General features: G+C 33.3%; 2 protein-coding genes across 6 annotated transcripts in view; both read left to right on the top strand.

The window, feature by feature from the left end:
• Positions 1-2,148: 2,148 nt before the first annotated feature.
• LOC111501830 (Dorsal switch protein 1) lies at positions 2,149-35,655 on the top strand. Its single transcript, XM_023155749.2, has 6 exons — positions 2,149-2,690; positions 15,850-16,191; positions 17,683-17,892; positions 32,327-32,487; positions 33,456-33,630; positions 34,399-35,655. Exons 1-6 carry the CDS (start codon positions 2,265-2,267, stop codon positions 34,513-34,515), a joined length of 1,431 nt encoding a protein of 476 aa, XP_023011517.1. The 5' UTR covers positions 2,149-2,264; the 3' UTR covers positions 34,516-35,655.
• Positions 35,656-47,211: 11,556 nt separating this feature from the next.
• mei-P26 (E3 ubiquitin-protein ligase meiotic P26) overlaps positions 47,212-52,223 on the top strand; it is a 27,055-nt gene continuing 22,043 nt past the window's right edge. For 2 of the 5 annotated variants that reach the window (XM_074169745.1, XM_023155718.2), the window contains exons 1-4: positions 47,212-47,343; positions 47,892-48,141; positions 48,201-48,345; positions 51,766-52,223. The exon at positions 51,766-52,223 is cut by the window's right edge and continues 839 nt beyond it. In XM_074169745.1, coding sequence (XP_074025846.1) covers positions 47,984-48,141; positions 48,201-48,345; positions 51,766-52,223 — 761 coding nt within the window. In that variant the 5' untranslated portion in view covers positions 47,212-47,343; positions 47,892-47,983. Of the gene's footprint in view, positions 47,344-47,373; positions 47,673-47,705; positions 47,837-47,891; positions 48,142-48,200; positions 48,346-51,765 lie in introns of those variants that run through there. The other 3 variants (XM_074169744.1, XM_023155739.2, XM_023155725.2) reach the window with 3 other exon arrangements.

Here is a 52,223-nt window from a genome sequence, read left to right as displayed (position 1 = left end):
TTTTGTTCTGATTCTGAAAAGTTATGTAGACCGGTAGAACTGACATTTTTCACCAAACCATGAGGCTCGTGGTTACTCGTTTAGATTTAATTTTTGAAGTTGACGCTATTCTCTAACAGTTCATAATAATAATTTTCCTACAAGGATGTGGGGATTAGGCAATATTTAGTTAATGTTAATTTTTTCATTTTTCGTAAGAAATGGTCAATTTTTGAATGGTTGTATTTCAGAATGGGATGGTCATAAAAATCCTGTTCTAGGACCAAATTGTAGCAAATTTTATCTAAAAGTGCATATTAAGTTCGTTCACGTAAAATCCAAACTCGTGTGTCATAAAGAGAAAAACTGATTTCACGTCAAAAGGCAACAAGAAACTTTCCTGGGAAACGTGAGGTTCGGACATAAACCTGAGTTTTCAAATATGTTCCACCTCAGGCCAGTTGCCGATAGCAACTGATTGGATTACACACTTCTTTCGAGAAAGAGAATGATGAAAGTAAAGAGGTTGAATCATTTCATGTGAGAGGTGAGCGTTATATAACCGGACATATTTTTTGTCTGATACCTAGTAAAATATAAGAGATGCAAGATTTTACTTTCTTTCTCAGTACTGTAATATTGGTCATCTCTAAGAACAGGCATCTGTCTAACATGACAATGGTCAAGTATCTTTTCATACATTTTAGATTTCATGAATATTTTTCTTTGCCAACTAATAGGAATGCGGAATGCTTACATTATGAAATCATCCCAGAATTATTAATGAAGCAACTTTAATTAGAGAGAGGAGAGAGGCAGGGTAGAGACCGAACTTGTGTGTAAGCCAGTGTTGTCAGAAGTAGAACAGAAAATCACACTGTCGCAAAATCCGTATAGAAACATAAGTGTTTTTATTCATTATGAATAAAAAACTAGTCCTTAGTTTTAATCTTCCTCTTTGAAGATGATCACTTGGTGATCGAAACACGTGTCGAGGTGTTAAAAATAACGGTTTGTAGTAATATTCATTACTACACCAAAGGTTCCAAACATACAGAATAATTTCCAGAACACACAGAACGATGTTTGTTAGAATGTACTCGAAAATATTTTTGTAATGCTACAGGTTGGGCCTATGATTTTCTAAAAAAGTGTTGAAGGAAATATAAATCAAGGAAATGATAAAAATACTAGAACTGAAATCTTGAAATGAATTTGTTTAAAAAATATGAAAACAATACAAAGAAATGTGAAAAAAAGTTAGTAGTTTATATGGAATCTAAAAGTGCTAGAATGTTAATTTGACAAAAAAGAAACAATTTTGGCGACGTGAAATGAATTTTTATTATTAATAAAGGAGAAAAACTTTAGTAGCAATGAGTAAACTATACAGTAAAATGAAATTCAACTGAAAAATTAGTAAAAAAAAAAGATAATATAAACCAAGCTAGTTCACAACGTTTCAGTGGTTAAAACTCACGAAGTTGTAATAAGTTCATGAAATTACTTGGTTTGATAGCTTTTATATTCTACTTTTTTCGCCATTTTTTCATTTTTATTTTACTATGAATATTATTGACATTCAACTTATATAGTGGCATTTTTCTCATATTTCAAATCTATCAACACTTTTTTAGAAAATGGAAGTCAGAACTTATTATATTCACCAAACAATATTCCTGAAAAATGAGGATTTGTCAACTTTGGAGAAACTTATTTTTTAGACTCGTGTCGTGTCTTATTAAATTGCAAGAAAAAACCGTTCATTATGAGAAAAATATATTGAATGTAATTCATGTACACGATAAATAAAATATATGTTGGATAAAGGAAATTTGCCCAGCCGTTACCTCGTGAAATTATGAACTATTTGGCAACGTCGGCGCGAGCCCTACTCCGCTGGCTGGGGCCCGGGAGGTTTTTCGGTTCATCTTCTTATTGACCGCCCTTGCTTCGCGTTTAGGAGGGGTGAGAGGTAATATTCAATTCGAACCGGCTCCGCTGCGTGTGAGGGCGCTACCAGCGCGTATATGTATTGGCGTCCCCTCGTTCAGCCTCACCGGCCTTTCGCTTGGGCCGCGTTGCCAGATTTATTTGAGCGGTTGCCGCGTCAACAGTGGAATTTTTTGAACGGTAGCGGTCGTTATTTCAGTTGTTTTCTTCGTCTTTCGGGGTGATCTCTCGCAGTGAAAGTTGGTGAAATGTTTTTTATTCTCTCGGGTTTTCTAATTGTTTGTGAGGGGTAGTGCGCGGGCAACTCAGGAATCGCCCCTCCTAGTTCCATCATGTCCGAGAATCGAGCTTGGGGTGGACGAGACGATGCTGCTTTATGGTGGCCGGGAACGGTCGCGACGGATCAGCAGAGTTTGCAACATCATCAGCATCTCATCCAACAACAGATTCAGCAACAGCAGCAGCAAATAGAGGCTGCCAACAGTTCGGCTTCGAACACCCAGCAGCTGTTCAGCTATAAGATGGCAAGTAGTTTTCAAAATCCGGCGACGACGACGTCTTCTTCTCAGGCGGGTGTTCGCGGGTACGATTATAGTTTGGCAGGTGGGAATCCGCCCTCTGCACCCGCCGCTCAGTGGTGGTACCCTCCTTCCACCATGGACAATATGCAGAGCACGCTCCAGAATTTGCAGAACAACATGCACAGCTTGCAGTCCCAACAGCAACAAATGCCACCTGTGCAAGCTTCCCCTCCCCCGGTAAGCTGGACCAACGTATATCTCTTAATCCTCCTACCTGATTTCGACCCTAGCCTCAGGCTCACGGCGACCGGTATTTGAGTTTCAAATTACAGAATGCCGTCTCCACAATTTCAGATCTTCAATGTGAATACACGTATAAAATTCACTATAATTGACGGATGTATCATCTCTAGTTTTGTTAAGAACATCTTCTGCTCAAAAAAGCAAGTGCTCTTTCTTCTAATATTACGTTATATATGCAGATGACAAGGATGAAGTTGCACTTTTGCATTGACTTGATACTATTAACCATGTTATGCTATGTACAAAACTGTTACAACGAATTGTTACCAAATCTTTCTCGGTAATCGAAAACGACGTGTCATTGAAAATAATGACATCATTTGAGCTGAATCTGCTACCTAGTACATAATTTAAGAATATCTCAATATTTCTGAATAATGGGTTGACAATAGATTCATTAGTAATGTTATTACTCTTATTCTCAGAATATATGACATTTGAAGATCAACTATGCGAAACACTTATATTATCAATTTTCAACTACTCTTATTTGAATGTGTCCTGTGCCTCGAGATCTAGTAACTTCTAGGATCAACAAAGTTCAGAATGCCCTGTGTCCGATTAATCTTCTGGCTTATCAAATATATAATAGTAACATTTATTAACAACCTCGGGCAGCTGGAATATTTTTGAATGTTATTAAAAATGTTCAGGTTAAACCGGTTGAATTGCCAAATCAAGTCTCAATTTCAAAAGGATAAAAGGAATCATAAGACCCAAAAATGATTATGAAGTACTTGCTGTGATAAATGAACCGAAGAGTCATTAACGCCTAGGAAATGATATTGGCGTTATCTCAAGAAACCTCACACTGAGGTTGTTGAAAGACCTTGTGAATTTATTGATCTTCGTATATGAGAAGTACTGATGATTTCTTTAAAGCTGTAGAAGCGAACCTTCAAAGACCGTCATATATCAAGAAACTGTTTTAGATTTAGTCCTGTTTTTGACATATAAACTTCCTCTCGATATCTAATATAACACCAACATTAAATCACAATATTATATAATCAATTTTCCTAGTTTTTTTTGTCTGTAAGTCTGGCAGGTTATGCCTGACGTTTCGTCCACAACTGCGTAAATATTATTAAAGGTGATGAAAAAATGGACACAGTGCTTTAATTTAATTGATATAATATAATAGCCAATAGAGTAGCCGCCCGTACATGAAATGCATACTCTTTTATAAGGTGAAATAATGCTAACTAATAAAGCAGGCTGGTAATGAGCCTTTTTCCTGAGAATAGTACAGCGAACGTGTCACGAGAGGCAGCACTAGTAGTAGGGACAAACATAAACTATTCACATGTAAAACAGTGTTATTTACGTAATATTAATTTATTATTTAAAAATATAAATCTGATATAACAAAATATTTTGAGCTAGTATAATTCCAACAAAGCGTTGCTATTTTGCGAATTGTACGTCGGATAATCGATATCCGGAAGAAAACGTGTTTTTTATACCATTTATAAAACCTCATGTCAATGAGGTTAGATGTAAGAAATGGATACATGCTTCGAGGAGAGTGGATTTAACAGTACAAAAAATAAATAAATATTCATATGTATGCTCTAAACATGAAAGGAATAGTAAATTTTTCGTAGTGATTACCATTGATTAGAATGAGATATAACCTCAATCGTGTATTAAATTATATTCATTTATTATATTTAATTAAATTTATTTCATTACCATCATATTTGATTCATATTTTATTTTAAATTTGTTTTATTACAGTTTGAATCTACAGCTACTCTTTTACTAAAGTATGTACACTTACCTGTCTATTAATTCACTTTTTTTCCAGTTACTTTTAAATTACGGCATGCAAGCCGACGTTTTAATGTTACAACATTGTTATCCTTTACAGTTGCAAATTTTAGTTTTGCTCCAGGAATATCTTCTGTTAAAAACATTCTTTTTCAATTGTACTTTCCCATATGTTTATATAAGGATTAGGCAGTGTTTGTCCCTACCGAACTACTAGCGTTGCTAGTGAGTGATTTTTCGTACTTCAGGAAATAGACTTATTATTGGATACTACTATATAAAAATTCCGATCAATAGAGAAGAGGTTTCACTTTTAAAGTTGTCTGTAAACTGTCTTTTGTTCTTGCACGGTCCACGAGAGGGGCATCTTTGTTTTTTGTGAAAATATACTTATTTTATGGTTTTTAAATCTCATTTTCATCTAGAAAATAGAGGGAAAGACCAAACGGGCTTTTTGGAAAATATAAACAGCACAATCCGCCTTCACAGTGGTTATTGAACTCAAGGGGTTCATGTTCAATGGGAATTCCGATATAGCGAGGATTCAACATTAATTTTCTCTCCCCCTTGTAAACTCTCTTGGGACCATGGTGTTATCGATTTTATCTTGAAATAAATTCATTATGCTGTTTAGCCTCTCCAGTCTGTAGATTGATTTTTATTTAATTTTGGTGCTATGACTTATTAACCAAACAAATACCTATGTATCTCTAACCATTCAGTTTTCGAATTAACTTGTGAATAATATAAACTAATTTAAATATATAGAGAGAAAACTACTCAACCGATTTATTAAATTCTTCAACATATGAAAGCTGCAGTTTCAGCTAGTAACATTAGCTATATTTTATTAAAAAGTCATCCAAAATATCAAAAAATTTGTCAATAATAGTCATCGGCATCGGAACCGGATATAATAATGCCTGGATAGACAATTCCGTATTCTGCTTCGATAAGTTTGTTGAGGGTTAAAAATGGACACCAATATGTCTTGGCGAAATTATGTCGCTGGAATTACAAAGACTGCTTCTCAAAAACTTGTCAATATGAAATAACGTAATTTCCACAACCAAATACCGGCAAATTGTGAAATCATTGCTTTTGTACTTTTCAAAAAGTGTCTCGCTAATTTGGCCTATCTTGCCTAAAAATGTTAACATCAGTTCGCTTAATTATGAAATATTTGCTTTTCTGTCTTAGTTGTTACTTGTATTCACGACAGAAATATTTCTAATGAAAGTACCTACTTGATTTTTTCTGATTATAAATATTTAGATAATAAAAGTGTGACTGATCGCAATCTGTACATGGAAGATATTTTAGAAAAACGTCTCAACCGATTTGTGGTAATTTTCACTAATGTATTGTGGTAATTTTCACATAACATTTGATAACTGATTTATTTCAATCTGTTCGTGAATAAAAAACTGTCATTTCAAACAATTACGTCAAACAAATTTCCCTTTTTCCCAAGTCGAAAAAGCAGGGGGGGAGGCTCCTCCCATCCCCCCATTGCGACGGCCTTGACCCCAGTCACTGTCTAAAGCTCGGGTTAACACCGCAAAATGGTGAAAAACATTGATATATTATCAATACATGCCAATTTTGATTTATGATAATGGAATTTGCACCGATATTTTTGAATCCAAATGAAACAAGATTGCATTTTCTCAAGATAATTCTTCTGTGGATGTGATTTTATACGATGTCAACACAAATGATAGCACTCCTAGACAACCTTCACGATAATGAGAAATATTTTTTTTAACAATTACGAATTTTTGTATGGCATTCAACCTTGATAATTTCATTGATTTTTGGTTAAGGTTGATCAGTGATAGTTGATTTGAGTTGTTTTTCAAACGGAAGTATTTTTTTCTTTTCTTTGACAATAATAATTTTCCAATAAATTACACGATTCAGTTTCAAACTTTTGTGATTACATTTAATTAAGTTCAATTAGAGAGCTTTAAAAAATTGTATTAACAAACTACCTTCAACATTTCGGAAAATAATATTTACATAAATATTAATATACATTACTTATTTAACTAACAATAGAAATTTACCGCTTTTCACAGCAGCACCCATTTATTTTTCAAATAAAACAACAGGTAGTGGAGAGTATCAAGCGTAAATAGACAGTATATTTTCTTCTTTCCCACATTCTAAGAATGTTTCTAACAAAATAATTCTGCTTCTGCCATGTTTACTTCCAAGTGGTTACCCAAATACTGTTCTGTCAGCTTTATGTTTAAAGCTAGAAGACCCCATGGATTTGAAAATAAACAAGTAGTTAATTGGAGAGAGGTGGGAAATGGAGTCTAAAATTCTTAGGATATGGATTTGGTTCCGTCATCCAATGAATTTAAAAAAAGTGGCACATGGGAAATCGCGAATAGAGTGAACTAGGAGCCTAAAACTATGGCGTTGTTTGATTCAAAAAACTTTTTTATGTGATTTTCCTAGCTCAACTTTTTGCTAGCAGAACCCACGATATCTTCGATAAATTAAAACCGAAAAACGACTCTGGAATAGAGCACAAATGGGCCTAAAATTATGTTTTCACAATAAATATAAAAAACCAGTTGTTCTGCTACTTTGACAGAGGTGGTTATCAGTGAAAAACACTATAGTCTATTTCAAAAGAGTGTAGAGTAATAAATCATGAAGTGTCATAAAATTTGCCTGAATTTCGTTGTCGTCCATGGGCGTAGGCAAATCTTAGGATTATTAAACTTAATAATTAAAGTAAATTAAAAATTACAGACATAGATAATAATAAAAGGCCATTTTTGGGAAGTAATTTGGTCTAAAACTAAGTACCTACATGTATTTAGGTAAGTAAAATTTCTTAAAAAAAGATTAAGATTAATTTTAGTGGTTCTTGTAAACTTATTTAATATGCAATTTGGGTTCATATACTTGAGCATGATTTCTCAAAAAAGGGTTAACACTTAGTTCCGAGGTGCCATGTCATTATAATAATCCCTTTTTGACCCTGCCCACCAATCATGCAATACCTATTAAACCCAGGTAATTAAGAAAAAGGGTTTAAATATATTGTAATGGTGTCTTAAACATTCGAGTTATAATAGTAATTGTTACTACACCAATTAAACGTACAGTGATATTGTGATATAGAAATAGTGAAAAAGTTATAAAATGGGGACATTTACTCCAAAGAAAAGAAGTGTAAAAAATTCTCCGCTATCTGTTTGCGAAAAAGTTATAATTTTAAATGTATATGATTGCATAAAACACGATCACCCTAGTTTGTCTGTGCAAGAAAGTGTTGAGCGATGTGCCCGAATGACTGGAATTGGACAGTCCACGATTTTTAAATTATTGCGAGAAAGAAAGATATCAGGCCAGGTAAGTCCATGCAAGAGAAAATCAGGAAGACCAATAAAAATCTTAGATGAAGACACCAAATGTGACATTCGAAGAAAAGTTCATTCGTTTTATTTTAAAAAGGAAATACCCACTCTTGAAAAAATATTTATCGAGATAAGCCAAGATAACGATATTCCTTTGATATCCAGAAAACTTTTATGGAAAACTTTAAAAAGTATGAATTTTGCCTGGGAAAAGCACAATCGAAAGGCACTATTACTGGAAAGTGATGAAATTGTTTGCTAGATTAATAATATTGATATTTTGCCTATGTTATCAGGAGTATGTGAAATTGCTTGGATATCTACTACATTTTCATCTTAAAAAATACCAAAACATACTAAATCAAAGAGACTCGCCTTCTTTTATATCTAATGTTTACTCGGTAAGTTTCCAGAAAATACGTGAGGTGATCCATTTGAAAGGAAAAAGTTGATAATATTAACAAAGAAACTGAAGGTCCGGAATCATTTCTAAGGTTGAATTTTAATCCGCCTCGATCAGTGACAGCTGCATCCAAAATTTGGTAGGTACTGATATTACCAGTTTCTAAGATATCGAAATCATTCCGTTCAAATGTCTGGCAATGACATTATCGATAATGATCAAAGTTCATAATGAACATTTCAACTTTTAGGATATTTTGTAATAGGAATAAACTCTTAGGTATTAACTTTACTACTTCATCATAGAATTCTCAAGATTTTAGTTGGTTGATAGGTAATTCAAAAGTTTCTGAAGCTAAAATTCCTTTGTTACCATAACAATAATGGCATATGGCCATGGTTGGGAAATGTTTGTTCTTCTGTTGTAAATCGTCTCTTTGAAATTTTGGGACACAAACTTGTACTGATGATTTGGTACCTGCGTATTGTATTCAGTTGCCTGCAAAAGGTTCAGCTGACCTTTTCATGTTTAGTAAAACCCTCTATGAAATATTATTCTGGGTAGTTTTTAACAACTCTTAGAATAAACAATGAAAAGATATTTATGATCTTTAATCACAGAATTTAGGAAATTAGAAAATTGTTTTAAGGAGAATTAGGCAAGAAGGTGAATCGGATGAAAAATATAGAAAGTATCGCTGTTTTCAGAAATGCCAGATTTTCCTTGCTTGAAGAATGTTGTTATTTGTCATACTTATAATCTATGAGCCAATACTATTTTGAAACTCTTTCTCTAATTGACTTATTTTTTGAGATAATTAATAATTAAAAAGTTTATAAATGGTGTGCAGTTCCTTAGTGAGATAACATTTCTAACACAACTCCAAAAACTATTTGTTTACGTTTCGCACAAGATAACAATACGAACAAAGTACTTAGTTGGTTAAATCTTGGGCGGCGAGATCTAATATCTGTGTTTTGATTTCAATTCATAAATGATCAAAAATAGTGTGATGTGCATAATCATTTTATTTTTATGTAAAACATAAACATACAACATAATAGGTATCTTGAGATATACGATGGAATTGGCCGATACTTGAGGTAAATCTATAAAGTATTCAAGAAACACTTTATTGTGAGATTTTCACTGAACAGTTATACAAATACGCAACACGTGTTTCGCTCTACAATAGCCTCTTCAGGCGTGTCTTTACAGGGCAGAAGAAGCTATTTTATAGCAAAACACGTGTTACGTTTTTGTAAAACTGTTTAGTGAAAATCTTACAAAGTGTTTTTGGAAATACATAGCTATAACTTACGCCGATTTTAAGAAATTCTGTGTTAATATAATTTTTTAACAATTTTTTTTCAATTATAAACAACTTGCATTCTGCTGAACAGAAGAGTTTGTTGAATCGTTATTCGAATACAAAAAACACCCTAAAGTTGCTGGATTCCATCCAGAAAAGAGCCATCCGCCTGATTGGATAAGCGAATATTACGTAAAACTTTGATAGCCTGGAATATCGAGGAAAGGTTGGAGATTTGTCTCTCTATAGATACTTTCACGAAAAGTGTTCAAGTGACTTGGCACATTTTATTCCACAAAGAGCGGTACATATCAGAAATACGCGATGGACTGTTGTGGCTGCTCATCGTTTTGAAGTTCAACTCAGTACACCATGAACTTTACTGTTTAGGAACTCCTTCATTTGGAGAAAACGTGGAAAAAACTTCCTGAGAACGTTTTTCCAAATGGCTTAATCTCCAGCGATTCAAATTCAATGTGAACCGCTACTTTCGCACAGGCACCGCTCTAAGAGCGTCTTAAGGATTTTCCTGTAGTGCTTGTATTTTGTTCTTTAAAAAAATGACATTTACATAGACGTCATGTCATTTGCTCTTATTGGTGCCCAACTTATTATGGGGGTTATTTTTGTAGTTGAATTTTTTGAAAAATAAATATTCAACTCTAATAAGAAAACGTTTTTTGTCAGTTATAAATCCTATTTCATGTGATAAATACAAAATATTAATGCATTGGCAAAATTAGCGAGCTCACTTCATTTTTATGCAGAAAATCACTCTTGCAAATGAACTAGTTTATGTCTTGCGATTTGAAAAATTTCCGAATTTTTAGGTTTCCTTCTGCAACATTTTATTCATAATGTATTCATCAAAATAAAGTAGCTTTTCTACATTTCATAAACCGTCCAAGAAACGTTGATAGTATAATGGATAAAATTGGTTATATATAATTTTTTTTTTATTTTCATTTGTTTTGTGGATAATTTGGCATTTCCGTGTTTTCTCAATAGTTTTTGAACTATCATATAGTGACAAAACTTATTGAACGGTGTCACTATATTGTTTGGTTACATAATTTCATTTTGAAAGGAAATTTTCGAGAACCGGGAAAACTATTTTTCGATTTTCAAATTTAATCGATAAACCATGTTTACATATATACACCAAACTCAAACGCCTGTTAATGCAGCTGCAGTTTCGTAAGAATGTATCGTCTTTTCCTCCAACCGATTTCCTAGAGTCTTTGAAGTCCACTAGATACTCATTAGGACAAGAAGAGGATTGTTCCGAATTCTTGGGGTTCTAGTTGAATACTCTTTGTGAGCAAACAAATAGCAGAATCAATACTTCTGACCGCTCTGGATTGAATGATTCCGTACAGTCTATCTCGTCTTTGTGTTTGAAGATCTTCAGCTGGAAAAATCCTCAACGTATGTGAATTTCTGGGACTTCAACTAGCGTTTCCTAATAAGACTATAATAACCAGTCCGTGCAAAGCTTACTGTTAAATCATCTGAAAATGGAACTTTTAACAGGTGATGATCGACTGTATTGCCAAACATGCGCCAAACTAAGTGACTGTTATAAGAAAACAAGTATAGCTGAGGCACCAGTCAATCTAATAATAACACTGATGATCTTCAAACATGACTCAACCCCCGACGGAAGTACCAAACTCTTACGAAGATTCGAAATTGATGAACACTTCAATATAGCAGAACACTATTATAATCTTCATGCAGTCATTGTTCACTGTGGTTCTGGCGTTGAATCTGGTCTTTATTACGCCTTGGCCAAAGACGAAACGGACTTGTTTGAGTTTGACGATAGTCCTGTCACTAAATGTTCTGGAGATGTATTGAATTTATTGGAGACACCCTACATTTTGTTTTATGAGAGAGAGAGGACATTGGCAGATCAAGATCTTCGGATGATGTGGTGCTGCAGGTTTTTCCGGGTTTTCCTGCAGCTGAAAAAGCAAATGCGCCACTGGAATCAATGAAGTCGCCCCGGAGCGCCAATTAATTTTTGTTGTTGTTTTATAATTTCATGATATGTATTTTGGAAGTGTTATCATTATTATTGAGAAAGTATCATATATACAGGCAGACAGTCGATATAATTTTCTAAAACCATTTGCATGGTCAATTCGATATTCAATTTTTTGAAAAGTGAAAGCATTCAAATTTTTCAATTTAATAAATATTTTTTAAATCTCTTAAGAACTTTTACTCATTTCTTGTAACAAGTTATCTTTGATACAAAATTATTATTCGGTCTGATGTATCTTTGTGCCTCTACAATATTAAGATTCTCAATGTCCGCCTATGTTACCTCAGACCATTTCTCATTACAAGCTTGAGTGGAAATTGTCCGGAGGTCAAGTTATCGAGACAGGTGGTCTTTAGTTGGGTGTGCCGGAGTTCGAGAATTTTTCAGGTACTGTAAGATAAAGTGTTTCCTAAGATGTACCGAATTGATAATTAAACATGCATGATAAGCGGGAAGAAAAGAATACGTTATAAAAATATTTGCAGCAGTTGAAGACAACTATGATATTACGAACGAACAAAGGAAACAGTGAATTTATTGATACTATATTAGTTTTCTGTCATGTCACATCAGTTTATCCATGAAGAAGGTTTTTGTTCCTGGAAAGTCGTACTTTTGAAGATATGAGGAATGGAAGTTCCGCCCTATAGAAAGTTTTAGAACAGTTTAGAACATGCGAGAGTGTTCGAGAGCATTACACCACATTCCAGAACTTACCGGAGCATTCTAGAAAATATGGATTGATAGGTAATAAGAGTAATCTGGAACTTTCGTGAATATCTCACATCATTGTCTATGAAAAAAGTTATTATTTTTACCTTAAAGGTGTGCTCTTGAAGATGAGCACTAGAATTTTCGCCATCCGCCATCTAGGAAATTTAGAACAGTCCTAAACAATGGAAAGTATTCAAGAGCATTCCACAACCGGGACATTCTGAATTGTTCGGAAATAGCGTGGAACATTTGGGAACACTCCAAATCATTGTAGAACCACTATCCTCTATCCAAGAAGAAGAAGAAGACGGTTTTCGTTGAAGGGCGAATGTTCGAGAACGTTCGAAAACATCTCGGACCATTCCATATCATTGTGAAACATTCCAGAACTGTCTCGAATGCCATGGAATGTTTTGGACTATTGTAGCCTATTCGAAGCTTTGTTTGTATGAGTGGGGCAAGATCCTTTCACCTCTTATAATTTTAGTTAGGGAAGCTATAGATTACGCTGTAGACGACCCCTCCCGATATAGAAGGCCCAGACACTCTGTCCAGTGAGGCCCTCATGTCCTCCGTTGAAAGATGAACAATATCTTCATCCAAACACCCCAGCTAGGTAGGGGTCCACGTGAAGGGCGGTACTGATGTCTGAGGACATTCATGCCACCGTCCCATGACCAGTCTTGACCTGTTTGTCCTCCTGACGAACACCAGTCGAAAGGGGTGGGAGCCAGGCTCCAACCTGTCCGAATTCAAGATGACTGTCGGTCTTATTTGAAGTTTATAATTTTGTTCCAACTACCACACAATCTAATATCAACTACCTGTGCGAAGCTAGTAACTAATAATAATTACCTTTGATAAAATTCACTCTATGTTCACAGTCATCAATTTAGACTTTGAATAGGTTGGTACCAATCTACCTAAAAACAACAGATAACAAAAAAGGACCTTGTCGCATCGGTTTGTCAGAATAATTTTAATTATTATTCCAGATGAATCCACCACCATATCCAGCTTGTGCAAGCTCTCGTACCACAAGACACAAAGTGATGTTTTGTATTTTATTATAATTCCAGATGAATCCACCACCATATCCAGCTTGTGCAAGCTCTCGTACCACAAGACACAAAGTGATGTTTTGTAAAGGAATTATTGGAGGACCGGAAAGCTGATTCAATTTTTTAAATAGATTTCAAGGACGGTTGAGAATTCACAATTTACAAAATTGGGCATTGGTAAACCCACGAATAGAAAGGGACGATCGCTTTCAGCACCAGTATGGTATTAATTCATTAACTGTTATGAAAAAATTAAAAATTAATTGGCTTCTTTGAGCTAGCAGTTTTCACGAGTTTTGCCAAATGATCTGCCAGCCTTGGTAAAAGAACTGCTATATGTGGTTCTAATTAGATAGCGCTCCCCCATAATTTATCCGCCAAGTACTACAAATTTTAGGTGGATAGGAAGGGGGGATGAATCTCTTAACCAGTGCGGCCCACCGATCTAAATTCTCTTGATTATTTTCTTTAGGGCTTCGTGAATGAATGCGGATTTATAACAGATCTACCAAAAGGCGTAAATTTCCTGACTGTTGTCTTAATATACGATATTCTCACCAGTAATTCATATAAACATACTGAGAATGAAGGTTTTATCATTTAGGATTAACCGATATATCTTTGAAAATACCTCACCGATTAGAAAATTCCAGATACCAGATAACGAATAATACACACCATGTTACATAGAAAAAAGTAAAACTACACAGCAAATACATGCGCACATGATTGAGAAAAAAAGTTGAATCTGGTCTTAGAGGTAGATAGGTTGTGTTTTCTAAAACGAATTCGGAGGCCCAGATGGAAGTCAATGGAAGTAGACGACGAAATCACTTATCGACACATTCCAAAGACATAGTGAAAAATGTATCTGCATGTTTGTGGAATCGTGGTTTTCGTATGACAGATACTGCAGTGAAAACGTCGTTTTTAACGGAGGTGCCGAAATCAACCGTATGGGAAGTAGTGAACAATCCCATTCGATGTAGGAAAAAAAGAAGAGACGCTGGAATTAGTAAAGTTACCAGTAAAATTAGTCCAGATATAATACAAAGGGAGATAAATAGAATGTTCGAAGAAAATTGTGTTCCAACCTTGAACTCTTCAGTGCGGAAAGAATCCAATATTAAATGCAGCCGAACATCTCTCTACATCTGCTTACAACGTTTTGGCATCAATTGTTTCAAATATAAAAACGATTGACAAACGCAGTGTTACCAATGAGGTAGAGTAAAATAATGTTCGTGTTCTGTACATCTGTCAGGTTACCCAAACAACTTTGAAACAAATAATTGACTACGTTATATACTACTCATAATTATGAATATTTACCGTTACCCCTCTCGTTTCGAACCAAAACCTTAAGTGGTTCATATTGATTTTTTTGACAAAAGCACCCCAAAAATATTTTTGCTGAGAAGAATACATGTGTCATCATATTTTAATGTGACATCCTTTTCACCTTCAAGTGGAAAAAAAATAGTTAATGTTCATTCATTAAGAGAGAACCTTATGTTTGGATGATAGCTTGCGCTCAATATATCGGAAAGAGACAGCTATGCAATCGTGATTCGTCAGCAGTTTATTAGATTTTAAGCCCAATTGATGAAGTATGACTCTAGTTTGACAGTTTACACGATGTTTATTAAAACGCTTTTACGGTTTCAATTCTTTTATACCACAAAAATAGTTGTTTCCACAACTATTCGATGAAGCTGTCTCTCTGAATTCATGTGCAAATAATATTTCTATATTTTCACACTGTCTTCATCGATTTATTAATAATTCCATTATATTGCGTTTTTCTTCACTGGTGAACAGTAATTTGTTCACATAAATGTGCAACAGGGATCCCAATGGTGATTTGAAATTTCCGCTATATATCTTTTGGCAACACTCATTTCTATCCTCCACGTCTCTCCATTCGAATTAGATCTCTACCTCCATTATCTAGCGATCTAGCAAGATAGGTTGCTAAAACAAAGTGTATTATTTACATATTTTTGCCACTAGCTCTGCTATTTGCTTCTTGCAAACGAGTAAACTGTAAAAATTGTTTAACTATACAATAGGTGTATCATTATATTTTGGTGGCTGAGTGAAATGTATCTAAATGAGACATCCTTCATCTCTCGATTTTTCTAGAACAGCGTCGCAATCAATCTTCAGTACGACTATTTTCACTCATGTTTCTTTAAATTCTAAAAATAACGTTTATGGGTTACAATGCTGTAAGAAAGTAGATCCAGTGCATAAAAGTGCTAATTGAATTCAATGCTCATCTTCGTTAATAATTTGTGACACTAAGGAGTGATTTCTTACATATTCAGAGCGATGACATCTCCCTTTCCGGCGACGCCATATGTGGGATATTATTATAATTGTACGAATTAATTTCAGCAAAGCGATACTCAGAGCCATCAGGAGGAGGCCCAGAGGCAACAAGAGGTTGCCAATAGACAGCATCAAGAAGCTGTACAGCGGCACCAAGAAGTGCAGCGACAGCATCAAGAGGCTCAGAGGCACCAGGAAGTTCAGAGGCAACAGCAGGAGGCCCAAAGACAACACCAGGAGGCCCAGAGGCATCATCAGGAGGCCATCCAGCAACACCATCAGGCTATAGCTGAAGCCCAGGCGAGACAGCAACAGCTGCAGCAACAAACACACCAACTCCAGCAGCAGTTACAGCACAACCAACTTCATAATAATCAGTTGCACAATAATCATCAGCAGCATCAACAGGTTTGACTTGATTTTTGTAATGAATTTGGTATCAATTTTTTTTCTGCTTGCTAATATGACAGGGTGGTAACTTTTCTAGCAAAATGAATTATTTCAAAAATACTTCCTCGTCAGGACTTTTTTTCGTATTATAGCATAATAATATTGACAACTAATATTGGCTTCATGAAAGCCATTTTTGGAAAATTTAGTTCTCAAAATCTTTTTCATGTATGTACTGCAAAGTCAGGTGGATCTTGAATATTTTTAAATGAGGTAGTGGTCTGATGATTCTGGCCGCTGACGCCAAAAAGTTAGTGTTGCCAATTGCAGAGTTATAGCATTTCTGTCACAGTACACCATAATTCTATAAAAATACACTGTTCGATCCACATGGAAATCTTTCTTTACAAAAACGCCATCTCTGAGATCGATAGAAAACGATTCAGAATTTCCTTGAAAAATGAGTAATTGCCAATTTATTGAATATGTAATAGTTTATATCAGTATTTGAAAAAAAAAAATAGAACCTAGCTGTCTGAAACTACTTTTCTCACAAAAATGTGGGAAACTTCGAAAGAATGATTTTTTTCAGGTTGTGTATGAAAGTTGAAAGTATAGAGTTTTTATTTTAGTTTTTTCATCTTCTTTTTTTTGGTAAATTTCCCATATTTTTTGTTCAATGATGGAGAAGTAGTTTTTTTCTCAATCTCTCCTGAAAGTATTATTTTTTCAGTTTGTTGAAAACATCATTATGTATTAGGTTGCTTCAAAAGTGCACTGATTCAAATGTGGCTTATTTCGAGTAAACTGAACAAGTATTCACTGAGATATTACAGTTTAAAGTAGACTCATGAAAATAGACAAATGTTTTTAACTTAACCTATAATATAAACTGACTTGCAATATATACAGATGAAAGTCTGATAGAAAGACATCAAATAGACTGAAGAAAATAGACATATGACATAATAAAATGATTCCCTAATAAACTGTTTTCCATTTGAATTTTTTTTAAATATCTTCATACTATCTACGGCTCTGCAAGGCTGCTGTTATTAAAGGATATCATTCAAATTACCAGTAGGCAAAATTAGTTCCAAAACTCCTAATTTTAACATCACGCTGTTCTGAAATAGCATCATAATTTTGCATTGAACATGTACAAAATCCAAAATTTAGGATCCATTTGAAATAGCTCAGCTTTTTTTATTGATTTTTGCACATTGAAGAAAATAATATAAATAAATATTTCCGGTAACCCTTAGTTTGGCAGCGTCACCTTGCGACAATAGTTTGAATCGTATCATGCTTGTGGCAAGCGGCAACGTCGCACTTTTGTTTGAACTCAAGGTGAAGCTGATATTTTCCCTCCAATTCTTATTCAATATCTGTGGGGAAGTTGTGAATTATTGTTTGTTAATCTGTTTTTTGGCCCATTTTGTGAGTGACTTCATTTAATATTAAAGGCGCACTGTTCTTAAATGTAGAAGTGTCCTAATTTGCTTGCAGGTTTTGCAACAGCACCAACAAATAAGTTCTCCCGCTCCACTACCTCATAAAGGAAGAATGCCGCGTGCAAAAGCTGACGCCAGGCCCAGAGGCCGTATGACTGCTTATGCATTCTTTGTTCAGACATGCAGAGAAGAGCATAAGAAAAAACATCCTGAAGAAAATGTCGTCTTTGCCGAGTTTTCGAAGAAATGTGCTGAAAGGTGGAAGGTAAGTGTTTTCTTTTTTACCATAAATCCTGGCCTCCCACAGTGATATTTTAGTCATTGCCTCTAATGCAGGAGTACCACTAGGGAAGGGGCACATAAATAAAAAAATATCTCAATACAAATGGAGAGTTGACCCACTTTCAACTTTCTTACTTGAATTGTTCCAAATCTTTTACTAATAGACAATTTAGCGCGCTAATGATCGCTAATTAGCCCAGTTTAGAACACAGACAGTAGAAATGAGGGATAACCTAACCTAATAATTTTCAAATTTCAGAACTTTATATGCGGTGTTCCGTTTAGTTTCTAAATCATTTGTTTTTATAGTAGCCGAAGAAGGGAAATTCATAAAGCTGTGCTGAAAAATACAGTAAAGGATATACAATAGTTGATATTACAGAATTCTTTTTTTCCAGTATAATTTTGAGTTCTTGGCTACTATCTTATTGTGACCGAGTGCATAACTGACATCGTTTTTGTTACTTGCTCCTTGCTAATTGATAGTTGAAACTTGTTACTTGCTAATCAAGTGTGCATAAATTGTAGTTTACTAAGTAGCTTCCACAGGCAAAAGTGCAAAGCACAAATATCTACATTGAATTTGTTCCTATACAAGGGGTTTGAATCTAGGTTATAACTTCAATAACAACTGCAAACCAGTGTTTTTTAAGCATCTGTTTTGAAATAGTTCAACTATTTTGTTGGTATTTCAGGATATTACAGAAATGGTTTGTATTTTGTGGAAATGCTTCTTCTATATGTTTACCAACATATCAATCCAGTTGAGTGAATATTTTCTTCGAATTATTAGTGGGTTTATGCAACAATACCTAAGAAATAAAATCAATAACTAGCAACTAAGACTACACTACAAGTCTCATTTATGCACATGTTGACATAACCACAATTAATCTTCATTTGATATTGATATAAACTAAAAACTTTCTTATTACAATAGATTCAAATTTAAAATAATTGTTTTGAAATTTCTTGGGTCAATGAAAGCTGTAAATATTTCAATTTCACACATGTTTTCGTTTTGGCCTAAGCTTCTTCTTATTAGTTGAATATTGGTCAAATTTCTAGGCATAGTTCTTAGTCTTGGTCAAGTTTCCATGAACGCTCTCATTGATTTGTTATGGTCGAACTCTTATCGATTTTTTGAAAGCATTTTGAATATCTGAAACTTGGTTGTTGGTGTTCTATTATTTTTTGTTGTTGTTCTATTAATTTGTATTAATACTTTTGTACTTGCTTATGATTTCTGCCTCTTCCCGAGTTTAGTCTTATTATACCAAAATTACTATTTTTGTTTTCAATTAATGGAGTTTCAGGTGAGTAAGTTGAGTGATACAGATTTGTCTGAAGTCAAACCTATTTGTTGAAGGTGTTTCAACCATATAATATGGCTGAAATAGTGGAGACAATTTTCCTAATTTTCAACGTATTCATTTAGGATTCTGGTGTTCATCTGCATACTTTTTTAATCCTGAAATAGTTTCCATCACAACTTCAACCTGAGTTTTTCGTGGAAAATAATGAAAATCGTCACTGCATCAAGATTTTTTTGCTTACATTGAGGGAAACTGATGGTCTGAATCGCTAATATTTGAATGCAGAGAAAGCTATATCCGAAAAACCTTCACCAATTCAGTTGAATTAATATTATAACAGCTACAAAAATACATACTCATTGATGACTATCAAGGCAATGTACTTGCCTCTAGTTCACAACATTGACACCAGAGAAAGTATCCCTTATTTTGAATTTCCTTTTAACAGTTTTAATGATTTCATTTAATGCATCATAAGCCACATTCCTATATTACTAAGATAAGTTTGTTAACATTAGCTTAAATAAATAATTTGATAGGTGGATTTGCAACGTCTGGCATAAAATGAATTTTGAAAACACTTCATCCACATTAGAACTATATCACTGCTTTTTGCTAACCAAGTTATTATCATCAAGAGATGATTTTAGTCATTTAAGAGAGTAAGATAAATGTTGATTGAAGTGATTGGAAGATAGTTTGCCAGATACCCCAACTTCACAGTTGTCTCTTGAAGTCCATTACCATGTTGGTAATATTCAACAAGCCATAAAAAATACGAAAACTTCAAAAATTTATTTTTCATAAACAAGTTGCTATAACAGCTAATCAACAATAGCTACAAACTTGGTCTTTAACTTATTTTCAAGATGAATTATCCTGAAGATCCATCAATGTATCTCTAAAAGTTAAATCAGTTTGTTTTTTGATAAATTAAGCTATCCAAATAATTTTTTGTTACACATTGCTGTTTATGAATTTTTAATTAATTTCAGAAAAACTGAATCAAGAGTTTTTTCAAATTTTCAACTCGATAAACAGTTGTATTAATTATCAAAATTCACTTTGTTGTCCTGCAGTAATATAATAATAATAATAATAATAATAATGATTTTAAATTCTATAACTAGCTAAACAGTGGAAGAATCAATTATAAATAATTATTTTTTTCAATAGGATTTTTTTAATCATCATTTCTTGAGGATGACAAAATTGTTAAAATGTCATATACTAGACTTGTCTGTTTGTTCAATAAATGACTCGTTAACAGGTCGTAAAAATAGTACATAGTGTCATTTGTTTGACATTATAGTTGCGAAAATGGTAAAAACATGAACATTAGTAAAAATATTACTTTTGGCACCATTTTTAGAATTTTAGATTTAAATAATTTTTCAACTGCAAAAAATCATCTTTATACGAAAAGGAATCTTCGAAAGAAAGAAAGCAATTATTTTGAAAATAAACTCTTGACATAGATTAGTTCATGCAAAGAAGTAACTCCAAAAATTTTTCAAACCTATTTTGAACTTGTATGCCTGCCATCTTTTGTAATAAAGGAGGTCGGAAAAAAAATTATTTTATCCCTTGTATATTCCTCAGTGTATAATACCATAATTTTGTTTAAATTTTGAATTGATATTTAATACCTACTGTTAAAAATATTTCATGTGGATTCAGCGGCGATGCCTTTATGCTGTAAAGGAATCTTTTATTGTGAAAAACTTTTTTGATTGTTTTATTTTCAATACAGTTGCAATTTTTTGTGTACTGTAAAATCATTAAAATACGTTTTCCTATACTTCATTTTGTATTCAGTAAGCCATCTCATATGTTTTTAGGAGCTCTGTATCTTTTTCTGATTGATTCGGACTTTACTTGATGAAGATCCATAGTAATTGCAAAAACTACACCCTACGATTTGATCTTCACAAACTTAATTTTCGTCTATTTATTGAACACGAATTTCAATTTGTGAACTAGACTATTAATCTAATTATTGTCGATGTAGTGATTGAAAGTCAACTGAAAAAACAAAATTATTCTTAATATTTTTTGTTTTTTCATAACAAGACACGAATTCCGAACGACGTAACTTCATGTCCAATCTCTGACTTTTAATTTCACGTTGGGTCAATAGCACCATCAATATATTCCTCTTGAGCATTATATCCATTAAAACATACCCTAAGGCATCACATTTCTTAAGAGTAAGGTGTGCCCAGAGCTGATTCAAGACCAAGAGCATCGCTATTTATAGTTGAATTTGATGTGTTGAAATTTTCGGAACCGCTCTTAGAGAGAATTATTAATAATGACCTGTATAAGATAATTAACATCATTATATAATTATGCGCGTAATCTTCTGACGATATTACATTTAGTAAGGTATTTTCTTTAAAGAAAATTATGGGGGAATAAATATCAAATTAAGTAGGTGGAATAGGTATATCCATTGGTCAAATGTCTCCCCGCAGTTTTTAATCAACTTTTCACTAAATCGTAACGTGTTTATAATAGAGTTCCATTTCATATAGAACTTTCCTCTTTTTTTCTGGCAGTTTTAGAATGGCTGGACATTTATGAAGTTCTAAAAAAACTTCCAGTTATCTTGTAATTCATGTTACACTCGAACTTGTATTTTGAAAGTATATTCTCATTATTGTAAATATATCTATGGTTTATCAACAATTTCATTTTGAAAAGTGAAAACTATCGAGGAGATACACATACATATAAGGAAATGAATATTTCGAAATATTAATATCTCCCATCTACTTACACAGTTGGTTCTGGTAAACGTCTGTCGGAAAACAACTACTTCCCCGGCTAATACCACGCTGGATATTGAATTATATCCGACAGACAGTGCTGGTTGAATTTAATTCTTTTTATGTGTACCAGCTCTAGGTTTTTACCTCATAGGTGTCCCAAGGCAGGTGTACTATGTATATAGTGGAACTATATAAAATAGAAGAACTGGCGAATTTTCACGAAAATAATGTTTTACCTAGAAAATTGGTCCTAATAGTTGCAAAGTCCCTATATTATAGTTTCACATATTAACTGAATTGATAGTTCCAACCTGCATGAAAATTGGTCCTAATAGTTGCAAAGTCCCTATATTATAGTTTCACATATTAACCGAATTGATAGTTCCAACCTGCATGATAAAACCAGCAGGCAGATACTGGACAGGGGTTGAGGTAAATTATATTGTTAGACCACTTGCAAACAATATGTACTGAACGTATTGTAATGATTTTTACATATGTTGGTTTGTGCATGATCACAAATTATTACAAACTGAAAATTTCAATTTTCAGACAAGTGACAACTAGTTCAAATTATGCAGGATTGTCAGTTGGGTTTATCGGAAGTAATATTATAAAATTTGATTCATTAATTTTAATTTTTTGACAAAAAAAAAATATTTAGCAATACCATGAGAACAATTAGCATGATGAATCAATGAGTCAGTGAGACGAGTGGTTGTTTCTATTTCTGATTGCTCGATTGGTGTTTGAATTTTAAAAATAATAATAGTATAAAAAAACAAAAAAAACAAGCTCTAATAGTAACGCAAACTAAAAAATAAAAAATAATTCGATACTAAATCAAGATTGTGTTCAACATCTATAATAAGTCCTAATGGCTTGATATAATTAATGACTTTCAATATTACAGGAGTTTTTCCCATATTCAATAGGAAGATCAAACAGTTTGATCTACTCATGAAGATGATCACTTGGTGATCAAAAACACGTGTCGAGGTGTTAAAATAAAGGTTTGGTGTTGGAAAAAACTCCAGTAATATTCATTACTATACTAAAGATTCCAAACAATGCATCACAAGTAATAACTTTCAATTTATAAGTCTAAAATCAGAATAAATCTATTTATAAAACTTTTGTTGTAAAAAAGCGAGTGGTGCTAAATATCTGTTGTTATAATTACTTGGTTAGGAGCTGTTTGCCAGATTGGCACCCCACGCTTTTTTACACCAATTTTTTTTTATTCATTCTGATTTCAGACTTGAAAGGCATTAATTACATCAAGCCATAGGAGTTATTATCGATGTTGAACACAATCTTGATTGAATTAACTTCGAATTATTTTTTATATTTTATTTTGTGTTGCTAATAAAGCCTGTTTTTTTTTAGTTTTTTAATATAAAATATATACGCATGCACAGACAGTGTGGTTGTCTTACTTGCTCTCACACAGAGACTGTGTGAGGAATCTGGCGATCCTGATCGGGATAATGAGATAAACTCATCAAATTATTGTATTGTCACCGATTCTTTATAAGTATACAAAGTTCAAAATAAATATGTTCGTTTAAAGTTAGTCAAAATCGAGTCCATAGGAGTCGACTACAAATAAACGCACAAACATACAAGTGAAGCCAATATAACCGTGTTAAAAAAGGCATTCATCTCTTGAAATATTCTTATCCGAATGCATCGCAAATTAAATAAGTTTTATTGCCGTAAAACTCACTTTTAGCGACCTAGACATCAATTATTTCATTATTTTATCGCTTTAAAGGAAATAAATTTCAAAGTTATCCACCCAAATAAACAGAAAAAAATGTATTTCGAATGTTCGAGAAATGGTGACTTTCGTAAAACTGATGCTGCAATTGAAACGTTATTTTGGTAGAGGTGCCAAAGTCAACTGTGTGGGGAGCAGTGAATAATCCCATTCAATATAGGAAAAAGCGAACAGTGAGTGAGATTAGTGCAAATTATTACGAAATGAATGAAGAGAATAATTGTGTTCCAACCTCAGAATCTTTATAGGAACGTTTTTTGCAGGATGCACGAATTATTAAATGTAGCTAAACATCTTTCTACATGTACTTACATTTTAAATGAGGTACTTTCAGAGATTCACAGGCTAGAGCTGGAAGTTGTGAACATGGCAGGTTGTAAAACCTCTTCAGTATCAATGGCAAGTACATACACATTATTCAATGTATATTGTATAGGTTGTTGGTTGATTCATAGCAACAAAAAAAAGAAAATATAAGAAAGAAATAAAAAAATGAAAACATATTCATAGATAAGACCTTGTTAATCTTGAGCTTGCACAAGTTTCAACTTCTGAGGGTTGTAGTTTGGAAATGGACGATACCTGAACAGAAAAAACTACATTCATTTCGTATTTGAACGTTCATGTAAATATTTCGAAGTTTATTTCATATGAATATATTAGGGTTTCATTATTTTTTTACCTTATCAAATTTTGTGACGAGCAATTTTCTCTACTTTTTATTATTTTCACGCGTAAATGTTATCCAAAATTATATGTACAAATTGCAATAATCGTACCAAATAATGCATGCGCTTTTGTTTTTAATTGGTCTAATAATAATTCAATTCAGTTTTATCATTCGGGTTTAAAACGTCAATTCAAACACTTAATCTTCTGACTGTTTACATCCATATATCCAAAGATATAGGATGCGGCATCAAAAACGAAAGAGATCAAATATTTTCAAGGTACATTTGTTGTGGAAAAAATGCTGAAGCCAAAAACATCGATTTTTAATTGTTTCGAGAATAACATATTCATGTATGGTGGTTAATTGAAAAACGCTTCGAGCATCTACTATGAATTAATCAATAATTAATGCAGTTTTGAATGCCGTTGAAGTTATACAAGGTTTTCTAATTTGGAAAACGCGATTAATATTACTGGAGTTTAGCCCCAAAACCAAACCGTTATTTTTAACACCTCGACACGTGTTTCAATCACCAAGTGGTCATCTTCAAGAGGAAGATTAAACTTAAAATTGTGTTTCAATCACTTGGTGATTGAAACACGTATCAAGGTGCTGAAAAAAATTATTAAAAAAATCAACGGTTTGGTGTTGGGATAACACCAAAAGTTCCAAACAGTGCATCACAAGTATAGAAAACGCAAGTTTTTTTTCCGCAAGATAACAAGTTATCCGGCAGAATTTTCTGTAAAATCACTTTTTTAATGTGTTACACTCGGTACCTTTCCCTATTTAAATTATATAGATGATGACCAAGGAGCGGGGAGGGAAGTATGACAGTTGAGGCTATCATAGAAAGATGTCTCCCTCTAGATTAAAAATCGACTGTTTTTTTACAAAAAATTTTTCATGGCAAATATGTCTTGAGAATATTTGATCTCTTGTTCGGTACCCGGAGCCCGGTACTGTATTATCATAGAAATGAAACATTTCTATTCTTATTCCTTGACTTAATATTATATAAAAGACGTGCATTCCTTATACTTAGATATACATTTGTATGATCCTTTTGCATTAAATTATTAGTACCTAGTAATAACTAACTGAAGCAATTCTCTCTTCCTAAAGTTCCTAACTTATACCGCTATGAATATAGAGAAGTGGCAACACTGTCTGGAGTTTGTGGTCTTTTCTGCCTTTTTTTTTTGAGAAAGCGAAGGTAAACTGGTTTCTCCGAACCAAATCGTGCGTCTTTAGTCAGGGGCTCTCATGGAAATTTTTGGCAGGTACTTGTTATGTTATCTATACTTCACAAAGAATTTTGGTCTTTTTGGGGTCCGTTATTTTTTAAAGAACCCTTTTGTTTTTTATCTTCGACTTAAGACATGGAACCTATCATTCACCTAAATAGTGGGAAGATTTACTACCGACTTTTTTAAAATCTCGGGTCAAAAGTTGTTCACAGGAGACGTGTATCCTTCTAATTCAATAACAATTTCCTATAAAAATTATATATATATATATATGTGTATATATATATATATATATATATATATATATATATATATATATATATATATATATATATATATATATATATAAATAAATAAATATATATAAATATAATTAACTAACATATTCATAAATTGGTAAATAACAATTATGGGATAATGCCGAAGAGCAGGTGATGATTTACATTAGCTTCTGTCATTGTTCTAATAGGAAATCAAAAATTGAATTACTCAACTAATTGAAAAAAAAAATCTGTATATCCTCTCCAAACTTGGACATTCTTCAAATTGTATTCCCTCGAGTCAAAACATTGTTAGATTCGTTCCTGGAACCCTTAATTTTTTCATCAATTTATAATCGTTTTTTGCAGAATGCGTATTCAGCATTGATTTTTTTCAAAATATATATTTCAGCATAACATTGACGAGTCATGAGAAATATTATTTAGGTTACATTTTAAATAATCTGATGGTGAAGGAAAATTTGAAAAGTAGATTTCTCAATTGTAATAAAAAATTCCAATTTCTTCTACAATTTCTGGAAATTTTTTCGAAAAAAAGACTCCTTGTAATTAGAAGTTAATAAGAGAGGATTAATATGTTTCATGTTGATAATTTTGTATATTTTGCTTAAATATTAAAAAAAGAGCACTTCCTTATAAAAAATGTTGAAGTAATTAGTAAATGATGACGTGAATGTATCGTCATGTTTTCTTCATTGAAACGGATATGCATGAATAAGTATTTGAAATATATAATAATTTTATTACCACGGTTTCGTTCCGCCTATGAGTGTCCGACATCTGTCGAATCTTTCAAGGTTCTCTAGGCCAGGGTTCAGGCTCCTTAACTTTGTTGATGTGCTCGACGGTTTCAGATTATTTTTAAATTGCTGAATGATGAAGTTTCTGGTGCAGTTTTTACATACTCGCTCGATCATTTCCTGTTAATACTTTTTATTGAATTTCCATTGTATTTTATCATCTGCTTGTTACATTCGTTAGAAGTCAAAGGAACTTCTTTATGAACGCGTGTTGATTAAATACTGTCCGGTCGTCATTTTCTAATCATAATGGCTTCACTTTCCTAACGGAATAACTACCGGGAGTTGGTGATAAATATCTTTTTTTTTTTCGGATTATTTTCCAAATTTTGATGTTGAAACGTTTTTCAATAAAAAAAATTGTTAAGAGTTGGAAAGTCTACGAGCTCTACCATTATCAAATGAAAATTTGTGACCAATTTATCAACAGTATTATTTGTGTAGGTTAGGCCGCAACCCGCAAGGGTTTATTGTGGCTCACACCTATTCGTACTCGACCAAATAAACCCAGCTTCTTACATTCATCAACAAGTGATTAAATCAATCGAGGAAAAATACAAACATACTTAGAAAATAAATATTTCAAATTTACACATTTTTCTGGGTAGGGATCTGGGAGAGGTAATTTAATTCGAAATATTTATTATCATACTACATTTGTATCTCTCCGACATGAACTTATAAACTTCTTTTCTGCTTGAAGTTTTGTTCACGAGATGGAGCTATTACTAGCTAACAGAGTTGGTTCAGATGAAAGTTTCGTATGTGCTGTCTTGTTGGATCTCTCCTGCACTGACGAGTGTAATACCCTGAAACCTTATGAAAACGTTTCATGCTATTGTATACTAAACACGTGTTGCTATTTTGTAAACTGTCTAGTAGAAATCGCTCAATAAAGTGTTACTTGAATAATCCCTAAACTGGTCTTTAAGAAATCACTTGATTGATTTCAGCGAAGTCCTACTGCTGGAAGAACGAAAAACTCTTGCAAAAAGTTTTCCTTTGTGGGAACTGGCAATGTCTGTAGGATGTAGGTAATTCAATGACGATCGTGGTATTAGCCGGAGAAGTAGTTGTTTTCCGGCAGGCATTTGCCACACCCTACATAATCTCTCAACGTTGCTGTTAGAAGAGGCGAAGACTAAGAATTTCATTTGACATACTCATTTCCTTTGGTTTTCAAGTGTTTCAAACCAAAAACTGTAATGACTTCATAGCATTAACGGGGAAACTACTATATAGGTTGATGTTAAAAAGGCAATATGAAGGGATTTTCGAAAAACATTCACCCTTTCAAATGTTGCTTTCTTAAAAATTCACTCATGAAATTTGAATCTTGCGATTGTTGCATTGGTTAAAAGTTTTGTAGACTTTGTAACCCTGTATGGGAGCGGGCCCGACTCGCTTCTAGAACCGTTCAATATTCTGAAAGTGCGTATCTTGCAAATTTTGTCTGGTCCCTATTAAGCTCATTGTATTAGGATACCATTGATTTTCATCCTCTTGCAATAAGCTGGCGCTTGCGCACCGTGTTTACTTACAATCTACTGGGATGTAGGAATGAGAATTCATAGCCCAAGTACGAGGATTTTTTTTTCAGAAAGATCAATATTCAAGTGTTCCATTTCATTTTAATTTTCGAACTATTTTTTTTTTGTATATTTCTAATAACACTAGGAAATTCAAGATAAAATTGAATGATTGTAAATTAAGATCGAAATGTTTGAATCGTGCTGTTTGTTGTTTTGTTTATTGTTTATAGGATTATTAGGATTATTATTGCAGAAAAAATCAATTATTCCGGATGACAACTAAATAATTGTACATGGCTCCATTAAGTGTCTTGTGGATAAAAAAATGTTGATATTTGGAACCCGATATTTCCACTGATAATAAATACAATTGAATATCTGTGAATGTTCAACCAGGCAAACTTTTATTGCAAAAGGTCGGTAACATAGAATGAAGTGGCAACAAAAAATATTTTTTTTGTTATAATTATTTTTAAATTGATGTTCCAGTGAGATAAGCGTTCAAATCATATGGCTCTAAGTCTATGGGAAGTTTTTTAAGTTCTCTTTTGAAATCTCTCAATTTTCTTAATCCGTTTTATTCTGTTAGGAAGATGGTTGAAAAGCTTGATCGACATATAGTGGTCGCTTTTTTTCAGTTGCTGTTAGTCTATGAAGGGGATACATATATTCATTTATTTTAGTGGTATACTTATGACCAGGTATATTTATTATATTCTTAGTGAAGAGGTGTGAATTTTTATAAATGAACATTAGGCATTCATAGATAGATATAAATCGCGTAGATTGTCATTATATTGGTAGATTTGAATACTGTTCTGCAAGTTTGGTTATATTCTTATTATTCTTTTTTGAACTATGAAGATTTTTTGATATTTCGATTGCTACCCAAAAAAAAATAATTCAGTATCGAGCAACCGATTCGAAGTTAGCCGTGTATATTGTTTTTGTAGCCTCGTTGTGCAGATATTTTGATGTAAGTCTAATTCCATACGATATTCCATCCGATGTTTGCGAGGTTATCAATATGACAAAAACAATTCATGTTCTCGTCAATGTGAATTTCTAAAAATTTGGTGTTGTGGGACAGTTGAAAAGAAGAGTTTTGAAGGTCCACCCTTACTGGATAATCAATGTTGTCTTGGTTTGTTCTGAACAAAATAATATGTATATTCGATTCATTTAGTATGAATTTATTTTTATTGAACCTGTCCTTAGTTTTGTTGAATAGATCTGTAGTATTTACCATCATCTATGGGAAGGTTTCACCACCTGATAACAGACTTGTGTCATCTGCGAAGATAGTTTTGAACTGACCGTGTATTTTTTTTTAAACTATTTGACAGGACATAAAATACTTTTTTCAAAAGACGATCCCAAGTGACCATTTATTTTCATAATGGCGGTGTAAAAGCACTTTTTTTCAAATTCAATGTGGCGACACTATGATGTCATCTATGGAAATGTTGTCAAACAACTTGATTGTCACGTGTATTATATCGTTGAAAAGAGAATTTTATGTCCTGAAAAATGCTAAAAAATATACAGGGCGGAATCTGTAATTTTTGACTGGGTTCATTTCCGTTTAAACCGGTTAGATTGCCAGTTGTTTATTCCGATTTTTTTTTACCTACCAACTGAAGGCGGCTTGTAAAATAATGTCACCCGATATACAGTATCATTATTTTTTAGTTATGATGTAATATAAAAATTTCAAATCCACTTATCCCACTTTCTCAAAACAATTCATAATTTTTTTGTTTTGTTATCTCAGTTTTGTTAAGATTTCATTATAAATAGGCACTCATTGGGTGGGCATATTTTCAAACGTCTCACTTATATTTCCAAAAAGTCCAGTCTCATAACATAACTTTACATTTCTATGCAAAAATTATTCCAGTGATGATAAATATGGCGATTGTGAAAAATAGAACGAATGTCATCTGTCTTGGCAATGGACCTCTTTGGGGAGCCTCCTATTTTTTATATTCTTGAAATGGGGCTTCTGTCGAACTCATAAATGGATTCTTCATGAAGGGATATATCACCGCCTTACATTAATGACTGCCAATTTTCATCTAAAACAAAAAGACCCCACACTATGCATTTACTTTTGAAAAATTCTAAGTTTAATTATCATCCCAGATGTTATATTTAATTATTCTTGTGTGGCAAAAAAGCAACTAAAAAAATAAATATTAAATAGAAATTTTTACAATTAGTTATCAACTCACTAGTTCTTTAGCAAAATTCTAAAAGACAGAAATCTTCATTCTGCTTTTGCCGCGAGTGAACTAAAATTCGCTGAAGGTCTGCAAGTTAGGACCAACAGGATCAATACCAACATAATAATAATAATATTTATTCGTTCATAACGATCATAACATGATGACATAGAACAAGTCAATAATAAAAATAAAAAATAAATATGATAGATAAAATAAAATAAAATCTAAATATATAGATAGAAAACCCCGTTGATTGACACAGTCGATTATATGATTAAAATCGTAGGTACATCAAAATTAAATATAATTATGAACTGAGCCACATTTGGTAATTGTGTTGGCATTCTAGTCAACCCATGAAGGCATTAACCGATTATACATTGCATAGGATCTTTCAAATACTCATCAACAGAGTAATAGGCTTTGTCAATTAAAAGTTGTTTCACATACTGTTTGAATTCTCTCAGCGACATTTCTCTAACATGAGTTGACAATTTATTAAATAATTTGATACCCATATAAAAAGGACTTGATTCGGACCTGGCCAGTCTGTGAATTGGTATTTCCAATAAAGTTGAATTTCTTGTACTGTATTTGTTTCTATTCAATGGAGCAAACAATTGTCTGTCTGATTTTACAAACATCAGTATCTGGTAAATATAAATGCAAGGTAAGGTTAAAATTTTTAGGATTTTGAATAGTTCTTTACAGCTCGTGCGTCTACTTACTCTTTGAATATTTCTGACAGCTCTCTTTTGTAAAATAAACACCCTTTGCGCTTCACTAGATAAACCCCAAGCTGATATGCTATATGAGATTAAAGAGTGAACATGTGCATGATAAAACGTAAGTAATACAGATTTGTCCACAATTTTATTAAGTTGATACAGGCAATAGCACATTGGTGATATTTTTTTGCCCATTTCATGAATGTGATGATTCCACTTACAATCTTCTGAGAGGTTAAGTCCCAAAAATTTAACTGATGTTACTTGTTTTAACGAACCATTTGATGCTTTTAAAAGTAAGCTGTGATCATACCCTTTTGGTGCATAACTAAATCTTACAAAAGAGGATTTTTTATCATTGCAAACTAATTTATTTTTGGAGAACCAATCCTGTGCTTTCAATATTTCTATATGAGCAGAGTCAACTGTAGCAGAGATGTTTGGTCCATTTACCAGTAAGGTTGTATCATCTGCATACATTACAACATCACCTGCAAAATCATTGACATATATTATATAAAACAATGGTCCCAGAATAGAACCTTGTGGCACTCCCATGGTATAATTACGGTGAATAGACTTAAACTTGTCTATCTCAACATATTGTGTTCTATTGCCCAGGTAACTTTCAAACCATTTATATGGAATGCCCCTAAATCCATACTTTTCTTATTTATCTAGCAGGATTTTATGATTAACCAAATCAAATGCCTTACTAAGATCCAAGAAAACACCCAGGATTCTCTTTCCTTCATCTAGCCAATACCACTAGTTCTTACCTTGATTGTCACCAGTGTTACAGACATATTGGCTACAGATCCTCTTTTGGGGGGGAGGGTTGAAAGTAGGCATATTGAATCTTCCCTTTTGAACTGTTCAATGACATTTCCAATAAGTTATTTCAAAAATTTCCGTCTTAAGTTGTCACAGTTAGTCTAAAGTTTCCATTTCAGACTATTCAAGGAGCCTAACAGTCTTTGAAAATATGCTACGAAAGTTGTTTGACAGTGATCTAGTTACAATCAGTAAATTCAATGAATGCTTATTTTCAGACCATGTTGGACAAGGAGAAGAAACGTTTCCACGAGATGGCTGAGAACGACAAGAAACGTTACGACACAGAAATGTCGACATACACTCCACCAAAAGGGGAGAAGCAGAGAGGAAAGAAGAGGAAACAAGTAAAGGATCCCAATGCACCCAAACGTTCATTGTAAGTAAGCAAATATCGAAAAGAGAGTCATTATTTTTGCCTGCTATACACTAGTGATTTGAAAAATGTTACGAATGAAGTATTGTTTTCAATTGTTGCACATGATCATATCTTTCAGTATCATATATGACATAGAACAAATCAATATGAAGTAAAATATGTTCCATATTAGACAACGAAGCATAGAGCCAATTTCAATGAAAAGTTCTCGATATCAATAGTCCGAGACGAATTTTCAACTTTGTCTGATATTCAGTTCCGTTTTTATGGGGCACCTCTCCATCTACCCAAAAATCTATGATCCAAAAAAATTGAATTATCAATACAAAATGAATCGAGAACCGACCAACTGAGCCTGTCTTTAAAATGTCCAAGAGGCCGCCTGTTAAATCTAAAATAACATATATAAGTTAGCCTCACACTCTGACGTCCATTCATATTCTACTAGAAATAGAAACCTAATATTTCCACTTAATATAACCTAACCTACAGTTCACTAAATATGGGTGAAGTTGGCAGAAAGCATCACCGATTATGCCACACTTTTTGAATTCAGAATCAACCTCAAGTCATTTCTGATAATTTATTTCATTTTCTGTAGTAATTTTATTAAATATAGTAAGCCCTACTAGAATTATAGCTAGAAATTTATGAATTTATTTATCACGGTATTCCATTATGTCATAATAATTGTGAAAAATATAATTATTATTATTCAATAAAAATTTTTTTCTGCATAGTTTGATCAATCAGCAGCTACTCACTATGGTTGTTTGGTTATATACCTGTGCTAAATTAAATAAGGGAAAATGTAGAAGCTTTGAAAATTTTCAACCACTTCAAATGTCGATAAGTTTTCCAACACTCTTTTAAAACAAACATGCATCTGTAAATTGATTTGTTTCTTAATCTCCCGTAATCCTTGAATGGCTTAGAATTTATTATCAACGTGGTATAATCTTTTTCAGGTCAGCATTCTTCTGGTTTAGTAATGATGAACGTGGTAAGGTTAAGGCCCAGAATCCTGAATATGGAGTAGGTGATATCGCCAAAGAGTTAGGTCGAAGGTGGGCTGATGCCGACCCAGCTGAAAAAGGAAGATACGAAGCTCTCGCCGACAAAGACAAGGCCAGATACGAGAAAGTAAGTTGTAACTGCTGGAAAACAAATCTTTGACATATTGGCTGACTTTTTGTAAAATATGCTTTATGAAAATGATTGTTTGTATACCCCCATTCGCTCTGTAGTAGTATGATTCTTAGTTTTCATTTATTCAATTTTCAAGATTGGGTATTCTTCATGTGGATTACAACCCGTCTTTTGTGCTCTTGAGGTTCACCCCTCTCGCTAGAAACCTTTTGCTTGGTCCACATAATTACTTATCTCTTGAAGTAGACCAAAACTCGCAAGTGCCATGTTCATTATCTGACAAAAATACACTAACCTTATTAAAAACTTTCAGAGATCTAGCACAAAGATCAAGGATCTACTTTTTTTTTCATATATATTAATTCAATAATAATACTACTGATTTACGGCGTTTTAAGTCCCTATGAGGCTAATAGAGATATTATATGCTACAGCAATACTATGGTTAAACTATCTGGATATTATTTTTGTTGTGTACATACTCCTGTCGAAAACATTATAAAAAATCTGACCATGCCTTCTCCAAATATTCATTGGTTTGGAGTTTTTTCTTTCAAGTTTCAAGGGCGTGTTTACACAACGTGATAGAAAGAAGCATATGTATGAGTGCACTATAGAAATTTTCAACCTACATGTGAGAATGATATTGCATTGGAGTTTGTAATTTTTGTACAGCTTGTTATATGTAGAAAGAGCTTTCTAAATTACGATATGTTCATGTCTTAGAAAGTATTCAATGTGACGGTTTTTATCCTCTTTCAGGAAATGACTGCTTACAAAAAGAAGAACAATCCTGCCATGCAGCAAGCTCAACCCGTACCTGAGGTAGAGGAACCTGAAGAGGACGAGGAAGAAATAGAAGAAGATGATGATGAGTAGATTGTAAGATAAACTCGGTAAATCGCCTTCTCATTCCTCTATTGTAAATATACATATAGAAGTGTATTATCTCTCGTTCTCTTTTTTTTTACCCAATCGTGTGTACTTACAAACTGGACAGTGTGAGTGAGCTCTTCGTTCCTCCTACTTCATGACGATCAGTTTCAGTTTTTAAGTGTGTCGTGTTTTTTATATTTTTATTCTGCCTCGTGCTTTCGTCAACCTGAATCGAGCAGAGGGTTCAAATTATGCAACCTACAGATTTTATCCAGTAACGTCATTTCATAGAAGTTTATTAATATTAAGTGGTGTGTATAATCTTTCCAAGTTTTACATGACTGAAAATTAGTCTGTCGAATTGGTTGTCGTTCACTTCAGCTACTGATTCAGCAGGCACTGGACGTGGAATAAAATTTCACGCGTAAATGTCTTCATTTTATGTACAAATGATTTAAATCTGTAGGTGCAAGTTTTATTTATTTCAGAAACAAATATTAAGTTGTAAGTAACACTTCTAGTATAATTGTACCCTGTTTGCCCCTACAGTATAAGCAGAGCAGTATATTTTATTATATAATTTCCGTTGTTGATAGTTAATGGTTCAAACCAAAGCGCGGAGAAGATGACGTTGAAAAATAATTTTTTGACATTTTCTCCAGATGTACATTCAAAGCGGGACAATACATTAAGAGAGTAATGCTAACAAAGCATGTTCTTAAAGATGTTATATAAGAGGTTCCGAAATGGGCTGAGAGTATGCTAGGAGACTCAAAATTTTGAGTTTTCATAAGTTTGTTTCCGTTTGATTTCCTTTTTTTATGATTTGAATGTTTTGTGATTTTTTGATACTTTCAGTTTTTCCGAACTTTTTATAATCCAAAATATCCACTGTACAACACAAAAGAATTTGAAATTCATCCAATGCGAAGTGAAATGTCGATTTCTGTAGTTTCAAGTGGTTATTTTGAAAAATTTACTTTTGAAATTGTTAACAGTTTAAATATTTCCATTGAATGGACAAACATTTCACCTCTCATAACAAATTGCTCTGTGTTATTTTAGGGAGAAAAAATAGAAAGCAATGTTTGTTTTTTATATCTGATAGGGATAACTAAAAAAATAATAAAAATTTCATTAATGTTTGTTGTTTTTTTTTTATTTTTTTTTTATCGGTCAAGTACACTACAGAATTATTATAAAATCCCAAATGGTACATCAAGAGTTCAGTTATGAACCCAACAAGTAAAATCCTTAATATAAACTATTGTAATTGCTTAAAAATAAGTAAACCTATTTATTTTTCATCAGTCCTATACACCACAAACTTTTTATAAAATACCAAATGGAACATAAAAAAAGAGAAAATATTGAAAAGACAAAAATAAGCGAAGTTATTACTTCATATTAAATGAAGGTATGCATTTTCATTTGTCAAGTTGTACGTTATGTTCAAATAAAAAAAAATATGATTGAAAGAAATAATAAACGACTATTCAGAAGTTTAATGAACAATCTCTTGATGAAGTCGTCTAATTGCCATTTTTTTTATTTTGAATGTGACAAATGAAAAAATGCGATTGCTAATTAAGAATCTTGAGTTAACAGAAAGGCAAAGGTTATCTAAAATAGCTGAACAATTGTAGTGGAAGTTTATTATTTTATGAAGGAATAGAACCATTGCAAGTTTACGTCTGTCCTCAAGTGATAATAAACCTAATACAGACAGCCTCATTTGCGAGGTAAATCCAAAGTAGGGTAGGCCAAGTTTCCAAATTATATATTTAGAGGCGCGATTTTGCACTTTTTCAAGCCTCTCTTTATGGCAAGCATAAAGAGGACACCAAATAACACTATTATTTTCCAAAATACTCCCAACCAGTGAAAAGTATAATGTCTTTATAGCAATCATATTCTGTAATATGCCGGGTATTTCTTTTGATGAATCGGAGCATTCTGAATGCTTTACAACAGATATTATTGACATGATCAATAAAGCTTAGTTCTTCATCGAAAGTAATTCCCAAATCGCATAAGCTTTTGACAGTTTGAAGAGTTGCATCATTAATGGAGTAGTTCCCAATGACAGGCTGTGTTATTCTATAAAATCTCAACACATTACATTTCTTAATGTTAACTTCAAGACAATTAGTATCACAGTAGGAACAAAAGCTATCTAGGTCATTCTGAATACATTCAATATCATTGGTAGATTGCACTGTTTTGAAAAACTTGAGGTCGTCCGCATACAGAGCGATATTACAGTGTTCAAACACTGATTTAACATCATTAATGAAGAGTAGAAATAATATAGGACCAATGTGCGAACCTTGCGGAACCCCTGAAGTCACATGAATTGTTACTGACACACTCAGCTATCTTCACATTCTGCGATCTACCGGAAAGGTAGGATTCAATAAATTCTGCACGTTATTCCAAGATTATTAAGTTTTAAAATTAATAGTTCATGACAAACTGAATCGAAGGCTTTAGCAAGGTCCGTGTAGATAACATCAACTTGAAACTCTTGCTCAAGTTTATTTGTGATGAAGTTTTGGTAGACAGCCAAATTGGTGGCAGTAGACTTTCCCTTGTAGAATCCATGTTGTTCATCTATTATGACGTGTTTGAAATTATTGAATATTTCATCCGTAATCAAAGATTCAAATACTTTGGGAATACAAGAAATTTTCGAGATACCCCTGTAATTCTGAATATCATTTCTGTTTCCACTTTTGAATACTGTAGAAAGGAAAGATTTTTTCCGAACACCTGGAAAAATCCCTGTATCAAATGATCTTTCAAAAAGTATTTTAAGAGGATGTGATAAACTGTGACAGCAAATCCTTAACAATACTGGCGGAATTCCGACAGGACCCGCGTCCTGTCGGAATTCCGCCAGTATTGTTTTTCAATTTATTTTCAATATTTATAATTTTTTCAAAGGTTGTGCTGGCCTATAACACGTACATTTTTTAAAAATGTTCTTCACCTTCGAATCCATTATTTCATCAGTTTCATTGTTATGTCAAAACAACTTTTGAAATACAGATTCATGAAATGTGGAAACATATAGATCAGAGTTCGAAAGTGTACTGAATCGTTTTGAAAAATATTTTCTGAAATGTTGAGCTAGTATTTATACACTTTTTAGGTTTCTTGAAAGACTGCACTAATCTTCATGTAAATATTGCAAATACTGAAGCTGAAAAAAACTAATAAGTAGTATGATCCAGCATACTTGACACATAAGTTACGTTCAGATATTTGTAATGAGACTGGAGTGAGTGACTATCGAACATTCTGAAAGTTTTGAAAGGACCAATATACGAAGAGTGGGAGTATATTTTATGACTAAAAATAATGAAATGTCACAAAAAACTTCCAACCGACTGACCTGAAACCCCAAAACCTTAAACAGTTGCTATTGCTAGGGTGTCCTACTACATATTTAAACATCAATAATAACATATTCAAAAAACACTCCCAAGGGCCGTTAAAGTACTACGTAAGCAATATAGGGGGGCGGGGGAGCCTTTGCTTTACTTATTTTTGATGACATAGGAGGCGGGAGGGTTCTAGACGGTGATTATGTCAGCAGTAATTATTTACTTTTTTACATATATGGCAACCCACACATTGTCTATATATGAAAAATGCATATAAAAATGTTTACGTAAGCATTGGAGGAGGGTAACAGCTCAGCTTATTTTTGCTGAGATGGGGTGGGGGTAAATAGTTGTAATGAATATGCTTACGTAATACTTGATTTGCTTGCTCCTAATGTGAGATTTCCACTTGAAAGTTAACAAAACCGCGGCACGGTTTTTGCTATACGATAGCATCTTCGGGCATTACAATTAGTGTTTGTACAAATTCTGTGCCGTGCTTTTATAGTAATTTGATTCATAATAAATTCATAATTAACTATTTGTCTATTTAAAAATGGATTGAGATCGTGAAGCTGGCCGTGGTACAGGTGAAATACAACAGCTTCATGGCTTTAATATTATGAAAGTTTCTGCAATTTTTAACAATGAAACCTTAAGCTCTGAGAGATTCTGAAACTTTTTGTGAAATATATATTATTATAATATTACCCCTAGGTCTTTGATCTCATTACATCTCAGCAGATCTGAATCCTGTATTACATACGAGAATGTATAAACCTCTTTTTTTTCGACTATAACCCACTACTTTACATTTCTCCACATTAAGTTTCAATTCATTATTGCCACACCAAGCAACAAGAAATTCTAATTGAGATTGAAGATTTACACAATCACATACTTCCTTAATTATAGAAAATAATTTCAAGTCATCTGCGAAGCATAACCGCTCACAAGCTAAACTTTCACATAAGTCATTAATAAACACTAAAAACAAAAGAGGACCTAGGTTGGAGCCCTGAGGCACACCAGAAGAAGCTATATATGTTCTAGATTTACACCCGTTATAGGAGACGAATTGTTTTCTACATGTCAGATAGGATCGCATCAGCTGACAGGCAGTATTCGTAAAACCAAAACTCATCAGTTTATTGAGCAAGATACCATGATAAATTTTATCAAATGCTTTAGAGAAATCCGTGTATATAACATCAACTTGGCCATTGTTATCTAATGTCTCTGAAATAAATTGAGTAATAATGACTAGATTTGTAACAGTAGAATGCTTAGTATAACAAATCCATGTTGATGTTGAGATAGTTGCCGTTGAACAGAAGCGTATATGCGATTATATAAAATAATCTCAAAAATTTTAGAAAACATATAAAATAGATATAGGTCTGTATAATTCTCTATACACGATTTTTCACCACTTTTGTGTACAGGACATACTTTAGCTAATTTCCAAATATCTGGAAATGTTTTAGTTTTGCCAATGCTCCTGCACAATCCTTCAACAAAAATGATGGGATCATATCTGGGCCTGATGTCAGTTTGTCCTTTAGTTTTTTAGTTGCATGCAGATATAACCTCAGTTTCTTGAATGGGGTAAAAATGAATATGAACATTATTATTCACTGTACCAACTTTGTTCAAAAGTGAGCCAGATTTTGAATACACCTCACTGAAAAAATTACTGAAGGCATCAACAATATCTTGAGGATTCTCGAGTTTGTTTCCTAAGTAGGTTACTGATCCTGGTATTCTTGTGCTGTTATTCTTAGAGTGAACTTATGACCAGAATCTGCTAGGATCTCTAGACAACATTGTTTGTATGTTTGCAAGATAGTTATCATGTGCGGTTTTTATTTGGCTTTTAATCAAAGCACGCAAACGTTGGAATTCAAATCTATCCTCATCACGTGTAAATTTCCTGAATTTCTTTCTGAATTTAGCCTTCTGTTTAATGTTCTTTATGATATTACAATGAAACCATTTAGGATAAACATGACTAAACTTTTTGAATTTGGGTATATGATCCTCAAAATGCCATATAAAATTGAATATAGGTTATCGACTAATTTATTAACGTCCTTGGACGTACCTAAATTACTCCAATCAGTTTCCTCTATCCCTCTATACAAAGATGGAAAGTTCGTTTTCCTAAAGTTATATGTGATGTTTGATCGGTTTAACTTGAAATTATTTTCTTTGATGCGTGTATACAGCTATTTTTTTACTTAATGCAGGATGGTGGTTATCTTCAGGTACAAAAGACAAATTTTTTATGGGTAGGTAACATAACAAGAAAAAGGTGAAAAAACTAGATCTAACATTCTGTTCAGGTAATTAGTTATACAGTTTGATTGTTTATACTCGAACATGTCAAAGTAGTTGAGGGTTATACGCGTTTTTGGATCATTAACATCCTTTTCGATGAACTTCGGAACATTGAAATCGGCAAAAAAAAATTGAATTACCCTCATATAAATAATCTAACTGTTTGAATTTATCATGAAGAAATTTGGCAGGTAGTATTATTCCTAATGATTCTCAGAAACAGAATTTGTACAAACAGTATTGTGACGCCCGAAGATGCCATCGTACAGCGAAACACGTGTTGCGATTTTATGAAATTTCAAGTGGTAATCTCACATTGAAGTGTGTTTTGTTAATACGTTATAATTGATGCTCATCAAGTATCGGTCATAATTTTAATATAAATAATAATAATTTTACAAACAACAATGATGAATGCTGTAATGCAAGTGCATAACAATTCAAAATACACCAAGACAATTGCGAATGCACATGTCCACTCCAAAAATCTATAGTCCCGAGACAGTTCCAAAGGAGTAACTCTTGAAATACTGATCGCCATAAATTACACTCCTTTTATTCCTTTTCTAAAATCTGAAGGATTAAAGAGTAAAAAGAGTAACTGATGTTGATATCCTAACTCACCTATGGTTGGTCTTCATAAGGTTTAGAAGCATATTAGTCGTTTCACTATTTGTATGATTTTCAAACAGTCACAGTTGAGACCTGAAAAGTTTTACGCAAGTCTACTTTCAGTAACGAGTTTGATAAGGGAATACGCCTATTAAACTATTGAAACCCAGCAGAACAAAAATATTGAAAAAATTAAAATTTCAATCCAATAATCTCTATTCAAATAGGCATCCTAATTTTCATACATAGTTTACAGATAGTAATTATAGATACAATATATTATTATTCTATATATAATTTAAAGGCATGACTCATTCCTTGGTGGAGACGAAAACCGGTTGTCTGGGATTTCACCTGCGTCGGTACTTGGCACCTTGTCACCTTCCTTCGACCTCTGTATCAGCAGCTTCATCAGCGAAATTGGCCAAAAACGAAAATACAAGTGTTTAGAAGATAATTTCATTTTAGAAATCGAGTAGGAATAGAAATCGAAATATTTGGTACCTTTGGCTCCCAAGAAATTGGAGTTCATTCGTGAAATCGGTATAAGGATCTCCAAAGAGACAAATGACCCCAGAGCTACTGTTGAATTGTGAATGCAACATCATATTCAGGTACAATTCCTCAATTCAAAAGACTAAGTGAATTTTTCATGTTTTCCATGAAAAAAATATATCAACATCCGCCTATGATAGTACAGCTATTCCTACCCTCATTTCCAATCGAGCATCACCTACTTCGGATTCTAATCCTCATGTTTTGTGCAACGACAGTGCTATTCAGGGTTACCTGAGCAACAGTGAATACGAATCTCTGCAGACAGTGAAAGAATCGAAGATGTGCAATGTGATGGAGGACTCGCAGCAACACAGTAAAGCTTTGACAGAAGAGGAAGAGTAAATTATAAACGAGGCTGAACTTGGTGCTTTGGTTGAACCCGCACAGTCCCCAAAATAACTAATTCACAACGAAGTTGAAGTAACGAATACCATCCCTGTTGCAAAGTCGAGGACAAGTCTGTTCAAATCCGATAAAGCCAATGTTTCGTCAAAAGTTTCGCCAAAGTCACTTCTGACCATGCCACCGAAAATGAATTCAACAACAATCTACACACGTGCCGCTTCAAGCACTCCAGAAGGTTCTACCAGTTTATGGATCCTGACTTACAGGATGCAAGTTTCTATCTACACACACGATCGACGGTAGGGCAATGAGTTATTGCAGCCAAAGGATCTGCTTAATCAAAACAATTACTGCTAGATCATTTCGGTTTTGCAAGCTCTGATCTCATGTCCACCACTCTACAACTTGGTGAACAGACTGAGCAAAAACATCCCTTCGAACGAGAGAATGAAGTTCATCTCAGTTATAGATGGCATGTGTCGTTTGACTACTCACCTTACAACATTGGGACGAAAGACAGGAGAGTATAAAATATAGGATAAAGAAAATAACTTTTGCCTAATTTCTACTAAGATTTTCATTTGTTATAACCGGTTTTGGTTTATTAAACCATTCTCCCATACTCAAAATGAATTTCTACAAAATAAATGGGTCATTAATCGAACAAGAGAGTGGATAAAAGTTCCAAGAACAACCAAACAGCAAGATGCGGAAGAATTTCTAAATTTTATTTTGAACAGTTTCAATGATGGAATGTTGGAGTCAATTGGAAAACCTCCTAATGACTTTGCAACTCATGCAATGATTCAAGTGATGAGTGGAAGGTGACAGGATCGAAAAATAATGGATATGTACCCGAAGGACCAATTTTGCCAGTACATCGATAAGCGACATCTTTGGGGCAACTAATAAGTATATACATCGTGCCGGAGATAACATCTTTATATATAGACTAACCAACATTATTAAGAATAACCAGCCTTTTCTCAAGCTGCCATTCTGCCACTCAACATTGTGGAAGTTGAGAATATCAGGGAAGCGCTTGAGGTACTCGTCTTCAAGAATAATAGGGGCTGATTTCGTCGAAAACTAATGACCAGGTCTGCGAACTTATCGTTATCGATAACTTATGTTATCCTCATAATGCATGTGAAATTTTTCAATTAGAGCCACGACGGTTGCACGAAGATTATAAAAGCTTTGGAGTTTGAATTCGATTCAAAATTGATTCGATACTGGTATCGTCGGAAGCACAGTCTCCAAAAGAGAAACAGTACAAACTATTATTCAAAGCAACCCTAGCTAATCATAAAATTGCGTCTCATGACAACCTCGCTCTTGAGTGATCAATCAGTTCACTTAGAAGTCCATTGATTGACTCTTGCTGGAAGATTATTGTATTCGGAAAGACCTCTATGACACAGTAGAGATTAGTTGTTCGGGAATAATTGGTAGTAGGAACAAATAATTTGTAATTGTTTCTTGTGGGATAGTCGTGGATTCCATGTTGGAAACTAATAAACTGGTTGAAGTGAGGAGGTGCTAATTCAAACAGTATTTAAAATATTAAAATCATGGAGAAGTATTATGTCCTATCTGCTTTGATAGAAAGCCAGTCCTGAACCGTACTAACGGCAAAGTACTGTAATGAATCTGAAGCCGGCCCTGACCGGTGTCCCAGTCAGCCAACGCATGACGCATACCGCGAAAACTCCGGATGGGTCCCGAAATCCGCAGAGGGATCCGGAACGTTCGTTGACGATATAAAAACGTCGCTATTCGTCCCGAAGAGTAGTCTGTACCAAGAAAGCGAATCGAGCGGTTAACAAACGGTGAAGATAAATTAAGCGTTAGTTACTGAGTGGTGTAAATAAATTAGTTGTGATAGTGAAGTATTGTTAAAATAAATTTGTTTAAGACAGTTAATTCTTTAATTCGTTACAGTACTAATGGGGGTGTGTATCTGTTACACTTCAAAAGTAATCCTATTCTCTGACTACTGCAATGAAGATACTGTTACGTTTTCCCCTTGGGTTTATCAATAATTGACTACACCGAACAATAATCAAACTCAACTTTATTTCACTTCATATACATCCAACAAACATTTCAACTAAAACTTCAACCATTATTCAAAATAGATCGCTCCACGTATCGCATTGTAACTTCCACTTGACTGTCTCGATGGGCGAGTGGATGGCGCTTATATTTGGCAATTGAAGGCACTGTGACATTTCTCGAAATTCTATCGAAGCCGGTAGCATTATTCTCGCTACATCTAGAGCGGCAGCGAACATTCGCGAGCTCTTAGCTACATCACAATTGGTTTATGACTATCAGTGGCGGCCGGCGTTATTTTCTTTAGGGCATGATTACCAACAATACCTATATGCGATTTGGATCAAGAATTACTCGAGAAACAAAATCGTATGATTAGAAATGAATAAGTCACTGAGAAAATTTTAACGAGGTCCAGAAGATCAACGGATAATAATCAGGTGCTACCTATGTATTATTTTGGTTTCAAATCAAATTCTGACTTATAAAACACAAGACCTAAAATTAACGTGATAAACTACATTGACGATCTTTAGCCATTTTTTTATAGTTTTTGGTTCTCGATACGAATAGCAAATTCAAGTGTGTTTTCTAGGTGTGCGTCCGTTAATCTCGAACGATATATGTTTTTCAAAAAAATCAATTTTGAGAAAGATATTTCACATAGGTATGTTGAGCCAAACATAATGGTCTAATTTATAGCTAGTTTCTTGCAATTTTCATGTTTGGCCTAAAATTATTCAGTGGATACCGTTTTATACATTTGCAAAGACACATCTCGCAAATCAATTATTTTTATTTGAAGTGATGGCTACGTATCAATTTATACTTGGTATACAACACATTACAATATTTGGTGGTCCGAGGTTCATCATTTTGCGGTCCGTCTGCAGACCGCGGTCCGCCTGTTACTGACCGTTGTTCTAGAATATCTAGAACAACGATTGTAACTTTATGCTTCCCAAATATTCTAACAGAGAAATGAAACTTTCTATGTTTTTTACCACTTTCATTTGTAACTAACGTTACTGCAGTTTCGTCCTATACGGACATTTTCAAACTTATACAATAAACTCAGGAAGTTTCATTTCTCTTTTCTTCATTATGATTTCCTACCACGTAGTAACGGCTACATCCATCAATATCAATTCATCACATAATATTTTGTCAACTTCATAATCCATTTGAAACTGGGTTACGGATCTTGGCCTTCCACTCATTAAGTTGAACACGGTCTTATAAAGTTTTTATGGGTATTCTCAATCTTGAATTTCGTTCGAAATTGCGCTTCATATCAAAATGAGTTGGATGAACGCTACTGCTCTGACGTAGGGTTTTAATAAATATAGTTACATCATTTCATTCGCCTATTTCCATCACATCAGTGGTGCTATTTTGTTGCATGCATTATTTTGGAGTTGTGCATTTTGTGGATAAATGTGAATAAGATTATTTCATGGCATTACGTACCAAGATACCGCAAAACATGTGCACAAGATCATGAAGTTCTGGCACCACTCTTAAATTACAATAATATACGAAAATATTTTCGATATTTTCTTTAGGTTTTTTATTAACTGATGTATATGCTATAAATAATTGATATTTTGCGGTAGCAATCTTAATTTTGGAAATACTGGTTCATTTATGAAAAAAATTATTTGAAAGTATTCATTTCTCTTCTTTTCAAATTCATTTTGTACATATATGTAAGTAACAGATTCACCTCAGTCGGTAGCTAGGCGGTTCAACGTGGGTGCTTTGTTCACTCACCCGAATTGAGTGTCGTGTTGGTCGGTGGTTCAAGCCCCAGTCTGAACGATCGATTTTCAATTGCTATCGTCCAACCCGTGTTAGGAATCATACGTTAAAAGGTAAGACCTCGTTAATCCTTAGCTCGCACAAGTTTCGACTTCTGAGGGTTGTCGTTCGTAGGGGTGCGACAGCGAGTTAACGGAAAAACAGATTTTAAACAGATTTTTTTTAACCTTATATCTCGAACGTTGTCATAGAGTACGAAAACGCACGAAAAAGCTTTTGTATAGCGAAGCACGTGCTGCAGTTGTTGTCCGTCTCACTTACTGAAAGTCTGGCAATAAAGTGATATTTAAATACGTCAAGGTTTTTCAACAAGTTTAAAATCTGTTTTTCCGTTAATCAGTTGTCGCCCCCATACGAACGACAACTCTCTGGAGTTGAAAAACTTGTGCGAGCTAAGGACTAACGAGGTCTTACCTTTTAACGTGTGATTCCTAACACGTATCGGCCAATATATCTTATTGAAATGTTTTGCTGATGAATGATGTTTTAGAGAAAGTGACATTTATTAAATATACGAAAATTAAAATTGCTTGAGGAATAATAGGGTTCTTATTGTACACGTGTTCCTTGATTCACCGATCAAAACTCATAGAAGAACTAAATTTATTCGTTCCTTCATTCAGTAGTTTCAATCGAATATTTTCATCAATCTGTTCATTTTGTCCTTAGTACGTGTATTCGGGTTCGCAGTTCGAACGATTCTTGAACGGTTAAAATAGGTATCCAGCTGATTATTCAGAGTAGATACGCGCAAAACTTTTCAAGTCTCATCTGTGTGACAACATTTGAGAGTTCAAATGGCGAACGCTTTTAGTATTTATCGATCAATCCCACCGATTACATCGAGTCCTTGAACCGATGAATCCTGATAAGTTCCCGTCAAATATCAGTGACTAGTAGAGTCACAGAACAATAAAAAAAACATGACCAAAATAGACAAGGATTTCGTTACGAGCCAATGTATTTTTGAAGTTGGCTACTCTGTATATTTATGTATTAGTTATCGTATTTATTATTATAAATTTTTCAGTTGTATGTGCTGTTTGAATATCGTTTTCAATGTATTCATTTCCATTCAGTTTTTAAAAATTAGTTGAAATAAGGCCGTGAACAATGAATCGTGTTCCACTTGACAAAAGAGTAAGCATTTGGTGTTGTATAGTTGGCTACCCTATTTTAATTAAAATACGTTAAAAACTCATAGGCAATGGAATAACATGAAATGACACCTCTTTTTCAAGTAAAATACGAGTTGAGTTCCTAAATTCAACAAAAATTTTCTGATGATTTGCTTTAAGTCCATCAGATCCATATCGGTGGTCTCATCGGTTAATTTCAGAATTAATAACTTGAAAACTTTCACTAATGACAGAAAAAAAAATGTTCTTCAAGATTCATGACATCTTTGGAACATAAAATAAGGAACTGACCTTTAGAGTTGGATTAGTGAATTGAAATGAGACGGGACACCATTTTCGAACAAAGTTTAGCGCCCTAACTGATCGATTTTTTCCCTATATATCAATTTGAATAATCGATTGATAACTCTGCTTTAATGACAATCATATATGTGCGATATTTTCATTCTGTCTATTATCGTAGTAGGCATTTTATCAACAACTAACATGTTTTTGTCTTGTTTTCCATGATTTTATTATACTTTATTTGATGGTTTTTCGAATTTTTCCTATTTTCACATTTTTTCCCGGTAAGTTTACATAGTATTTTATATTGCCTAATAGTGCAGTTAATTGAAATGTCAATGGTAATTACGACAATAACCATTGTTGCACAGTTTCTCCAAAATTGTATTTAAAGTTTGATTTATTGATATGAGTGATAACGCACTTCAGTATTTGTTGTTCTGGAATACTTTCTTTATTGTTTCTGATAATAAAGTTGAATATTGAACATTCTGATTTTCCCGGGTCCTGCGGATGTTTGACGTTCCCCCTCTGCCAATATTCAATAACCCATTGCCCTTGCGCTTAGACGCAATACGCGCCATTTGCTAAAGTTTATTTCATCATGGCAAAGGTAAGTTTTAGTGATTAATGTATTCATTTTCAGTTTTTTCGGGGTAGAAATAGTGGGAAAAATGTACCGTTTTCATACTTCAAACAGAAGTGAAATTGTTTAATGATCAGACTCACTTTTGACTTGATATTTCTACTGTTCAGTCATTCAATGGTGGTAAAATGGTATGCTTTTCTCTTGTAAATAACTGGTGCTTTGAATATACTAATTTTGTTTCAGATTAGCTTTTCACGGGATTGAAATTTCGTGATTGAGAGGCCTACTATCAAAAGAAATTCGTGTCTTGGTGTCACACAATACTCGGTGTAACTATGGGTACAAATATTGAAGAAAGCAATTCAGAATCGAAGGATTTCATCGCGATAACTGAAGAGTTTGACGACATGAACGAGAATATGTTCGACAGTGTTGATAAGAAACCTCTGGGGGATGCCTTATTGGCAGACCCAGATAATTGTGGCATGTGTGGGTGAGTGCATTATTGACATTTTTGTCTTTTTGACACATAACCCAATATGTATTTTTCAGGGGTCCCTTGGTGATTCCTAGGATGCTGCATTGTTTACATGTGTTTTGCCAGGAGTGTTTGGATAAAAAGCTTGTTAACAGTGCTGGAGATGCTGGAGCTGTGGATGCTTCTCTAGTTTGTCCAACTTGCAGCCATGTTACAATGGTTAGATTATTTTTTAAGGCTTACCTACTTAATTTTACACACTAATTTCATAAAATCATACTAGAGAGGTCACCCAACCAGTTTAAATTATAATTGAAAATTTGTATAAGTAATTCATGAAATGGGAAGATTTAAATCACCCCCCTTTTCAATGGCTGATTTCCCTTAACAACTGAATGAGAGGTAGTCATTTGACTAGCATGGTGAATTTCAACAATGAATTGAATGAGTTAGAGGTTAGAGGCAAGCAGAGCTTGACTGTTTAATCTGTAGAGTGTAATTTTTGAAAATGATGGTATGAAATTTGAAATATTTAATGCAATGATGTGAATGTGGTTTGTCTTTTATGGACTGTGTTTTTTTATTTAATATCCCGAGTTAGCTTTAAGAATCCCCCTTTTTATGAAATAATCTACAGGTATTAGAAAACAGCTATACAAAAAATGTAGATTTTCAGGAATTATTTCAATTTACCTAAACATAGGATCATATTAAAAAATCAGTTAATAATTTCAATATCCACACTCTCCTATCACAGCAATAGTTTCTGTATCCATCTGTAACAAACAGCCCTATATCGCTAGCATCTATGCTGTCTTCTTTTGATGGAGATTATATATTATATTAAGCAGAAAAACTGAAATTGCAATGAAAACCAAAAAACAAAACAAAAATTACTTATTAACACGAAATGAAAATTTAAAAAAATTATTAACAAGAAATGAAAATCACAAATTAAAAGATTCCAAACCAAGTTAATTCACGACGTTTCGATTGTTATCCACAATCGTCTTCGGGTGATAACAGATTCTTCCAGGGACTTCAAATCAATTTATATCATACTAGACAATGGAAGTCCGAACTAATGAAATGCACCATAAAACATTGTCAACCACCTTAAAACAAGTAAATAATTATTGAATAATTTTATCTGAATACTATGACATGTGAAAAACTGAAAATTCATGGTGACATTAGAAATTGATCTTGAATAATATTAATAATATAAGTAATTGAAAATTTAAGGTCTTTTTTAAGTTAATGTGATTCAATATTTTCCACTGTTTTTTATTTCAGCTTCGATATTTTCCATTATTTGTGTACAAAAACAGTAAGAAAAACATGGTTGACCTATGCGAATAGAAAAAATGTGTATTAAGAAGGACTATTGATACCTGTGATGCAAACAAACTTTTGTCGTACCAACTCATTACTGCATGTTCAGTTCAATTTGGTTTTATAGTTTTTTTTTAATAATCGATACTGAGGAATTGCTGTATTTATTTGTGGTTGCAAGCAATCTGTTACTGTATCTATCCAAAATTGACAGTTTTATATCAACTTATTTTGTTTCAGTCAAGTCGAAGTTTTCAGGAATAAATATTGATGTTATTTTCGTTTTATCTGGTCCTTTTCATTTTGAATCTTTTTCTGTGTTTCATAAAAACATCTTGTTCTAGAGATAATCTCAACATTCTCTGAAAGATTGATGGATGGCCAGATAGACAACAGAATATAATGAATATTTTTTCCATGTGTAAATTTTGTCCAAAGTAGCTATTGGTTTTGATTAAAAAAAACGGACATTTGAAACTAGGCAGTCAGATCTCACTGAACAGTCATTATATATTCAAGCGTTAAAGTTGATTAAAGATTATTTTTATTAGTACAGAGGAAAACTACTAAATATAAAATCTGCACTAAATAAATATTGGGCGAAAAAAAAGTTGATATAGGCAGATATTTAATAATTGACAAACATAGAATGATCAAAGAAACAGAAATAAAAGAGATGTTATCAGTAAAACAATAAACCCAACTGTAAGGTATCAAGTAGTGATTTTTTGAAAGATCATGAGTTAGCACCAGTTCAGCACACATTACATGTATTATTTTATAAGTTGCATGAGACTTGTTAAGGTACTGATACCTGTAGTTACAGGATGATATCTCAAAAACTATTTGACGTTTTTCAAATTGGAGTAAAGATTCAAAAAGACGAAATTTCCCATAAAAAAACCTTCCTCCCGGAACTGTAGGATTAATATTTATAATTTTTTCAGTGGGTTGAAAAAACAATTATTTTTACTTATTAAATATCAAAATTAGGAATTGAAAAAATGCAGACACCTACCGGATAAATGAACAATTTTTTTCTACTAAACAGGAACATTGCAAGTGCAATGATTGTTGAATAACAAATCTGAGATTTTTTTCTTTTTTTGGAGCTGTTTTTGAAAGATCTCGGAATAGATTTCCGTTGGAAAAAAATATATAATTTTTTAATTTATCAACAATTTACGAATTGAAAATATTTTTTTTAATATCAGAAGCTACATGAAAATTATTTTTTTCTCAAGAAATAATAACATGGTTGTTTTTGTACATTGTGTAGAAAGATAAAAAATATATATAGAAAATGTTTAATTGTTTATAACAAATTGTTTATTTATTAAATAAACAATGAAAATTGAAATAAAAAATTTTTTTGTTATGGAAAATTAAGATAAATTATGATAGAAAAAAGTTCCTTAATAATAATTACAAGTGGTAGAAAACATTGTTAATTAACAAATTCAAAAATAGCTCAGAAAAACCTCAGATTTGTTGAATTTTTTGACTGCGGATTATTATTCAATCATTCATCCAGTAGGTGCCTGAATTTTTTCAATTCTTAATTTAGATATTGAATAAGGCACTTGTTGACCAAAGTATGCAAACAGAGCATAATTACATGTTTGGATACCAACTGTTTTGAAATTAGTTGATTGTAGTGGCCAAGATCAGCAGGTATCACTATTTTGAACGAATAAATAATTAGTAAAATGCTGTAAGTTGAATAAGGCTACTTATGCTGTCAATGAAGCAAATCGAAACACTGAGGCATATCATTTTTTTTTTTCATAAGTACCTAGATATGGGATCCTGAGCTGGGATACAGTATCGAAAATTCATCTCTGAAAAGTACTTGGTATCCAAAAATCTGCCTGGAGTAACAACTTCGCAACAATTCAGATCTACTACAGGAAGATGTGTGACATTGATAATGTAGTTCATCAATAGAAAAAAATCAAAAGCAATCTGAAATATAGTTCAACTGTAAACTTGATAAATTTTTTGCAACAATGCAAATTCATAGAGATTAGTGAATTCATAAATTGTTATTATTGTTGACTTCTCAGAAAGATGTCATTTATCAAGGATACAATTTCATATAAACAACTTATATATTTATGGGGACCTATAATGAATAAAGAAATCAGTTATTGATTTATTAGTAAAAATCTATTATCATTTTTGCCAGTAAACATAAAATCATAGTACGAAAATAGTTTCATTATTTTTTCATTTTCCACTGAGTTTTCTGGAACAAAGTGACAAATTCTGTAAAATGTTGCACCTAAAATTTATTATTTTCAGGTTGGTACAAAAAAACTAGCTGTTCTTCCTCTCGACGTGACAAAAACTAATATATCTGATGTTTCCAATTCGTCCAACTTACATTGCACATCTTGCACAGCAAAGGAAGTGGCAAAGTCCAGGTGCAGCACTTGCCACAATCTTCTTTGCAATAACTGCGATACTGCTCATCACTATATGCGCTGTTTTGAATCTCATAAAGTTGTTGCTCTTGATGATATGCGAAAGGATGGTACCAAAATTACAGTTCACAAACCTTTGGAATGTGACATGCATCCTGGAGAGAACATAATCTACAATTGCACAGTTTGCAGTATTACTGTGTGCGCAGAATGCTCCAAAACCGATCATAAGGGTCACCAGTGTGAAGGCATATTAGATTCCGAGACCAGAGTTCGGCAAGAAATGGAGTCTTTGTTGGTAAAGAACCAAGAAAAAATCGAATTGCTTAGGAAAGC

This window comes from Leptinotarsa decemlineata, unplaced genomic scaffold (genome assembly GCF_025532065.1).
Source record: "Leptinotarsa decemlineata unplaced genomic scaffold, Ldec_3_MD MMD2_P_RNA_scaffold_6, whole genome shotgun sequence".
NCBI classification, from domain to species: domain Eukaryota; kingdom Metazoa; phylum Arthropoda; class Insecta; order Coleoptera; family Chrysomelidae; genus Leptinotarsa; species Leptinotarsa decemlineata.
Note: the sequence above shows the minus strand (reverse complement) of the source record. Positions and strands in the feature narration are given on the sequence as shown.

Coding starts and splice junctions, on each gene's coding strand:
- LOC111501830 (XM_023155749.2), top strand. CDS start 2,265: ATGTCCGAGAATCGAGCTTGGGGTGGACGAGACGATGCTGCTTTATGG. Junction 17,893..32,326: donor AATGTGCTGAAAGGTGGAAG/GTAAGTGTTTTC, acceptor GCTTATTTTCAG/ACCATGTTGGACAAGGAGAA. Junction 32,488..33,455: donor AATGCACCCAAACGTTCATT/GTAAGTAAGCAA, acceptor AATCTTTTTCAG/GTCAGCATTCTTCTGGTTTA.